Genomic DNA, 71,232 nt, shown 5'->3' on the forward strand with positions numbered 1-71,232 from the left:
ACGTAACCAACCAACGAACCACAGCCATACGAAGGCGTAAAAAATCAAGAATAAGAACAAAAGTCAACATCGTTTGCGGAAATTTTGAAGCTTCATAGTCTTCAACAATCGCTTCGACTTTCACTTAAACAATCGTATCATTAGTTTTCCCATCAAACCTTGATCATTTTTTCGTCTCACTAGAAGAAAAACTTGACCATCACTTTCTGCACTGCTATAGTTTAGTCTCGTGGCTCTCCGTCACTTCCGTTGAACAATGGTGGCGAATCAAAACAACATGTATGATATTACTCCTTTTATTTTTACAGCCTCCTTTATCTTCAAAAAAAAGAAACAAAAAGAATAACGACACTAGAATCGTATGCCCCCTATAAATTAAGAAGAGCATCAGAGCACATTACACTCAAAAGCATCAGAGCACCAGCCATGGAACTCCAGCTCCCTTCCTTACCCTTCCTTTCCGCCTTCCTCCTCTTTGTACTCATAGTCATAAAGTTAACCAAATCCCCAGCAAGCCGAAAGCTGCCTCCGAGCCCATGGAAGCTCCCTATCATAGGTCACCTCCACCACTTGCTCGGAGCTCTCCCTCACCGTGCCCTCCGTGAGCTGTCGCGGAGGCATGGCCCTCTCATGCACCTCAGGCTTGGACAAGTCGATCACATTATCGTCTCCTCCCCGGAGATGGCAAGAGAGATCCTGAAGACCCACGATCTCATCTTCGCGTCGCGGGACAAAATACTAGCTTCCAAGGCGTTCTATGACGCCGCTGACATTATCTTCGCGCCCTACGGTAGCTACTGGCGGGAGCTGCGGAAGATATGCGTTATCGAACTACTGAGTGCAAAGCGTGTCAAGTCCTTCAGCACACTTCGACAAGAGGAGATGTCCAACCAAGTGGGATATATCTCCACGATGAACAATTCCCCAGTTAACCTCAGTGAGATGTTTCTCCTGATATCCAGTACTGTGACCTCGAGGGTGACATTTGGTACAAAATGCAAGCATGGGCCGAGATTCATCTCAGCAATGAAGAAAATCAATGAATTGCTCGTCGGATATAGCGTAGCTGATCTATTCCCCTCGTTGAGCTTTATTGACACTCTCAGTGGAATAAATTCAAGGTTAAAAAAATGTCACAGGGAGATGGATGAGATCCTCGGGGAGATCATCAAGGAGCATGAAGTGAAGAGAGCAACCAAAAATAGCCGCAACGTGGGACAACAACAAGGGGAAGATCTTGTCGACATTCTCTTAGAGCTAAAAGAAAATGGTGGACTTGAGTTCCCCCTCCCGCTTACCAGCATCAAGGCCGTAATCATGGTCAGTATGCCTAACTATGCATCTAGCTTGTTCTATAAAAATGAATAAATAAATAAATAAAAGGCATGGCAATACATATTGATTCGAGTACCCATCTTTCCATTATTTGTAGGATATATTCGGGGCGGGGACTGAGACATCATCGACGACGCTGGGCTGGACGATGGCAGAGTTAATGAGACACCCCGAGATAATGGAGAAGGTTCAAGCAGAGGTGAGGCAAGCTTTGAAGGGGAAGGCCGGGATCGAGGAGGAAAATATCAATGAATTCCATTACATGAAGTTGGTGATCAAAGAGTCTCTGAGATTGCACCCGCCGAGTCCGCTGCTCCTGCCGAGAGTCTGCCGTGAGACATGCCAAGTGGACGGCTTCAATATCCCTGCAGGGAGCAGGATTATCATCAACGCATGGGCTGTGGCAAGGGATCCGAGGTATTGGGAGGACCCGGAGAGCTTTAGGCCTGAGAGATTCGATGGCAGCTCGGTGGACTACAAAGGTGGCAACTTTGAGTACATTCCTTTTGGTGGAGGCAGAAGGAGTTGCCCGGGGATCACCTTTGGCTTGGCCCAGGTGGAGATGGCCCTGGCCAACCTACTCTACTATTTTGATTGGAAGCTCCCTAATGGGATGGGCCCCAATGATTTGGACATGACCGAGTCCTTTGGGTCAGACGTGGGCTTGAAGTCGCCTCTGTGGTTAATTGCTACTCCTTACGTGCCCATCTGAATGATATGTAGCCGAAGTAATTAGATGTTGCTTTTAGGGGAGCAGACTATGCTGCCAGATATCTATATGCACTATTGCAAGCCTGCCTTTGTGCTCATGATATAAAAAATTATTGTGTCTTTGCAATTAATATAGTGTTTTTATGGAGAAATAAAAGGTTTGGAAATAAAATAAAACGTTAGTTCTGCTGACCTCAAAGTCTTATGACTTTCCGTTATGCTATTGGGCATTTAATGTCGCTTGTAGATTGGGACATGTTATTGGGCACCATCCTTTTGTAGGTGATCTTGGTAATTACACATTTCAGTCTCATTTTCATCCCCATTGGCGATGTTTGCTTATGGCTTCCCATACTGATGCGTGGTGAATTTATTTTGCTTCAGCTGTGTGATCTCCATGTGACAGCAGTACTGTTTTTGTTCTTATAATGGGCCTTTCTTACGTGAATAAGCTTATTTCCTTAAATAGGTAGTGAAAATTGTTGATCTATATGACTATGCATGCATACCACAGAACATGAGAAATGATAAGGTTGCATACATACAGCAAACCACAGAATATATGACCTGCAATAGAACTTTTAAGGTAGTGAGATATCTTAGAGTCTGTTTGGATGATTGGGCTGAAAATTTTATTGGATTCATAGATTGGACCAGTACAACCAGCAAAATTATAGAATTATAAGCTGGCTAGGCATATATTCATAAGTATCTAGAAATAGAATAGGAGTGGGCTAGTCTGAATGGCCTAAATCCTATAGAAAGAAAAGAAACAGACTTGCTAAGGTTTTTTGTTTTTTATAGGACACCAGGACAAACTATTGAAGAAGACTATGTGAACTAATAGTCATCTAGCCTTACCTGAGGCTAATGAAGAATAATGGGATAGACGCTTTCTTCCAAGTTTCCGTATGCTCGATTGGAAAGTTCAATGATAATGATGTATCAGGAAGCAACTTTGCTTTCAAGCTTTATGAAGATGTTGCACTATATCAAGTAGAGTGGAGAGGGAAAGCTCTACCCCCTTCAGAATTCATGAAAATTCTTGGAAACATCATTAAAAAAAATGACAATGCCAATGTCATGAATTTCGAGCTATGTAGACTTTTCTTAATAAATTCCTTAGCCTCTTCAAACAAACCTCCTTTCCCGATCCCTGCTACTTCATTATAGAGATAGGGATGGAGATAATAAATTTCTGTTACATACGCTGCACAGCTTCTCAAAATAATAAAAATAAAAAAAAAGCATAGCTATTTTTACTTCATTGCATGGGCATCACACATGCCAACTACAAGGACAGATATAGACAAGTATTTATGAGGGTAAATGAAGCAAAGCGCATAAAAAGAATATATTCAAAGAGAGGTACCAAAACTGACAGGATTTTGAAATCATATACCTAAACAACCTTTCACTTGTTTAAATCTTGTGTGTCATTTAATAAATTCAGAAATTTAACATCGGTGTTAGATGTAGAAGGTATAGAAAAAAAATATTTGGTCATTAGCAAGTTTCAAGTGAAAAACAGGCAAATGGTTGTTAGACTATGTTATAATCATCTCTCTAGAAACATTTAAGCCTGTATTGGATATTCAATGTATTATTTTCCTCGTCACAACTTCAAGATGTCCTCCAAATCCTAATTTTGAATTAGTAAATTTTTCATGTTTAGGATATATGCTTTAAACTTGTTGGACACTATTACTTATGTATTCTGCAAACCTTAATTCTAAATATATTGGTCCACATAGCACCTTTGAGCGGATTAAAGTGTGTCGCGCCATGAGCCCCAAGCACGACAGACACCATACCTATACGGCAGACCATACAGGCATGCAAGGCTACCAATCATATCAAAGCAATAATAATTCTTAAAAAATTAATTAATTAACATCTTATTTAAATAATTCTTACAATATCTCCAAGGGGACATAAGTCAATTATTGCTAACTACTAACATAAACCAAATAAAATTTTCTAACTAGACTTACTAATACTCTAATCACTAAAAGTATCTTCGCAAAAACTAGCGCACTCCCAAAGTCCCGAGCAATCATGAATCTACATCTGAAAAATAAGAAAAATATGATAATGAGCTACACTAGTCCACTAAGCAACATAATACCCCAAAGTGGCGTCGAAGCATGCCAAATAATTTAGTTAAAAATACAAAATATTGATTGGGGAATAAATCATTTCTCGAATAATGCATATTTTTTTAAAAAATATCCTATAGTTTTTACAAGAAATACCAAAAACTCTATATCGAAAATCAGAAATCAGAAATCAAAAATCAGGCTATGGCCATGTATCTTAATGGCATGGATCGCCCAAAGTGCCCAAAATTACTATTCTTAATCACCGATGGCACAGTAGCCCAAATACCACTATTTTAATCATCGGTGGTGCAGTATCGAAACTAGTTTCTCATAGATTACAAGTCGACAGGATCAATGAATAATTTTCATTGACGGGGTCATAATAGATCATAGCCATGCTGAGAATGCATATTTATAAAACAGATTTTTTATGATTCGCTGAGTCACATTTTTCAAATTTTATAACATAGCATATAACATATTTTAAAATAATCATAATATTAACATGCCTGACCCGTTTAACTAAGTACAAAACAGATATCAAAATTAATAAATATTTTTTTAAATAATTTGAAAAGCATACTTTGAAGCATTAGGTTACTTACCTCTTCTTACTTCAAAAATCGTACTTCAGTTGGACGGGTCAAGTGCACCTATTTTAATATAATTAAAACATCATAAATTTCATCATCATTCGAGAAATCAAACGAAGTCAAAATCAAATACTACTAGAGAATGGCCTTATGCCCCCAAATTAGGTCGGTCAGGTGATATTGCTCGACTGCCCAAGTCAGTCTGAGCAAGGAGGATTCAACAGGTCAGGTGAAGATCAAAAGTGACCAAATCAAGCTGGGGCTGAAGTAATGGGCCGGTCTACCACCCGAATATCAGAGTGGTTTAGGATCTCCAAACTGAGTCAACTTAGATTCGAGCAATAAGAAAAATAGAGCCTACATTGGGATCTCTAAGCCGGTCTAGAGAGAGAAAGAGAAAGAGGAGAGAATCTCAGCTTAGATCCAGCCAGGGGTCTGGGTTTTGTCCGTCGATGGTATGGGTTTTGTCCATCCAGGATCATCAATGTATCTGGTCCACAGTCAAGTAGAGAGAGAAAATGTTTTCCTTCTTTTTTTTTCTTTTTTTATTATTTACAAATAGGGGACAAATGGAAAGAAAATAGAAGAAATAATAAGAAGAAGAATAATGGAGAGGAGGAAGAGAGGGAAGAGGAGGGAGAAGAAGCCCACGAAGAAAGTCCGGTGGCAGCCGAGCCTCGGTGCCAGGCTTATTCTAGCCTCCGGCAGCGTCCGTGGTGGAGGAGGACTCTTCCTCCTCTTCCACGTGGGTGAACAGGGGACTGCTCTGTTTTGAATGGGAAGAGGGCCTTCAGGCCCTCTCTTGGTGTCATGCTAGGCCAATGGGCCGGCCTAGTGAATCTAGGCCTCACAAAGTGTCCACAAATAGATGAAGATTCGATCTTTTTGGTCAATTCTCTGTTTTCCTTTGTTTTGATAAGATTTTCAAAGGTTGAATTGGGATGGGTTGCATTGATAACGAGTTACAATGATGCAAGTTCAGATAGGCCAGTTGGGTTAGGATAAATTTAAAGGTTGAGCTAGGCTAGTTTGTGTTAGGATACCACTTGCAATGATCCAAGCTTATAAAAGCAGGGCTGGGTCAAAATGAATTAGGAGGTCAAGTTGGGATGGTAGGATCAAATCATGTAGTAAAGTTATAGGTTAGTTGGTCATGCAATTATCATGCAATTATCACTGACAATAGGAGCCTTGCTAATAGGAGATCATCACATGTGACATCACAATTATAATAGGAGGCATGAATTTAAATTTGAATTTGATTTTGGGTGCACATCTTAAATAGATGTCTTTATAATTTCCATATATGCAAAACTTAAATTCGAGTTTAAATTTGAATTGGATTTTGTACTGACTTGCATACCGCAACAAAAATGCTACAAAGTCTATTTGTGCCTATCAACAACCAACAAAAAAAAAAAAACGTTAAAATCCTAGCGCTCTCCTGACTTTAGACACAACCAAATCTTTTCAAACTTGTCAGCCCTGACAAGAGGCGGAGACGTGGATCATGCATGTCCACATTGCACCCATCTGAAGTGTTGAATAGTCATCGCTTTTACAGTCCTAATGGTCAGGCTGTCCTTATGAATCAAGACGTAGGGTGAGTGCTACAATTAGGTCAAGCGAGGGTGATTCTGATCTTGTCCTGATATGAATTGGCGTAGGGCATATGATTTAGACGTCATCTGACCATTTCATGTTGGAACTAAGTCCAAGGCGACCAAAAAAATCGTCGGAAAAGGTTAAATTTTGTTGTGAGAAATTATGTTTTTGGTAAGCCTTTTATTTAGATTCATTTATTTCGTATCCCCGATTCATTCTAGTATTTCATCTGCGAGGACTTTTTGTTACGAAGCCAATTGCAGTTGAGTCCATTCAATTTAACAAAATAATAAGAAGATAAGGAATTTTGAAGGCTCAAGGACTAACATGGTTACAGCTTTCATGCCTTACACAATTAATTTTGTTACGGCCCTTGCCCATTAGATATTCGGAGCTTCTCTTCTGCAGGTTTTACTCTTCAAATGCCGTATACCTATCGAGTGGAAACTGTGCTGCGAATTGACTAGGGAGACATTTAATAGAGATAGAATCAGACTAGAAAAACGAAATAGACTGAACATATATGGTGAAATCCTTTTTTTGGGAAATTATTTGTAAAATTTTTAGATCTTTTTTTAATAGTTAAGTTACTTAAAGTAGCAATTACTTTTCAGAGCCATGATAGCAAAGATTTTTATGATTTTTAAGACATTTAATAGAAATAGTGTAACAATCCAAGACCTCACCCAAAATGACTATGCGTAAGGTATTATTTGGGTTCCTTGATTCGATATAAGTACCCAAAATCTATCCAGCGAATAACTGATATATGACTAAACATCCGCCTGCATGAGTCCCTACAGACTCACTCTATTTAAGCCCTGACGTCTGTTAGAAGTATGCCCTAGAAGCCAATGTGGCTAATGTATATTTGTAATCTGGGGCATAAATTTGCAATTTGACTCTTATTGATTAATAAGATTGGGCAATTTATTATTTATTCATGTTTGTATGTGTCTATGAATCGTCCAAAAAATTAATAAGATGATGACACATATTCTCAAGGACACTACAACAATTAAGGGCTGTCGCGACTCTATATTGCCGACGCTAAATGAAAGCGTCGGCAATTTTTTTTTTCCCGACGGTAACCGCCGACGCTTGTAAAGAGAGTCGGAAAAAAAACCATTACCGACGCTTATAAGCGTCGGCATAGAAAAAATACGACGACGCTTATAAGCGTCGTCGGACTTCACTCCTCCCACCACAAGACCTAATCGATCCCCTCCCCCCACAGGCCACAGCCCTAAATCCTCAGCCCTTCCGTCCCCTTCCGGCGACCGACCCCTTCCGTCCTCAGTCCTTTTCACCGATCTCCGCCGCATCTCCTTCCCCTCCTCCCCTCTCCGTTGGCCTCCTCTTCGTGGACGACTTCCTCCTCCTCCGCCGCCGAGCACTCACACGGCGTTTGAAGTTTGGAGCCGGCAAGGATTATCTTCTTCTCTTGCTTCGATCATAGGATCATAGGATTATCTTCTTCTCTTTCAGAAGGAGAGAGCTCTGCCTGGAGATATTTATATATCTTTCTCTTTCTGTCTCCTTATTTTAGGAATGTTCATTCATTACTGTATTAGGTACTTGAGATCTACTGCTCTTCAGATCTAGATCTACTGCTCTTCAGATCTCTTCGTTGGCTTAGAAATTTGGAAAAGTTATCAAAGGAAGACTTGCTCTCTTATCAGGTACTTGAGAACTCATTTCCCTCTTTCCCTCTTTTAATCTCCGGTTTATGCTTTAGAATTCTCTGTAAATGTACAGATTCTGGCGTTTCCTTTACTTTGTTAGCTTATTTTCTAAGTTTTGAGGTGGTAGTCTTGGAAATATATGGTTTCGTTTGCTCTCTTACTTTTATTTCACTGAGTTTGTCCGATTAGATTATGCATTTGTTTTGCTATTTTGTAACTATTTATTAACTTTTATTAGGCACTATTTTATGCATACTGCTTGTTAATTTTGCTCTCTCATCTTGATAGCTATTTATTAAAAAGAACATAAAATCTCGGCTTGTGGGATCCCCTCCCACAGTAGGTTAGTCGGGTACAGTACCGAGCAGAGTTTCTATTAGCAGCTTGTGCCGCGGTTCACAAGTTACTATTAAAAACCTGTCAATTACTATATCCAACCAACCAATAAAATCAATACATCCTAAACCTGTTAGTTTAATTTATTTAACTCACTTTAATCATAACTAAAAGCAACCCAAGCTTTCATTGATAACTTAAAGTCTACTATACATAGCTCAAAATATAACAAACTTTACATCTGTCTCAAGTTAGTTTACATTCACACCCCAACTATATGCATAATACAAAGGTTTTTTTTCCTTTCACTCAGAGGGGCATGGCCAACCTTCTATGACAAACTTCTAGGATGATGCTGATGCGGTACTTTTATAATGTTATGACTCTGCCGATCTGCAAGAATTTACAGAAAAAGAGAGGGATGAGACCTAAGTCCCAGTGAGTGGACAATCTGTTAATCATGAGGAGATATGAGGTTTCAGCTGTGATACTTACATACATCAAATGTAACGTGTTTATGCCACATATGAAACATTTGCATTTGATCTTAAAGCACTTAGTTTCAACCACATAAGAAATCTGCTATTTGCCAATAGTACTACAACTAGCAGGAAATAAAGCTGTTGCTTTAAAATAAAGCATTAATAAAATCGCCTTGCTCAAGTCCTTTTTTTTTTTTCTGGACCGTAGAGTCCACTTTCCTTCCTTGAAGAATTTGATACATAGAACATTCACATAGGTTCTGAAATCATTATGCTTAAAAATAATACATTTGTTGCTCAGTCATATGTATACATAGCTTAAATATTGAAAATCATGGCTCCCGCGAGCCCTACTGCCGGCCACTCGCATGAGGCACCATTCTCATGAGTAGCTCGACAGTCCTATGCATGGTGCTACTACTACGCCCTCCCGGCGTCCCAATTCTGCCCCACTGGCACATATCATACTACGCCCTCCCGGCGTCCCATTTCTGCCCTACTGGGCACATATCATAGCTACGCCCTCCTGGCGTCCCATCTCTGCCCTATTGGGCACATATCATAAACTCTGATGTGATGTATCCAAGGTAAAAGTGCAAATATTAGTTACTGTAACAAGGTTGGAGTCGACTCTAGAGTATAGGGGTCAACTCCAGAATAGCTTGGTGTCAAACTAAAATGACTCTCTTGGCCGTGATAAGGGGTTTTAAGTGGTTCAGTCACTTTGGGTTAATCCATTCCCAAACAAGTTCATAAACTTATGAATCAACAAACATGAATTTAAAGTATTTTCAAGCATAGCATATATTTTCCAAATCAGATCATTTATCCACTGATAGAAAGCAATTTAATCATGAGAATTAATACTTCTTATTTTCATTCTTTAGCATATTCATTCTGAATTTGGAGACATCATTCATTTCTCTGGAATTACAAAATAAACTACCATGGTTAAGAAGAAAACCACTCACCTTGTGATGGCTAACGCACCACCCTAGTGCTTGATACTCCCGGCACACTTCCGGGACTCTCTTCTCCTCCTAAATAATTAAAAGAGTCAATCAAAATTATAACCTATATGATGCAACATGATTATGCATGTTCCAAAAAGAAATCCAACACCCTCATCTTAACTTTCTGATTTTTTTACCTTGCTTGTCTTATTTTAGGATAAATAAAACCTCTCAATTCTCAAAGGTTTCCAAGCTTTTATCTCCCTCTTTGATACCCTGGGTTAGGACTAGAAAACCTTCTATATCATCTATAAATTTTCAGCTGCCAAACAACTACTTAACACCAAAAATAAATCAGAATTCAATTCCCCTGTTTTCAGCTTGTTTGTTCTGTTTTCGAGCCAATTAAACCTCTTAACTCCCGGAGGTTCTTAACAATCAATTCCACCTATTAGGCTCTGTGTTAGGACTAGGAAATCCCGAACACAACCTACAAACTTTCAGCTTTAAATAACAATTTAATCACCTAAAACACAAAGAAATCCCATCGCTTCTTTCTGCAGAATTTCAGACTGCTTTCAACAACTTCGGAAGCATAGTTCAATTCCTTTTTCATACCTAAAAATTCATCTAGAATAACTAAAATCTTCTTTTATCACCCTCCTACGTGGGACTACAATTAGAATCACTAAAAGTTTGGAAAATTCACCTGAAATTTGCTAGGAAGCCTGGGTGCACCAAAAATTTCTGTATTTCTGTTCTGCAGCCCAACAGCAAGTTGCTCTTCCTCTTTACTTTAAACCTTCTTCCACAAATTATTTGGATTCCCCAAGTAGCTCTCTCTCTTCCCTAGCTTCCTCTCTCCCTCCCTGGAGCTTTTCCTGGCCTGATTTGGGCTGGCACCTACAACCAACCACTGAACTCCTAACGGTTGAACAGCAGCAGCACAAGTTGCTGCCTGCTGAAACATGCTAGACACCCCCCCTTTTGACACGTTAGCTTCCCAGACACCTAACGTGTCAAAAGAGTGGTTCCCAGGGGTTTTAAAAACTAGGTTTTAGGCCACGTCATGCTTCCTACTTTTTATAGAAATTTTGGACAAATCTAGGTCTGCAGTTTTCTGTAATGACAGGCTTCCGAGGGACTCACCTAACTTGCTTTGTTCCAGGCTGTAGGCTAATCCATTTGAGCTGAAATTTCAACAGTAAATCCCCTACTCAATGTATATTATGTGTTTAAAATTTTACTTAGATTCACGGACTATATCCAGAGTTATTGCACTCTCAATCTGTGGAACCGTAAAATTTTCTGTAACAGCTGAAATCCCGACATTTTTGAAATGATTTTGAATCTAACTTCCTGGAAAGTTTCCATCCAATTTACATCATAAAATTTTGATATTCCCTCACCTTTCATGTGCATTCAGATGCTCATAATAAACTAGGTTAAAATCATGAAGATGCTTCATAACTGGTAAAAATTACTTAAGCTACCCTAACCCTGGTTCGGGGTGTTACAACCTGAACCCGAGCCTAATTAAATTGGGCTAAGTCTGGACGAGCCCAAACTGCAAATTGGGTCAAATCCGAACCGAATTAAGCCCAAATTGATTTGGGTCCGAATCCAATTAAATTGAGTTAGTTCCAGCAGACCCAATCTGGTTTTAAATCGAACCCCAAAGGCTTCAAATTGGACTTGGGCTAAATCCTTGGATGGGATCCAAGCAAGTAAGTTCATAATATGATGAACTAAGAGATTTTATAATAAATAAATGGGGAATAATGTAATCCCTATTATGTTGTTTTAGGTGATTAAGGATTTGTCACCTGGACTTGAGCAATTTGGAAAGCGAATTGAAGTAAGTAATCTGTCTTAATCTTATCGTAGATCTTGTATTACGTTTTATAAGATGAACCAGTGTTTTTCATACAATTTGAATTGTATGCATGATTTGTGAAGAAAGTAAGTAACCTGTTCTAATCCTGTTATGGATCATGTCATGTTATTAATGTTTCCTACGCATTTATTTTAAGTATATATGTTTCATGCATGACATGTTACTATGCATAAATAACTTGCATGACCTCAGAAGCTATGACTATGCATGCAACATGATGATGCTGATATTTTAAGCATGCATGTAAGTTTATAAAGTCTTGGCTAGCCAAGAGGCACTATAATGGGCTCAAAGATGCTACTGCTCGAATGCAACTGAGATGGCCTTGCTAGTGGCCGAGAAAAACTTCGCTGGCCTTGCTAGTGGCCGAAAATGACTAGCTGGCCCCGCCAATGGCCGAATGGACTTCGGAGTAGCATCCGAGAGAATGGACCACGGCATGCTGGGGGCACGGTTTCATATGCATACTTTATGAAAATGATATTTGAAGCATGATCATGAGGCTCATTTCAGAGCCTGGGTATATGAGGCGGGTGTTTCCAAATCCTGCAGATGCGTTTTGGGGAGAAGAAAAATCGTTGAGGGGTGAAGAACGCTTGCGTGAAGCCCCGGAACCGGCCAACATCTGGCAGGGGAGCCCCGTGTTTCCCCCTCATGTAGGCCCGATAGTCACGTGCCCTGCGAAGGCGGGCCGTGACATTTATGAACGTGCCTGGCCAAAGCATACATTGTTTTACAACGGGTTTTTGAATATATCCTTATGAAATGTTGTATTTTGCTAAAACCGCTATCTCCTTTAAATGATGCTAATCGCATGAATTGTTATGTTTTATGAAAATTCTGTTTGACTGAAAATACTGCTTTGTTTTCCAAGCATACATATTTTGCCATGATAAATTGTGAGATAATACGCATGTCAGCTTCTCAAACCCTGCATAAACATGGTTACCATTATGTTCGATCTGGTAAGATTATGTATGATTACTTACTGAGCCGTGTAGCTCATATCCGTTCATTTACTTTTTCTTTCAGATCCTCATCACTGATAGCTGCCAGAGACACGTTAATTTGATATCAGGGCTTCTTTCTTTTGGGGTAAAGCAAGTGTACTTTTGTGTACATAAACTACATAGAAGCTCTGTATTTGGGTACTGACCAGCATGTTGTATTAAGAATGCTTTCATATGAAAAGATTTGGTTGGTTTGACTACCCTGTTACCCAGGTATGAGGCTGCGTGCTATTGTGGGCGGTAGTCGGCAATAGCACGGCCGTGTCACGGATCCGGGTCCGGGGCGTGACACGGCTAATGGTGGTGATTTTGGGATGTGGGAAGAAGAAAAGCAAAGGAGAGGAAATTCTGGAAATATAAATGAATTTTTAATACGTTTTCCATAAATTCTGGAAATTCTGGTTTTCCACAATATTGCACATCATAATACGTTTTTAATGAATTTTTATTTGATCATGATATTGTAAGTCTGGGTAACAAATACTAAAAGAACTGAGTTATTGTGAATGGTTACTTTTCTTATATGTATGGTTTTATTAATCAATTGTGTTGGAGGAAAACCAACTAATTTCAATTTCATATTTATGGTTTATACATGAATCAAGAAAGCGATATTTGGATATGGTATTTCTTTTCAATTACATGAGTGAAAAAAAAAACTTCAGATTTTTACTCTCCCTCTCTGCTGATGTTATGGTTGGACAAGAAACATATTTATTTTATTAAAAGCATTGACTACACAACTTCTTCACCGGCTACTTTTTTTTTTGACATTATTAATGCGTAGTATTTATTTGATGAAATGCCATAATTGCTGCAGCTATAGGGTGGCTGAATTTAGTTTTCGGATGCGAGTTGCCTCTTTTGTAGTGGAACATTTTGGAGACGTGCTTTGAACCGACTTGTTAACCGTCCCGATTGCATTGCACAATTTTTTTTTTTTTTTGATTTTATTAGATTTATTCATACTAAATATATATGATCCATTTGTCTAATCAAATAAATAAATAAAAACCTTAATTTTTGAATGGCTGGATTTGGCAAATGGGCTTGTAGGTTTTGGACTTATAAATTTATTGCATGTTCTGTTTGGGCTTCAATTATTATGTACTTTTTTTTGTTCGGGTGTTAAATTTGGGCTGTGTAAGATGTTAATTTGGTTCTGATTTGCCTGTTCAGAAGGTCCAAATAGTTTCTACAAGTGCTAGTTATAAGAAGCCCAGTTGCCTAGACTATCAGAACTGAAGACCACTCTATTGTGATATATTTATCTTCTTCTCTTTCAGAAGGAGAGAGCTCTGCCTGGAGATATTTATATATCTTTCTCTTTCTGTCTCCTTATTTTAGGAATGTTCATTCATTACTGTATTAGGTACTTGAGATCTACTGCTTTTCAGATCTAGATCTACTGCTTTTCAGATCTCTTTGTTGGCTTAGAAATTTGGGAAAGTTATCAAAGGAAGACTTGCTCTCTTATCAGGTACTTGAGAACTCGTTTCCCTCTTTCCCTTTTTTAAATGGATACAGTGTCATATGACTGTAAATGTGATACACAATGTAATAGGCGTCACTTTATTTTGTGATAAACAAAGAATATGTGCATTGAATTGATTGTATTGGAACTGTATTTGTTTAGGCTAACAGATATGAGTCTGTTCATCCATGGAACTGAATTTGTTTAGTGAAAGCAGAAATAAAAGCATATTGGTTCTATTAGTAGATGTGTAAAGTGATTCTTATATGCAGCCGTTAGCTGGATTGATTTTCATGTATGGAACTGATCAGTAATGGTAGCTAGATTGAACAGCAAGCTATTTACAATCAGCAAACTGTAATGCCTTGAACTAATTAGTAGGTCTTGAAAGCTGTTTTTAATCAGCTGTGGCTTGTAATGATAGATATTCAGTTAACAGATTGCCTTTTAAGCATCAATCCAACAATGAAAGGGTGTTTATATGCCCTTTTAGCCTCAACATGGATTGTTGTTTTTGTCCTTTGTAACAGATTGTCTCAACATGGATTTATATGCTTTGTGTTATAGTTGACTTGTAAATAGATTGGCTTTGTAACAGACTGGCTTTGCAATAAATTGGCTTTGTAACAGACTGGCTTTGTAATAAATTGGCTTTGTAACAAGCTGACTTTATAAATAGACATCAGTCTAATTACAATATAGGAAGAACATGATTACAATTTAAACACCAGCAACAAATCCATTGTCATTAACAGGTTTCACAATAAGTCAATACATTCTCATGGTAAGTAAGGTTGAGAAACAGATGCATTAGGCTTATATGGTAAGAAAATCACAATAATAGTGATCATCCAAGATAAGGCTACAAATCCAAGATAAGGCTTATAAGTAAGGTTGGAGCGTACCGTACCATACCGATTCAATACCGGTATCTAATACAGATGACATATTGTAATACATATATATAGCTCTTAAATGTAGGCTATGCAATCATTGAATTAATTGATTAAGTGCTATTTGTTTAACTTAATTTTGCTTGAGTCAGTGTACGCATGCATATTTTTGACTGTATCATTTACCTTGTTTTTTCTTAGAATGGACAAAAGTTGGATGAATAACCCGAGATACAGTGACGAATATTTGAATGGAGTTCAGAATTTCATTAAATTTGCTTTTCAGAAATCTAATATGAATGGGAAGATTTTATGTCCATGTCGAAAATGTGTAAATGCTTCTTCTCTTGCTCCAAAAACTGTTGAAGAACATTTAGTGTGGAATGGTTTTACAAGAGGTTATACTGAATGGGTATTTCATGGAGAGTTGATATTGTCATCTCCATGTAACCAACCCTCGTATATAGAAGACACCTCTAGTTTTGCATCCAGTAATACAGAAAAAAACCTGTAGGAGAAGATGATATAAGGGGCTTACTCAGAGATGCTCTTGGACATAGTATTAGAAATTTAACAGATATTAGTGGAGGACAAGAAGCAACTGAAATAGGTGATGAGCGTACAGCAACTGATTTTATGCATGTTGAAGAACATATACACTCTGATGATGACACAGCTCGGTATCATAACTTGCTGAAATCTTGTGATGAAGAACTATATCCGGGTTGTAAGAATTTTACAAAGATTTCTTTTCTTGTGCATTTATTCCATTTGAAGTATTTGAATGGGTGGTCTAGCAAGTCTTTTACTGTGCTTCTCCAATTATTAAATGATGCATTTCTGGAAGGCGTTACTTTGCCATCATCTTCTTATGAAGCCAAAAAATTAGTAAAAGAATTGGATCTTGGATACGAGAAGATACACAGTTGTCCGAATGACTGTATTTTATTCCGTGGTGGAAATATTAACGAAGAGTTATGCCAAATATGTGGATCTTCACGATGGGAGAAATCTAAAGATGAGCATGATTTTTTGAATGAAGTGGATGCTGCACAGACTAAGAAAAGACCGGCTAAAGTGTTGAGATATTTTTCTCTCATACCTAGATTGAAAAGAATGTATGCATCATCGAAGACGGCTTCCTCTATGAGATGGCATGACGAAGGCTGTACAAAAGATGGAATGTTACGACACCCAGCAGATAGTTTAGCATGGAAAGCATTTGATGATAGGCATCACGAATTTGCTTCTGATGCTCGCAGTGTTAGACTGGGTTTGGCTACTGATGGGTTTAATCCCTTTCGAACTATGAGTTCTACATACAGCACTTGGCCGGTTGTTTTGGTTCCATATAATTTACCTCCATAGATGTGTATGAAACAGTCTTCACTCATTTTGTCAATGGTTATTCCAGGTGATAAGGGCCCAGGTAATGATATTGATGTTTTTTTGCAGCCTTTAATAGAGGAATTGAAACAGTTATGGGAGGGTATTGATGCATTTGATGCTTTTACTGGTCAAACATTCAAATTGCGTGCAGCTCTTATATGGACTATTAATGATTTTCCTGCATATGCTAATTTATCCGGTTGGAGCACTAAGGGGCGTATTGCATGTCCTTCTTGTGGAGATTCAACCCATTCATATTGGTTAAAAAATGGAGGAAAGTTCTGTTATATGGGCCATCGTCGATGGTTAGAACCAAACCATCCATTTGGATTTCAGAATGATCTGTTTGATAGTACCACAGAGTTGCGTTCTGCCCCTATTCCACCAACTGGTACCGAAGTTCTTAGACAAATGCATGTCACAAATTACATACCTGGTAAGGTCTCCAAATGTTTAAAGAAGAGGGGAAGGGAGGATGTTGGTAGCTCATTAAATGAAGGGTTAATATCAGAGATTTTAGAGGATGCTAACTTTTTTGAGAATGATGACAATGCATATGGACAGAAAAATGATGATGACACATTGGTTGCTTCTACACAGAAACAGTTATGGAAAAAAAGGAGTATTTTTTTTGATTTACCTTATTGGGAGTATAATCTTTTTCGACATAATCTTGATGTCATGCATATAGAAAAGAATGTTTGTGATAACTTGATTGGAACATTGTTAAATCTTGATGGAAAGACCAAAGACAACTTGAAATCGCGTCTTGATTTGAAAGATATGGGCATACGACAAGAGCTTCATCCGAAAGAGCTTGATAATGATAAATTTTTTATACCTCCTGCATGTTACACAATGTCTACTCAAAATAAGGATCTTTTCCTAATGGTTCTGAAAAATATGAAGGTTCCTGATGGGTATGCATCGAATATTTCACGGTGCGTAAATCTTAAAGAGCGAAGACTTTCAAATCTTAAAAGTCACGATTGTCATATTTTGATGCAAGATATACTTCCATTGGCTTTAAGATCGTCAACGCCGAATCAAGTTCTTGTAATTGTTTCTCAGTTGTCATCATTTTTTAAAGCATTGTGTTCAAAAGTTCTTGATCCTAGGGCGCTTGATCAATTGGAGTCTAATGTTGCCCTTATATTATGCCATATGGAAAAGATCTTTCCTCCTGGATTTTTTACTATTATGTTTCATCTACTCATTCACTTAGCGGCGGAAGCTAAACTTGGTGGACCGGTTCAATACCGATGGATGTATCCTATTGAGAGGTGATTTTGCTAAACTCTAATGTCTATATTTATAAATCATATCGGTGTTGATATTGATCTTAAAAATTTCTCGTTGAAGGTTTCTGATGCACTTAAAGGATTATGTACGCAATCGAGCCTATCCCGAGGGCTCGATTGCTGAAGGATATATTGCTGAGGAGTGTTTGACATTTTGCTCAAGATATCTCGAAGGTGTTGAAACTGCTCTCAATCGACCTCCAAGGAATTTTGATATTGTAGAGAATGCAGAAATTTACAAGTTCTCATCTGCGGGAAGAGTTTTGGGGACAGTTAAAAGTGTTGTTCTTGACCAAAAATCATTAGCACAAGCACATCGCTATGTGTTACTTCACAGTGATATAATATCCGAGTATCGCAGGTTAGTATGATTGTAATCTTCTTATCTGTCATATCAGATATAAATGCTTAGCTAAAGAGTTTATGATCGTGCAGAGAATTTTTAGTAACTCAGCGAAGCATCAACAATAACATTCGTCCTACCCCAAGGATCGAGCAAAGATGGTTGGTTGAGTTATTTCCTGAATGGCTATTCAAACAGGTTAGACATTTAATACATTAGGTATTTTCACAATTTTTTAATACATTGTCATTGAATAATTAATCATTGCTTCTATAATTTTTTAGGTGCCCACGATGATGGAGGAAAATTGTTCCGATGAATTAATAGTCATTGCTCGAGGTCCGAACAATATTGTCAATAGATATGATGGGTTCATTATAAATGGTTTTAAATTTCATACTAAAGAACGTGAGAAATTTAGAAAAACCCAAAACAGTGGTGTTATGGTTGATGCGGAGGGAAAAACTTATTACGGTGCACTGAAGGATATTTATGAGCTGGATTATTATGGAAACTTAAGGTAGTACTATTTCGATGTGATTGGGTGGATATAAACTCATCTAGAGGTTTGAGACAAGACATAAATGGTTTCACACTTGTAAATTTTTCAAAGTTGATACATACCGGTGTGCTATTGAAAGATGACCCATTCATTTTTTCATCTCAAGCTCGACAAGTGTTTTTTGTACAAGACTCAAAAGATAAAGATTGGTCTGTTGTCATTAAGACTAAACCTAGGGACTTGTATGATATAGGAAAAGGGTTGGAAGAGGAGGATAATGAGACTTATACTCAATGTATGCCTTTTAATATTATGCCGACTGATGGACAATGAAAGAGTATAGTTTCGTAATGGTAAGAAAAATTTACTAGTCTGTTTCTATGTTACCGATACTGACTTTTCTACTAGTAGCGTATGAATATTATGTTGTCATTCCCTTAGCTTTGCAGTATGTTATTTTGGATTCTCTCCTTTCATAATTACAAGAATATTATGTTGTCATGTGTAATGAATGATCTTTGATCTTGGAATTATTTTGGTGGAGGCACCGGCTCTTATTGTACAAGTTCTGCCTATCAGACTGTGGACACAAACAGTGAACACCAATCATTCAAATTAGCCGGACAGGAACTATTAGTAGTATTATAGAATTTAACCTTCATATTTAAATTTGTTCTTGAAATATAAATTAGCCTTCAGTGATTATAGATGATAAGGAACTTCATACTCTGCATGCAAAAAGAGAAGAGAGGAAGTCGGGAGCTTAATGCAGCTTGCAAATCTCATGGGTAACTTATTAGTAGTTGTTGAAACTTCATTCTTCTACACCTCAATGTCTAGTTGGAGAAAAGGTTTGTGCTTCATCCACTGTTTGCAATTAGATGCTTGAAATTTTCTGTCTGCTCTGGCCTAATCTGCTTATTCTTTTTTTATGGATTGTGATTTATGTGTTTTGCTATGAGCTGGTTCAATAGTGATTAGGTAGTGATTTAGTGTGTTATTTGGATTTTTTCCCTGTTCTGGTGGAGCTTCTTACTCGGTAGAAGACCTGTGGATGGGTGAGAGGGTAAAGGGTGCAGGGACTTGGGGACATGGGGCTGATTCAGATGAAGTCGATGTGGCAATTTGGAATGAGGTCCAAGAGAAACAACTTGGGGTGGTTCTTGAGACACCATGCAAATGCATCAGCTTAGAACCGCGGCACAGGCCCTCACAGAGTTGGGTCTGATGCCTGATTCTCTTAAACCATTGTTTCATCTGGACTGATATTTTCACTTTGCATTCTTGTACATGATTGACAAGAAATCTCATGTCATTTTAATGTGACGGCAGGCTTAGTGGTCTCTAATTTACTGGCTAATAGACTCATGTCCCTTACTCAAAATCATTACAGCTGATTAAATGCATTGAACATTCAGGATGAGGGATAAACTGATGAGTACCTGAAACCAATAACTGTAATCGACGTAAAATTCATGCTAATGGATCTCAGAAATAAGGTTAAAGTTCTGCTTTTTGCAGAAGACATTAGAGAATTTTGTTTATCCTTTTTCAGCAAATTAAAATATGCTGATACATTTTGTTTATCCTTTTTCAGCAGAAGACATTAGAGAATTTTAAGAACATTATCCTATTATCTTCGCCACAGGTATCGTTTCTTTCTCCATTAATAATAATGGCTTCTTCTTTCTCAGATAGTTTTAGTTTGCAGTGAGAGATATGGGATGATTATGCTGTTAACGTACTCTTGAAGGCATGCCATAATACACAGAAATATTGATGCAGACCTGGAAATCTTGTTCTCTTTCCTTCATTTGACACTCATGGCCCCAAGCATTTTTACTTGCATTTTTATTACCTGGAAAATAATTAGAAATAATTAGTTACTCTTGCATTTTTAAATATTGATGCCAAATAAATTACTTGCAGAAATAAATTAGTTACTCTTGCATTTTTAAACAGATTTCAATTGCTTAAGTACTTGCTTAGGTAACAAAATGCACCGAGGAAAATGATTCAGAGATGTGGAGTTCCAGCAGTCTCAGGTGGGATCTTCTTCTGCTCAGTCCATGCGATCCCAGCAGCCTCAGCAGCACGAGTTCGAGTCTCAGCATGAGTTCCAGTCTCAGCAACATCCAGGCCAGGAGGTTATGGATGACTTGCATATCCAAGGTAATTTGATTTAAAGTGCATATATTAAGTTCATTTACAATCTAATTATTTTAATTAATTTGCCTCCAATGTTTTAATTATTATTTTTTATAGATGAACAAGTGAGAGTGAGGTTGACACGGGGTTCCTCTCGAGCACGGGATGTGTGGCAGCTTCGTGAGGATGAGAAGATGGTCGTCGAATGCAACGAACTAGGGCAGCCCATCAAGAGGGCTCACTGGTTTTGTCGACTCTATATTGCCGACGCTACAAAAGAGCGTCGGCAAATTTTTTTCTTGCAACGGTAACTGCCGACGCTTGTAGTAAGTGTGGGGACAAAACGTTCGGCAAAAAAATACGACGACGCTTATAAGCGTCGTCGGACTTCCCTCCTCCCCTCCACAAAACCCCGTCGGATGGAGGTGGGCTGTCTTCTTCTCTTTCGAACCCTCTCCTCTCTTCTCATTCGCCCTCCTCTCCGTCGCCATTCCTGGCCAGTCCCGTCCTCGCCTCTCCCTCTCCTCCCTCGGCTTTGGTGACAAGCATGAGGTATGAGATATTTGCTACCAGGCCCAAACAAGGCATCGGCGATTTGTGTGATTGCTATTCTCGACCACCGGATTTTGCATAGCGACGAAAATAACCATTCCCGACCCTTCTCTCCCCTCTCGTCTTCTTTCCGATTGGTGGTCGGTGGGCAGAAGGGGGACATGAGAGACGCCTTAAGCTTCAGTGCAGCAGCAGCGGCAACTGTACCGAAATTACCATTCTGCCAACTTGGTTCATTCCCCTTTCTTGATCTTACTAAACCCACTCTCCTCCCTTATAAAACCTTCTATTCACATCCCCTCCCCTCTTCTTCTCATCCTCCCCATCATCATCTGCCCTCTCGGAATCCCATTTCCGCCTCTCTCCGGTTCGTCGTCGCCGCCGCCGCCGCCGCAGAGCAAGCAGCATCCATGGCGGCGCCATCCGCTGCAGAGTCCAAGCCCTTCTCCGTGCTTTTCGTTTGCCTCGGTGAGCCTTCCCAATCCCAGACCCTGGAAAGCTATAGCTCCATCCTTACCTCTTCCTCCTTACTTTGGGTCTCCTTAGCATTAATTCTCCATCTTTTCCTTCCAGGCAACATCTGCCGAAGCCCTGCCGCGGAGGCCGTGTTCAGAGACCTTGTCCGCAAGAGGGGATTGGAGTCCAAATTCTGGATCGATTCCGCCGGCACCATCGGCTACCACGAAGTAACTCTCTGATAATTCCCTGCATTCCTTTATATATATATAAATACGATCTGCGATTAACTGGTTTGTTTCTCTTGGGGTTGAAGGGTAATCCAGCGGACTCAAGGATGAGGGCAGCATCCAAAAGGCGTGGGATCGAGGTGACTTCGATCTCGAGGCCGATTCGCCCCTCCGATTTCAAGGAGTTTGATCTCATACTAGCCATGGACATGCAAAACAGAGGTACGGAGTAGTAGAGGGACATGCAAAACAAGCCTCCTCTTCCCCTCCGCCTATTCCCTCTCCTCCCTCGGCTTATCCTCAGGTACGCAGCCGTACCCTCCTCTCTTCTCCTCTCTTCTATAACTTGGTTTCTTTGGTGCGAAGGGGGCTTACAGAGGCCCGAAACCCCGGCGGGATTTGGTAGGCGACTGGGTCTCCAACAACGATGGGTTCGTCCGGAGCTTGCCCATCTTCGTGGGCGGCCTCTCCTTGCTCGCTGTCCTCCTTAACCGCGCCTTCTCCGGCATCGCCCCCGAGTTCTTGAACGACGACGGCGACGAGAATTCTCCATAATATCTGTCTACTTTCTTCTTCGATCAACCTTATCTGTTACCAATTGAGTGATCAAAGATAATTCTCCATAATATCTGGTTCTATCTCTCAAGATACCAAGTCTCATGATTGATTTCTTTATTCTTTTTATCAGGTACCATGTTTATCTGGTTAAACCAATAATGAGAATTTATTTTTCTTATAATAATTGTCTTATTTGTTTATCATGCTTTTAATTATTTCTAGAATTTTTGTTTTATGATTAGTAATCCACTTAAAAATTGCAGGTGCTATCTGTGGCTGTGTACAACCACTATAAAAGAATCTATCATGCATCTTTACAGAAAGTGTATGTTTTCATGTGACCTTTATATCTATTTCAGTTTTCCGCTATAATGCTATGGCTTATGTTGATCTTGTCTTGTTATATATTGTTTCTTTAAGTTTAAGCATATCTAGATTGTTGACTTGCATTTATAAGCATCGAAAATTTGCTTGTTCTTGTGATGGTCTTCTGATGGTTATGCTGAGCTGAATTTACTGAAAATACACAGATCTGGAGCTGATTCAGGGAATTTTGAGGCTGAAAATGATGATGATAATGTAGAGTTAGAGAAAAGCAATGTGCTCTTGATGGGCCTTACTGGCTCAGGTATAATGTTTTCCTTTTTATTTGTTACATTTTTATCATGTGATGGTTTTGCTGAACATGCTGGCACTTGTTATGTCCTATCTATCACCATGAGAACTAAAAAGGAATTATCTACTGGATTTTATTGATTGATGGTCTGACCTACATATAAATTCTTGTGTTGTCTGTAAGGACAGGAAAGACATTACTTGCAAAAACATTAGCTCGCTTTGTGAATGTGCCGTTTGTTATTGCAGATGCAACAACACTGACACAGGTAAGTGCGCTACTGTTCTTTTAGTTCCCTACTATGTTGAAAATAAAAATTATATATTCTTTTCTTAGTATGTCCTATGATCCAAGTATCTTTACTGTTGCGATTTCCTAGCTTTTCAGATCTAATACTTCTTTTTTCTTACAGCATATATTTATGATTCAACAGCTAGCCATGACCTACTTGATAGCTTTTCTTTTGTTTTGCTTCTTCTGTTCAATTTCTTTTTGATAATAGGAAAGGGGACCAAGAGTTGAGAAAAGTAATGGGAGAAACAGCCAGATGACATACCGGGGGGAACCACCTCTCAAGCTTTAAACATGATGCCTCACCCAAATGAAGAGGTGCAAACTATTGGGCTGTTGCCCAATTTGTTTCTTGAGCATTTTTTTACTTAAAAAATTTGGTTACTTTCTAAATCGTATATGAAATAGCTCGTAGCAATTGCATATAATAATAACTAATATACATCTATGACTACTGTTTTGATGCATATATTGTAGCAATTGCATGCTTACAAGGGATTTCTATGAGGTGGCACTTGTAAATTGAGTAGATTTTGGACCTATTTGAGCAAAATGAAAAACAGAAGGTTGATATGCAGCAATACAAAATGCAAGAGGTATTCGCAACTCAGTACAAAATGTAATGGGGTATTTATTTTTATCTCAGTTTTATCAACTTTCTAGCTACTCCTTTAAAATCTATAGCTATGCTTAGAACCGGTTTCTTATGACAAACTCAAGGAGCATCATTGGCATTCTCTGATGAGATCTCAAGCTCCACTTATTCAACAACCTTCTTTGATGTTGCTGTTTCTCTGTTTGTATGGGTACTGTGGAGTGTTTGGAAGTAGATGTTTGGTTGATTTGTACTTTGATCTTGTGGGTGTTCACCTTTTTTTGGTGCATTGTTTTGAGCTATTGCCTACCTCAGACATATGATAGGTTGGGATTTTGTTGGTTTTGAGCAATTAACCATTTTCCTAGCATTGCCATAAATGCCGAATCATAATATTTAATGCCATAAATTTTTTTTTAAAAAAAAATATTCTAACGACGCTTTAAAGCGTCGTTGAAATCACGAAATTTTTTTTTAAAAAAATAATATTCTAACGACGCTTTAAAGCGTCGTTAAAATCATGAATTTTTTTTTAAAAAAAATAATATTCTAACGACGCTTTAAAGCGTCGTTAAAATCACGAAATTTTTTTTAAAAAAAATAATATTATAACGACGCTTTAAAGCGTCGCTAATTTCCGACGCTTTTGCAAGCGTCGGAAAACATTTTCTCCACTGTAGCATAGGCGACGTTTTGCCGACGCTTACGAAAGCGTCGGGATGGTTTTTAGCGACGCTTAAAAGCGTCGTTAAAGGCCAAACAAAGCGTCGCTAATGACCACTATTCTTGTAGTGGCTGGATGCCTTTTATCAAGTTTCTTAGGATCAGTTGCGCGTAGGGGTCAGTTGTGTCCGCTCAACTATCATAAGTGGAATGATATGCTTCCTTCTTATAAAGTTGAGCTTCTTAAATTTGTACAGGTAAAGAATTGAATTTAATATTGTTAATTTGATAGCTACTGTATGTTAATTTGCTTACTATTATAAATTTAATTTTTTGATTTAATATTATTATAACATTCTTTTGTTTTGGTGTAGAAAAAGTTTGTGCTCCCTCCAGAGAGCCATGATTGGGTGCTAAAGTCCCTCAACCGCAAATGAAAAGAATATAAGTCGAAGTTGAAGGCCGACTGGAAGCGTGAGGGTATGACAGAGGAGGAGGTTGCTCGTGTTTGTCCTCCTGATGTATACCATCATCAGTGGAGGGAGCTTGTTCACTATTGGTTTTTCGAGAGAGGACAGGTTGTGTATTCTCTCTCAATACCTTATATAATGTTTAATATATTTAATATATTACAATGTTTAATTTTTTCGTGGTAGACATATTCTGACATTGGTCGAGCCGCACGAGCATCTCAGACAATTCCTCACACTTCAGGCTCGAAGAGTTATGCGAGGCTCAGAGCTGAATTCGTAAGTTTTTTTGAAACTTTTTGAAACTCTTGTCTCATATAGCATGTAGCATGATATAGTTCTATAAGATGAAACTCTTCCAATATACTTTTTGTTGTAGATGGAAGACCATGGGAGGAAACCTGGTGAGGTGGAGTTCTATAAGATGACTCACACCCACCGAGATGGCAGCTTTGTCCGAGAGGAGTCGAGAGATATAGTTGTATGTATTTATTAATAATTTCTGCAATGATTTTTTATATATTTTAATTTTTCAAAAATTAATTTGATTGTTTTTGAGAGATATAGGACAGAGCTACATCCCTTATTTCAGAGCGTATCGGAGAGTCATCTTCAATCGGCAACACCAGAGGTGTCGAAGCTCAGGTGTTTACCGAGCTGATGGGCTCGGAGCGTTATGGTCGAGTGAGGGGTTATGGCGTTGGAGTTACCCCCACTCAGTTGTCTGCAGTGGGTAGATATACTCAAGATGTTAGACAGAGTAGTAGCACTGCAGAGGTTAATGATCTGAAGGCAGAGATAAAAGAGTTGAAGCAGAGCCACCAGACAGAGATGCAATCTTTGAGGGCTCAGATTAATCAGATTACATCTTTGTTGCATCAGTTTGTCTCTCCTCAGGTAAATTACTACATCTACTTGAACATTTTGCATAAGTATCATATTTTTCTTAAAGAGTTTAATAATTTTCGTATTCTTAACTGCTTTAGTTTTTTTATTACAGGTTCCTGATAGTTCATCTGCACGTAGAGATGGTGATGCTAGCGACCCCTGAAGCATTTATTTTGGAGTTTATATGTATTTTTTTATGCTTTTTGAAGTACATTGTAAACGTAAATTGATAGTATGAATGTAATTTGACAATATGAATGTTTAGATAAATATGTTTGATTTTGTGTATATCTCGCTTAGTTGTGTGGCTTTGATTTTGTAAACAGGGTTTAGAAATTTGGTGCCTCCCTTTTCAGGAATGGCCTGAAGAAGATTATCCACCATATGCAAATGGTCCTGGCTATGTTGTGTCTTCTGATATTTCAAGCTTTATTGTATCAGAATTTGAGAAACAAAAATTGAGGGTACGCCTTTTTCTTTTTTTTTAATCTTCTTATGCTTTGAACATTCTGGAACAGTTAATTTCTTTAGACAGGCTTAGGACTGCTTGAAACCAAATCTTACGTGTGTGCATGATGTTTTTCATCTTTGAAATGATCTTTGTGATGGCTGTCTGAAATCAAAAGACAGTCTCCCATGTTTTTGTGGATTTCTTTACTATTTAATCTGTTAAATAGTAGATTGGATCTAAAGGGTTGTGCTGTCTTGAATCTTTAAGAAATTATTTTGCTGATAAAATTTGTTTTTTCAAGTGTAAATGATGATACTGTTTTTTTTATTCTATGACAGGTAAAATTTCCTCTTAACATTCTGTCACTATAATCTGTAAATGAAACTTAGTGGGAAATGGATTACTGTTGGCTCCCACCTTCAAACTAAACTCATGGTATATTAAAAGTTCTTCATGTGTCAGGAACCCAGGCTGCTGTCCATATGACGCTTTGATTTTCTGATATATGTTAAACAGAAACAAACCAGCTCACGTTCTTTGGAGGTTTGGTTTATGTCCACTTCGTTTTACTCGTTATGAAACTTGGAAACTAATGGCTACTTTCCTTACGACAAAGGAGAATAAAGGAAGATGAACTTTCACTATTCAACCAAATAGTGATAAAAATTCCAACATCTCAAGAAGTTGGCTGATGAATAACTTGATGGTCATATGCTCAAACTTATAAACCTGCTTCTATAGAAGCTTTTTTTTTAAGGTACATCTATATAGAAGCTTTCAGATCTGCAAATACTGCAAATAACTTTATCAGATTACCTGATTATAAGAGCATTGACATAAATCATCAGCCTGATTAGATCATTATCAGAAGAAAGAATCACAAATCGTGTTCCAAAGCTTTATCATGGCTGTCTGCTAGATTCTGCAGCAATAAATTCAGGTATTTGGTTCGTTCCAGGGTGAGAAATGCAGGCATTTGTTGCTTCTGTTGTTGTATCAGTTACTAGTCACTGACAAGAACCTACTACAAATGAAGACACTCAGGATATGGATGTTTACTGCTTTCTGTTTCTCCCTAGCTAACCAGAATAGAACTGCAATTGAAACACTGATGCTACGCGCTGAACCAGTAGATTGGCTTAGTTTGTACTCTTTGAAAGACCGGCTTTTTTCATTTGGTTAAAAAAACTATAATGTGTAGTATTTTTAAACAGGGTTTAGAAATTTCAAAAATTATTTTTTAAAAAAATTATTTTCAATTAGCGACGCTTTAAAGCGTCGCTAAATTGTCGACCAGAAATCAATTAGCGACGCTTTAAAGCGTCGCTAAAATGTTGACTAGAAATCAATTAGCGACGCTTTAAAGCGTCGCTAGCTACCGACGCTTTAAAGCGTCGTTACATTACAGCTAGCGACGCTTTAAAGCGTCGCTAAGTTTGAAATTGCCGACGTTAAAAAGCGTCGGAAAAGCCTTCGACGCTTTTCGATGCATCGGAAAACATTTTCTCCACTGTAGCATAGGCGACGCTTTGCCGACGCTTACGAAAGCGTCGGGATGGTTTTTAGCGACGCTTAAAAGCGTCGTTAAAGGCCAAAAAATGCGTCGCTAATGACCATTATTCTTGTAGTGGGAGTTAAGAATTTGAGGCATGTGTCATTAGAAATAATTTCTAAATGTTCCTGATCGATGGATCCATCATGAGGGCGGTGATCGATCCGCTGAGATTAGTGCACAGATCACCTAGTCAGATGGATGAGTCTTGAGTCCACAGTGTAGAGACACTGGAGTGATTGTGCAGGTACTTGTTAGAGAATAAGTGTACTGAGCGTGACCAAAGAAAATAGTCACATGGATGTCTACCCACTTGTCAGTGACTACTTATGCTGCAGTTGTATGACTGGTCCTTTGACCTGCGATGTCTCAGCTATTCACTGTGAGGTTACTATAGTTTGACGAGCATGTAAACTTGGGCCCTAGCCATTCGGGTCCTTGTGGTGTGGATTGGTTGCAATGGATTCATTTTGGAATAGGATTGTATCTAGATGGGATCTATCGACCTGGATAGATTAGGAGTGATCCTATGTGATTTATGAGACTAAGTTTGATAAATTTCTGGCCAGGCATTTTGGAAAAAAGAGTTTTCCATATCTCGAACTGAAAGTCGAATAAATTTGACATATGACAAACGATGGGATTTGACGAGTTATCCATAACCTCCATCCTATCGGGATCCATAATAGAGGGATTGTATCATACGCTAACTGCACCTAAAGGTTCAGACATTCCATTCTGCTGGGTTGCCACCACCTACTGCTAGGTATCACTAGTGGATTACGAGACTCGAAGGCATTCATTTGGTGATCAGTGAATCCTAAGAGCATAACTGAAATTGTTTCAGTCCACTGAAAGAAGTTTCAGTGATATTGAAATGAAGATCCCAATATGTCTCACTACCAGACAGAATAGAACCTTTGGGATCACACACATAGAGAATTTGATTAGTCAAACTATCGTAATTGTGATTTAGAATTACAATAGATGTCAATTATCAATATGATTGGTGATTTAATTAACCCACTAAGTGTTAGTGAGTTAATGGAAGAAGAATTAAGTGGAATTGATTGCAATTAAATTTTAATTGGGCTGATTTGATGAGCCAAATCAATTTGGGTTCGACCCAAATTGAGTTGGGCTCATGATTGGGTCAACCCTAATTAGATCAGGGTATATGCCTTAAGTCGTATTCACACTATGCGGATTTTAAAGTCCACATGGCATCGTAGGATGAAAATGCATTAAGTCGTGTTCACACCATGCGGACTCTAAAGTCCACATGGCGTTGTAGGATGCATGGCGCTCCATCTAGTTCTCCTAATGTGATTAGGAGTTAGCCTAATTAAGGGACAAGTCCTAATGTGATTAGGACTCAACCATGGCGCCATGAAAGACTATTGGAGGCGTTATGAAGAGTTTATCTCTTGTCATGATAAGCCTTAGAAAAACCCTAGGCCATCAATTACAAAAGGGGCGTTGGAGGCATGTGAGAGCATGAATTGGAGTCTCCTACTCCATGCCTCCTCTCTCTTCCTCTCTTTCTCTTCTCCCATAGCAGCAAGGAGGCATTCTTCTTCTTCTTTCAAGGTGCCATTGGAAGCATGAGAAGAGAACCCTAGAGAGGAGCCCACACGCCAAGGAAAGAACCCACAGCAGCAAGGAGGCATTCTTCTTCTTCTTTCAAGGTGCCATTGGAAGCATGAGAAGAGAACCCTAGAGAGGAGCCCACACGCCAAGGAAAGAAGGGTTCTTTCCTTCCCACGCCCAAGCCCTCTCCTTCCTCCTTCTCCACGGCAGCAAGAGGCCCTCTTCATCCTTTTCTTCTACGGCAGCAAGGCAAGGAAGATCCATGGTGCAAGCTTTCTCCTTGCTCCTCCTCCATCACGAGCAAGGTTGAAGAAGAAAGAGTTCTTCTTCAAGGAGGTATGTTGCTAATTTTTCTTAATCATCATTGATAGTCCGGTGAGATCTGATCTCAGATAGTTAAGTCCTCGTGTGGATACCTATAGAGGCCGGACGCTTGTGCGGCTCCAACAGGAACCTCCAAAGATCATCATGCTGCGGTGTTTATCCACCCACATAAAGTTTAAAGATGGGATCTTTGAATCTTTGTTTCTGATTTTTGTTTCAGTTTTTATAATATTTAATCAACCACTTTCAGATCCTAATCTTTCCTCCCTCATGAGTTCAAAGGTCTTCTGGATTTGGATCCAGAAATTTTTTTTAACTTTACTATCTGTGGCGCGTTCATATGATGAATGACGTGCCGTGCAATATTCCGCTGCGATCGTTGCATCGTGCGGGGCGTATCTCAATAGTGGTATCAGAACCACATTTTTTATAGTATGATTAGAATTTAAGGATTCGTTAAAAATATTTTTAGATCTGATTTTAAAATATTATGCTTGCTAAATTTTCTGCGTGCTGAAATTTCAGATTGCTGAAATTTTCAGCATGCAGATTTTTCTGTTTCTTTGATCTTGCAACTTATTTTTAGAATTACAATTAGATTATAATATTTAAAATCAATTAATGCATGATCTGAAATTTAGAGAATAGCATAATAGATTAAAAGTTTCAGATCTGAAATACATGTATAAGATGCACATATACTTGATCATGTTTAGTTTATGTTTAAAATTAATATATGCATGAGATGTATGTATAATTTAAACAAATTTTATTTACATGAGATGTGAATAAAAATCTTAAACAATAGGTCATTTACATAAGATGTAAACTGAAATAATTATGTCAATTACATAAGATGTAATCGCATAATATATGAAAGAGTTTCATATTTACATAGGATGTAAACATGAACCAATGTGACATTTACATAAGATGTAAACACATGACATTTGGTATGTGGTAGATTATTATATTAAATGTAAAATTTCATGAGACCTAAAATCTCTCTAAATCAGTCGAGAATGAATGATACATTGAGCTAGCCCTATTTGGATAATTGATCTAATTGGTGTCTAGGAAAGCTTAAAGGTGGTTACTTAATTAGGACCTTATTCTCTGAGTAAGGGAAGCTTCCCACCTGCTTACCTGACTAATTGATCGATTATCTTCGATAGAAAACTCAAAGTTGTAATCACTAAGACTACATTACCCAATATTAAGTCCATTATTCTTCCACCGTAGTAGAGTTGTTAAGGTCTTCCTGGCGTTGATTTGTCTCGGCTGGACACAATGGGCAAATTGCATCGGAGGGCTGGACCTCTCAATTGACATGTGATGTTGTGGGGTAAAGATGGGTTTGGGCTCCAATAACTACTAGGTGAGGAGCCAATCACAGTTTTATTTTCTGTGGGATATACGGTGGGTCTGACTTAACCAAAGAACGGGGCCAATAATTGTTAGGTAAGGACCTTATGACTTGGAGACTAGATTAGCTGTAATTTGCTTATGAAACATTGTACAAGAGTTGTACACTCATCGTCTATGTATCACCAATAACTGTTAGGTGAGGTGGCATGTAGATTGGTGGGACCGCAGCACCCCACTCGAAATCTTAAGCTATAGGTTTTGGTATCTTTACCAGGGTAGTGTGAGAGATCCGAAAAATAGTGGAAGGATTAACCCTATTTTATTTTAAAAGCCTCTAAAATAAATTGATGTCAATTACAAATTTCTAATTAGAATCTTTACTCTCGGCAGATGATAATGGCTTTCAACCCATTAACTCGAATCCTAGATAACAATAGGTTGACCGGACCAAATTATAAGGATTGGCTCCGCAACTTGAAGATTGTCTTGAGTTGTGAGAAGATAGCATATGTTCTAGACTATGAACTCCCAGTGTTACCAGCCCGTCCAACCAATAAACAGCATGAGTATTAGAAATATGCCCTAGAAGCCAATGTGGCTGATGCATATTTGTAATCTAGAGCATAAATTAGTAATTTGACTCTGATTGATTAATAAGATTGGGCAATTTGTTATTCATTCATATTTGTGTGTGTCCATGAATCATCCAAGAAATTAATAAGATGATGACACATATTCTCAAGGAGTTGAAAATTAGAAGCATGAGTCATTAGGGATTAATTTCTAAATATTTCTGATCAATGGATCCATCACGAGGGCGGTGATCGATCCGCTGAGATTAGTGCACAGATCACCCAGTCAGATGGATGAGTCTTGAGTCCACAGTGTAGAGACACTAGAGTGATTGTGCAGGTACTTGTTAGAGAACAAGTGTACTGAGCGTGACAAAAAAAAATAGTCACATGGATGTCTATCCACTCGTCAGTGACTACTTGTGCTGCAGTTATATGACAGGTCCTTTGACCTGCGATGCCTCAGCTATTCACTGTAAGGTTACTATAGTTTGACGAGCATGTAAACTTGGGCCCTAGCCATTCGGATCCTTGTGGTGTGGATTGGCTGCAGTAGGTTCATTTTGGAATAGGATTGCATCTAGATGGGATCTATCGACCTTCATAGATTAGGAGTGATCCTATGTGATTTATGAGTGTGGAGTGATTGATTATACCCCTATTTAATTTTGATGAGCTCAAAGCATTTGAGTATATTTCATGTGGTACTAATGAATTCAATCTAGTGTTTCAGGCGAATATATGTGAATTTATGTTTAAGTGCCTCGAGCTTTGGTTCAAAGTATTTTGGCTAAGTGTTGAACTTAGTTTAAACCAAAGTCTGAAGCTCGAGTCGACTCGGAAGATTACGAGTCGACTCCAAGTATTTCAGAGGTTCTGACGCAAGCTCGAGTCGACTCTGATACACTGCGAGTCGATTCTGACTGAGAACAGACAGAAGGACAGAAAGATGAATTTCAGACCCTGTCACCGAGTCGACTCCGAAGATTTCGAGTCGACTCCGATGCTTGCCGAGAGTCGACTCCCGACGGTTCCGAGTCGACTCCAAAGGGTAACAGACAGAAAGACAGAGAAGTATTTTCTAGACCCTATTACCGAGTCGACTCCAGAAGGATGCGAGTCGACTCCAACATTTGGCGAGTCGACTCCTAAACATGCTAGAGTCGACTCTCAGAGGAAAGCGGACTGAAAGGCAGAAAACCGAACTCAGTGACCCTGTGAATGAGTCGACTCCAAGAGTTCCAGAGTCGACCCTCCCAAGTCAGCCGAGTCGACTCTAACAAGGTGCGAGTCGACTTCGAGGCAGTTCAACTCTAAAGACAGAAGATCAGTTTTCGGTCTCTGAGAGCCGAGTTGACTCCAAGAGGATCCGAGTCGACTCGAGAGAGAAAAGCAGAGAAATGAATTTCTGAAACCCTGAGAACAAGCCGTCTCCAAAAGTGCCAAGTCATCTCCGGATATTGGCGAGTCGACTCCAGGTTTGGTGCGAGTCGACTCCAGGACGGGACGGTACTTTAATTCAAATCCTGAATAGTGGACGAGTCATCTCCAGTAAAGCTTGAGTCGACTCCAGCAACAGCCGAGTCGACTCCAGATCGCGCGAGTCGACTCCGACCCCAACGGATACATTGTCAGGATGTGCAGACTGTACAGAACGGCTACAAATCAGTGTCTAACGGATATTTTTTAAAAGGGACTGTTTAAATAGCTAGAGTAAACAGTAGTAGAAAAAAAAGAGAGTTACCCCATCTGAGTATGAAGTGTTTTCCAACTACCAAGAGTACATTGTGAGAAAAGACAAGCAAAAGAAGGAAGAAACGTATTCAATTCATTCCCAAAAGTTTTTTCTTCGCATTCAAGGCTCTTCTTCTGACATCAAATCTTTAGTGCACTCAAAGAGGAGACTCAGAGTTCGAGAAGCCCCTTCTTCCTCTTCTGAAATCTGTTTGAGGGCTTCTAACTTTACTCTATTCATATTGATTCATATTTGCTTTTTAAGAAGCTTTTCTTGTATCTTTTCCCCAACTATTTATCTTATTTGATTCAATCAGGGGATTGAATCAAGGGTTGTAAGGTTTGTTGGTGAGCCAAGTATAAAATTAACGGTGTAAGGTTGTGGTTGGTGAATCGAAAAAAACCAACTGGGTTTGATTGTGAACCCGGAAAAACAATTGGGTGGTTCTAGTCGGTGAGCCTGTGAAAACCGACCGAGTTCGTTGTGATCTCGCGAAAACAACAAGTTGGGTTGTGAACTTATAAAACAACCGGCTGTAATCCTAGGGATTATAGTAAACTCCCAAGTGCGGCTTGGAGAGTGGACGTAGGAGCAAGAGTTGGCTCCGAACCACTATAAACTCTCTTGTGTTTGTATTGATTAATTATCTCTTCCATCCTCTCCATTCACTACAACTAGTAATCTAATTAATCTGCTTGCAATAATCTTAATTAATTACTCATTAAGTTTTTATTTGCCAATAATTACTTAAAACCCAATTCACCCCCCCTCTTGGGTTGTCTCTTTGGGCAACAAGTGGTATCAGAGTAGGTGCTCTTATATTTAAAAGAGTAAAAGACAAAAAAATGAAAACCCCTTTTGGATCTTCTCTAAGTGAGGGGCAATCCACCAATAGGCCTCCATTCTTCAATGGAACCAACTACACCTATTGGAAGGCTAGGATGAGGATATTTATCCAAGTCCAAGACTATGATGTTTGGAGCATCATAGTTAATGGACCATACATTCCTTCTATTTATGTAGATAACATTACTATACCCAAGCTTGAAAAAGATTGGGATGACAATGATAGAAGGAAGGCACAACTAAATGCCAAAGCAATGAATGTACTTTATTGTGCCCTAGACCATAATGAATTCAATAGAATCTCTACTTGCAATTCTGCAAAAGAGATATGGAACAGACTTGAAGTGACCCACGAGGGCACGAATCAAGTCAAGGAATCCAAAATAAACATGCTAGTTCATAAGTATGAACTATTTAAAATGGAATCTAATGAAACTATCACTTGCATGTTTACTAGATTTACTGATATTGTCAATGGCCTAAAAAGCCTTGGCAAAAGTTATATTAACAGTGACCTTGTCAGGAAGGTTCTTCGATCTTTACCAAGGTCATGGGAGGCCAAGGTAACAGCGATGCAAGAAGCCAAAAACTTGAACAAGCTGCCACTCGAGGAGCTCCTTGGATCTTTGATGACACATGAGCTTATAATGAAGCAACACAGTGAAGAAGAGTCTTCCCACAAGAAAAAGGTAATTGCCCTTAAATCTACTTCTTCTAACAAGGATCTCTCTTACAGTAGCAGCAATGAAGAAGAAGACAATGAGGAAGATGATGAAGAAGCCCTTCTTGTGAGGAAATTCAGAATATTCATCAACCGAAAGAAGTCCTTTCATCAGAAGAGAGGTTCCTCAAGTTCCTACAACAAGGATTAAGGTAAGAAAAGGAAAAGTGAGGGAATCATATGCTATGAGTGCAAGAAGCCGGGACATTTCAGAGTCGACTGTCCCTTGCTGAAGAAGGTGATGACCCAAAGATTGATTCATAGATTGATTTTGATGATCACAACACCTTGAAGTATAGATACTAATGTTTATGTTGCAAGGAGAAAGATATTTATTTTGCAAGGAACATAGCAAGTTGGAAGAGCACAAGAAGGCCTCCAAAAGCACTCAAGAAAAGTTGGAAGAAAGCTACAATTTATTGGCCCAAGTCTCGAGTTCAAAGGATTCAAATTAGAGGAACGAATTCAAAAGAAAATTCAAGAGAATAGTCTTCGAGTCGACTCCTGAGGATTTCGAGTCGACTCCAGAGTGTAACAGGCAGAAAAGTCAGAGAGGGATTTTCGACCCTGAGATTCGAGTCGACTCCTGAGGAATGCGAGTCGACTCCAAAGGTTGCCGGGTCGACTCCAAAGAAAGCGAGAGTCGACTCTCAGTGGAACACAAAGAAAAACTCAGAGAGGCAGTTTTTGGACACTGAGATTCGAGTCGACTCCCACAAAGTCCGAGTCGACTCCAAAGACAGCGCAACCCCAAGACAGAAGACGGTATTTTCGTCTCTGAGAAGCGAGTCGACTCCAAATCAAGTCGAGTCGACTCCAAAGCAGCGTGGGCCCAAAATACAGAGGATCAGTTTTTCGGACTCTGAGATTCGAGTCGACTCCCAGACAGCTCGAGTCGACTCCAAGGCAGCGCTACACCAAGATGGCAGAAGACCAACTTTCGGAAACTGAGAGCCGAGTCGACTCCAAGGAAGTTCGAGTCGACTCCAAGACTGGATGAGCCAAAAGACAGAATCGGGAGTTCGGGCTCTGAGATTCGAGTCGACTCCCAGGACAGTCGAGTCGACTCGAGTGGACAAAATTCAAATTTGGATCCACGGACTTCAGAGGATGAGCCGACTCCAAAACTGCCAGGTCAGCACCAGAAGTTGGCGAGTCGACTCCAGGTCAAGACGAGTCGACTCCCAGTTTAGACGGCAACTTTAATTCAAATTTGGAACAGTTGCCGAGTCGACTCCGGAAAAGCTTGAGTCGACTCCCGCTACAGCCGAGTCGACTCCTGATCGCGCGAGTCGACTCCAACCCACCAACGGTCATATTGTCAGGAGCTGCAGACTGGTTCCAACGGCTCTATTTTTGTCTCTAACGGCTATATTCTTGTTTCCACGCCATCTAAAGCTATAAAAACAAGAAGAGAGCTAGGGGAGAACTCATGGAAGTGGGTGAAAACATTTAGGGAAGAGATTCCAAGGGAAATCTCCCAAAAAGCACAAAAGGGCCATTCAAAGTGAAATAGAGAGAAGAAGAGCATCCAAGTGAATCCCGAAGCTACCTCTCCATCCGTGTGCTGCCTCCGTGATCCTCCACTTCATGCCGAATCAGAAGAGGGTCAAGTAAAGAAGAAGTCGAGCTCCTTCATCTTCCAAAATCCGTTTGAGAGCTTCTCTTTACTCCTTTTGTTTATATTGTTATATCTGCTTGTTTAAGAAGCTTTGATTTGTTTCACACTTTCTTTTAATATCTTGTAACTTGATTCAATCAAGGGATTGAATCAAGGGGTTAAAGGTTTGTTGGTGAGCCAAAGGGAAAACCAACGGTGTAAGGTTTGTTGGTGAGCCAAAGGGAAAACCAACGGGATTAAGGTTTGTTGGTGAGCCAAAGGGAAAACCAACGGGGTTTAGGTTTGTTGGTGAGCCGAGGGTAAAACCAACGTGTAAGGGTTTGATTGTGAGCCCGGGAAAACAATCGGAGGTGGTTCTAGTCGGTGAGCCTGGGAAAACCGACCGAGTTCGTTGTGACCTCGTAAAACAACAAGTTGGGTTGTGAGCTTGTAAAACAACCGGCTGTAATCTGTAGGATTATAGTGAAATTCCCAAGAAGTCTTGGAGAGTGGATGTAGGTGCTGGGGTGCGCCGAACCACTATATGTCTGTTGTGTTTGTGATGCATCTTGTCTTTGTCTAACTAACACACTTACTCACTTAGATAAGTTGCTTGCGTTACTATTATCCGCATATCCTTTAGTTGTAAGCATATTCGATCAAGTCAAATTCTATACATCAAACCGTTGCTAAGTTTGACTTTCACTGTGCATCCATACACCTTGGCATAATAAATCAAAAAGTTTTAGAAGTAGCATAAAAGTTTTAAAAAGACCCAATTCACCCCCCCTCTTGGGTTGTATCTACTGGGCAACAAGTGGTATCAGAGCAGGTGCTCAAATATTATTTGTAGTCTTAACCGACTAGAGCCAAAGATCATGACAACTCAAATAGATAGTTTTCTAGGAGAAGGACAAGCAATTGACACACCTCCACTATTTAATGGCATAAACTATGCACATTGGAAAATACGCATGCGCATCTTTATTCAATCACAAAACTATTACTATTGGAAAATCATAATAAATGACCCTCACACACTCTCTCAAACTTTTAATGAAAAGGACTTAGCACAATTAAATGCTAATGCTATGAACATATTATATTGTGCGATTCAAGAAACAATGTTTAATGAAATTTCTGCATGCTTATCTGCAAAGGAGATCTGGGATACTTTAGAAAATATTTATGAGAAATCTCAGAGTAGCTCACATGTACTTCAATTGCATACTAACAATGAGACTGCAGAAAAAGGTGTTGAAACTTCCATCTCAGTCGAGTCGACCCCAAGTATTTCAGAGTCAACCCTCAAGTTAACCGAGTCGACTCCAATAAGGTCCGAGTCGACTCCAAGGCAAATCAGCTTCCTAAAGACAAAGAAGAAGAGGAAGCAAGAAGAAAGGAAGAAAGAGGTAAAACGCAAGAAAGCCTTGACCAAGAGAAATTCAGACAAGGAATTGAAAGTTAGGAGCAACAGTGAACTACAAGAGGTAACTAATTTATGTTTTATGGCATTAGAAGAAAAAGTAAAATCTGAATCTAATTTTAAACCAAACGAATCTCATGAAGAATTTTCTTATGATGAACTTTTAAATGCTTTTTCATGAGTTGTATGGTGAATGTAGAAAATTAGCTATGAAAAATAAAAATCTTAAAAAGCTAAATTTGGAAATTTCAAAAGAAAGAAATTCTAATGATGAAATACAAGATAAACTAAATTCTGAAAATAAAAGCTTAAGGTCATTTTCAGAAGAATTGATTTAGAAAAATCATAGCTTAATTAAGGAAAATCAAAACTTAAGTAAAGAAATTAATCAATTAAAGTCTTTTATTAACAAATTCACCATAAGTTCAGAACGATTAAAGATGATGTTTGAAAGCCAATATGCTGACTTTGATAAATCAAAATTTAGCTTGACTCCTTCACTTAGCCATAAATCTCTAGAGAAGAAGGTTATCAATTCACCAAGCAAACCATTAAATAAGATAACTTATTTCAAACATGAAAAGAATGGGCATGACAACTTTACCTATCGTTCTAACACAATTAAATCAAATGGTAAAGTTATTACTATTAAACGGATATGGGTTCCAAAAGGAACCATATGTCCTAACTCTCAAGGACCCAAGCAAGTTTGGATACCCAAAATGAGAAAATAAGGATGTACACATAGGTGTGCCAAGGTATCCATGGAACATAAAGAAACTTAAAAGATTATCAACAAAAATAATGAAATCAACAATCCTTGCATCTCATCATTGTTTTTGATTTAATATTTGATATGAATTGCTAGTATTGATTAATTTTGTGATATAGAAAATACTTTTGGAAATATAATCAAATCACTACATATTATAAGATACTTTACTCATCATTGGATAAAGTTGCTAAATGATTAATTTATTAAAGATAACTCTATGAATTCTCTATATGCTTGATTAAGAATTATTATCCGTGGCATTATTATTTATTGATCATAGATATGATAATGTGTACTTGGTATGCTTTTGAATATATGCACTAAAAGTACCAAGATTCAAGAAACCATCTTTGGCATATAAAATCAACTCATGCTAGTATGTACTTAATCTCAAAAGACCTTGCCATTACCTTACTTAGATTATCTTCGGAAAGGTCAAAATCTACTATGCATGTTAACTAAGGAAACAAACAAAAATCATTTCTAAATCTAAAGATGTTGTTTCCATCTCTAAGTTTTCAAAAGCTTACATTGGATTTATTTTTGAAAAAATAAAACTGAAGTATTTTTCTGTATTTACTAAATCTTGTAAAAGTGTTTCAAATGATAAAGGTTTCCAAACTGTGAAGATGGAGAGTATCATGGCACAGTGTTGAAAACCAAAATTCTGATTAAGGTTATACAGAAAATAATATTAAATCCAAAGATTTCAGCACCAAGGACACTATAAGTAAAATAGAGTTAATAGAATTCTTGAAGAAATGAAAAGGACAATTATGTATGATAGTCATCTATTTTTAAAAGGACTATCATCACTGCTTGTCATACATATGATTTCTATTAAATCTATTGTTGATGAAAATTTTGATCTTCTGAAAAATGGAAAATGAACCATTGAATATCCTTCATATTTTTCAGTCGCACATGTTATGCTTGATAAGTTCTTGTGAAAATAATGCCAAATCTGATAAAGATATTTCTATCCTTGGATATCATTCATCAAGCAATGCATATAGAACATTCATGAAAACTTCTAGTTGTAGAAGTATCAACTCACTTTATTCTTTATGAGACTAATGATTTATTATCAAAATACTAAAAACAAATTATATATATGCATATGGTTAATCTTTTACATATAACAATCTGAAAAACTTGTTAATAATTAGAACCAAAATTGGATTTTTCAGATATGCTCTTGATGAAGAAAAATTGTTGACTATCAAAAGACTAAATCAAGAAAAGATAGATCTTGATAAGATTCATGCATAATTAGAAGTAAAAATCACCATTATCATTTATTTGCTTTATGAGCGTTATATTCTATCAAATAAATGTGTAGAACACACTCTTGTGTGGTTATCTCATTAAAAAGGAGATCTATGTAAAATAACCACCATACTTAAAAATACACATTACATGTGTGATAAAGCAATATGAGATTTGATACAACCATCAAAAACCTAATATATAAAAGCTTAAGTAAACTTTTTGATAGAAAGCAATAGTGATAAATCTATGCATCAAAAAGAAGAATTTGTAATAATTTATTTGCTCAAAGTATGCATTGATGACATCATTTTTGGTTCTACTAATGAAGAGTTATATGAAGTTTTTACTTAGCTCATGTAAGGTGAGTTTGAAATATGTGTGATGAATGAATTAACATCTTCTCTCAAACTCCAAATTAAGACAAACAAGAAAGGGGATCTTCATTGACCAATGATAGTCCACAAGAAAACTCTTATAGAAGATTGGCATGAAGAAGGTATATCTATGACCCCATCTTGTAGAATTTTAAAAGGATGAGCAAAGTTGATCTATTGTTTAAAGCTGTATTGAAGCATGATTAGTTTATCATACAGCTAATGGACCAAATGTATGCTCATTATGTGACCTTGTGCAAGACTTCAATCCAACTTTAATGATTCTTATCTTTAACAAATAAATCATAATCTGAATTTTTGAAAGAAACAACTGTTTAAGATAAAGTTGACTAAAACATAGCTAACATATCATAGTGATAATTATATTAAGCAAATAGAATTTAAACTAAAATAATTTTGGAAAGAAGAAATTGATTTGACTTTGATAAATCTTTCTATTGCCTCACATGCTTGTCCTTGAACTATCTTTGTTAATGAAACTATCTCTTTAGTTCAAGAGATATGTGCTTGCTTATATTTAGGCAATCTCTTGAGTAAAGTGACTCAACATACAAGTTTTTTTTTTTTTGTCATATCTTATTTTGAGTCATCTAGTTAAAAAAAAATATATGTTGGATGAATGTTTTGTATCTTGAAGAAACTAATGACTCTCCTTCAAGAAAGAAAAGGAGCTTGTTAATAATGCAGGATCCTTGAGCAAGAAAAAGAGAGATCTCAACTTGAAGGATATCTCCATGTAAGATACAATAAACATTCACATGCAAACAAGAGAGAGGACCTTCTTCAGCCAAAAGTTCATACATAAGACATCTAGTAGGTATTTGACTGAAGAATGCAGAATGAATTGGTAATTCTAGATACTTCTCTCATAAATTAATTGAGCAAAGTCAATAACTTAAATCTTATTATGGCATGATTAAGGTCTTTAATTATTAATTTTTGATATCATGTTTATATATACATATATTGATTGACTTATACTTTTAGAAATTGTTTCATGGTTTGCCCAAACTAAAATATATCTTTGCATATGTCATAACCATGAAATACACAAGTATATGCTTAAAATGTTAATGTAAAATAACTTGTGAGAAGTTATGAATCCTTGAGCATAATGAAAATGTTGTTTGCATGATATACATATATATGATACGTAAGATTAATTCTCTATTCTGCTCTCTCATGAAAATTACTTGAGAATAACAAAAAGAGAGAGAGATAAAGAAAAGAAAATGGATATTATTCAAGAGAAGTAAAATCCAAGTAGAGGCAAACACTTCAACCTTAAGGAAAAGCAAAACAAACTTAATATATTCGACACATTTGTGAGACTTGTGTGAGCATTCTTTTGGAAGGGATAAAATCCATTATTAATTACACTTAAACAGGGAGGTTTTGAAGTAAACATTTTAACCTTTCTATATTGCTCATTATAGGGATGGTGCCAATGGGGAGGCTAGTGGTAGTACCCGGCACTATTTGACCCAACTATTCGGTGTAGGGCATATTAGGGACGGCACAAGAGGGAGGCTAGTGGTAGTACCTCGTGCCCCTTCCCAACTCCACCGGATAGGGAGCAAATAGAGTATAGAGCATAAGAAAGTAAAAATGAAAGACAAAGTTAATGAAAGTATATAAGAAGGATCAAGTCATTTGTTTTAAAATCACTTGAAAACACAATTTAAGGATAAAATCATTGCAAGATTATATTTAAATAGGGGGAGTTTATTTGAGAAATATTGATTTGGATCCTTGACATGCTTGTTCTTAATATTTTAATGCATGATTTAACACATGATTTATTTTGCATATGGTATGATGTCTTGATTTATTGGTTCTCAATGTTTTGTAATGCTTCATCCTTGGACAATTTGTTTGAATGTTCGAATTGCTACATAACATCTTGTGTTCGGTTCTATTAAAAAGAAATTTCAGACTTGTCATCATCTCTAAAATCTGAAAGTTAAATAAATTTGTAAAAAGGAGAAGAGAAGAGTATCTCTATTTAGGAAAAATAAATTGATTTTGATCTATCTTTCTAGTTGCCTAACTTTGATACATAATGACCTAATACTTGTTAAAACATCCTTATTTTGTATCGAAACTCAAGATTAAACACAAAGATTCTGAAAGTGCTTTAATATTATTGAAATATGTATTTTTCAATCGTAATAATTTAAGATGAGCCACAATGTGAAAGATACATATCTCAAACTATGATTTAAAAAGCCTCTATTGAAAATCTTTATGAAAGTCAGAATCTAATTTTGTATAAAAGCTTAAAAGCTTAAACTCCACATGATTACTAAATAAAATGTTAGTGTTAAAAAAAAAAAAAAAAAAAAAACAGAATTTATTTTGATTGCTCCGATACGCATCTGAAACATATCATTTCTTATCTTCAAAGTATACTAATATTGATCCAAATGATATGTCTCACGTTGATCTTGAATGCAAGTAAATATTTCTAAAATATATGACCTTAGTTTAATATTTAAAAATTTATTGAGCTTCATATATACATAACTGAAAAACTGTGATTAAGAAATTGAATTCTATAAATATATATATATACCTCAATGATCATCTATAGGTTTTTCTCTCCTATATTATTAAAGACTTCCATCAATAGAGTGAATGATCCTAAAGCTAGAAATATTTCACCTCACTCAAATTATTTTATCAATAGAAACTGAGCTTCAAATGAATCATTTTCTGATTAATATTTCCATACATTTTCTCTAAGATTAGGAGAAAGCATAATTTGTTCTTGAAAGATTAAAAAGAGTGATTGCTATAAATTTTGAATAATTCTAGATCACTCTACGTTCTTGATATCATAAAGTTTCAGTTTTATACACGTCTATCATTAAAATCTGAAATTCAACAAAAGGAAAGAAGATTAAGAAGAATGCATCTTTTGAGGGGGAGCTTTAGATAATCTTAACCTAAAATTACTTCAATTTGATGCATACCTTGAATTTTATGGATTGATTTTGATGAACCTCCTGATATTGCAAAACATGCTTTAATTACCTTGAGATGAGTTCTATCTTCAAATTTTAAACTCTTAAATGGAATGATCAATTGACGGGGAGAAACAAAATTTCAGAAGGAGAGGTCTTATGGAACTTAATCGCGTATATCTATAACTAAAGGAGAGAGGAAGAATACTAAATGAAAAGTGATCCTAATGCTCTCCAACGTGTATCATCCGAAATTTAAATCTGAAAATTTTTACGATACACCTTGAGACTAGTTATTTTGGCTAGTATATCCTATGCACAAATCATGAATCAAATTGCAAGTTGATCTTAAGAGCCTCTAACTTAATATAAAAAAAAAGGGGGAGAATAACGTGTAAAATTTTCTTGAGTATCTTTAGAAAATCTATTTTGATATTCACTAATGAGTCCTAATTGACATAATCTCTAGAACTTAAACTATGTGTCAACTCATATTTTTTTTATGCATCAAATTGTGCTTATTTTCTAAAAGGAATAAAAGAAAGTCTTTCAAAGAGCTCTAAGATGTATCACAAATTGCATGATTTCATAATTTGGTATTTGTGCTCAAATGCACTTACTATTATAAAGAAACTTTGAAGTCATTAAGAATTAATGATCCAACATGATGATATGTCTTTCACATATATAAGTTTTGATCTTTTACTCTGAAAATTAATCAAAATTGCTCTCATGTTTGATAAAATACTTAATAGATTGGGCAAAAGGTCTTAATTGAACAAGCTTTCATACTTATTATTGAAGAGAGGTTAGATTTCCACTCGTGTTTTCATTGAATATCATTTGTGGTACTTCTTGAATTAACCTAAGAGAGATTCCACCCACACTTGATTAGAAAACTATCTGTGGTATCAAATTAGAAAACTTCTTGAAATCACATTCAATGTGTTCTGCTCTGAAATTATCTTAATTGGCTCTGATCTGTGCTCACTAATCTGATTCCAATATTATTGCCTTGAGTTATATGATTCATATCAGAGTATAGTAAGGGAAAGAAATATTTGAGTGTTCTGATCTTTGTGCTTAATGTTTCACTATCTTTTTGATGCTGTCAAAAAGGGGGAGAAATATCTAAGTATATGCTTATAATGCTTTGTGATAATCAGCTTGAACTGAAATATATTGATTGTATTAAGCTGATTAAATCTAAAGCATTATCATGAAGTATGTTTTGTTTCAAATATACATGTTGTCTACTTCATGCAACTTTGCTATGTATTACTTCTAGAAAACAATATCTTTTATATTGCATATACTCCAAGTTTTGTCATCATCAAAAAGGGGGAGATTGATGACCCAAAGATTGATTCATAAATTGATTTTGATGATCACAACACCTTGAAGTATAGATACTAATGTTTATGTTGCAAGGAGAAAGATATTTATTTTGCAAGGAACATAACAAGTTGGAAGAGCACAAGAAGGCCTCCAAAAGCACTCAAGAAAAGTTGGAAGAAAGCTACAATTTATTGGCCCAAGTCTCGAGTTCAAAGGATTCAAATTAGAGGAACGAATTCAAAAGAAAATTCAAGAGAATAGTCTTCGAGTCGACTCCTGAGGATTTCGAGTCGACTCCAGAGTGTAACAGGCAGAAAAGTCAGAGAGGGATTTTCGACCCTGAGATTCGAGTCGACTCCTGAGGAATGCGAGTCGACTCCAAAGGTTGCCGGGTCGACTCCAAAGAAAGCGAGAGTCGACTCTCAGTGGAACACAAAGAAAAACTCAGAGAGGCAGTTTTTGGACACTGAGATTCGAGTCGACTCCCACAAAGTCCGAGTCGACTCCAAAGACAGCGCAACCCCAAGACAGAAGACGGTATTTTCGTCTCTGAGAGGCGAGTCGACTCCAAATCAAGTCGAGTCGACTCCAAGGCAGCGCGGGCCCAAAATACAGAGGATCAGTTTTTCGGACTCTGAGATTCGAGTCGACTCCCAGACAGCTCGAGTCGACTCCAAGGCAGCGCTACACCAAGATGGCAGAAGACCAACTTTCGGAAACTGAGAGCCGAGTCGACTCCAAGGAAGTTCGAGTCGACTCCAAGACTGGATGAGCCAAAAGACAGAATCGGGAGTTCGGGCTCTGAGATTCGAGTCGACTCCCAGGACAGTCGAGTCGACTCGAGTGGACAAAATTCAAATTTGGATCCACGGACTTCAGAGGATGAGCCGACTCCAAAACTGCCAGGTCAGCACCAGAAGTTGGCGAGTCGACTCCAGGTCAAGACGAGTCGACTCCCAGTTTAGACGGCAACTTTAATTCAAATTTGGAACAGTTGCCGAGTCGACTCCGGAAAAGCTTGAGTCGACTCCCGCTACAGCCGAGTCGACTCCTGATCGCGCGAGTCGACTCCAACCCACCAACGGTCATATTGTCAGGAGCTGCAGACTGGTTCCAACGGCTCTATTTTTGTCTCTAACGGCTATATTCTTGTTTCCACGCCATCTAAAGCTATAAAAACAAGAAGAGAGCTAGGGGAGAACTCATGGAAGTGGGTGAAAACATTTAGGGAAGAGATTCCAAGGGAAATCTCCCAAAAAGCACAAAAGGGCCATTCAAAGTGAAATAGAGAGAAGAAGAGCATCCAAGTGAATCCCGAAGCTACCTCTCCATCCGTGTGCTGCCTCCGTGATCCTCCACTTCATGCCGAATCAGAAGAGGGTCAAGTAAAGAAGAAGTCGAGCTCCTTCATCTTCCAAAATCCGTTTGAGAGCTTCTCTTTACTCCTTTTGTTTATATTGTTATATCTGCTTGTTTAAGAAGCTTTGATTTGTTTCACACTTTCTTTTAATATCTTGTAACTTGATTCAATCAAGGGATTGAATCAAGGGGTTAAAGGTTTGTTGGTGAGCCAAAGGGAAAACCAACGGTGTAAGGTTTGTTGGTGAGCCAAAGGGAAAACCAACGGGATTAAGGTTTGTTGGTGAGCCAAAGGGAAAACCAACGGGGTTTAGGTTTGTTGGTGAGCCGAGGGTAAAACCAACGTGTAAGGGTTTGATTGTGAGCCCGGAAAAACAATCGGGGGTGGTTCTAGTCGGTGAGCCTGGGAAAACCGACCGAGTTCGTTGTGACCTCGTAAAACAACAAGTTGGGTTGTGAGCTTGTAAAACAACCGGCTGTAATCTGTAGGATTATAGTGAAATTCCCAAGAAGTCTTGGGGAGTGGATGTAGGTGCTGGGGTGCGCCGAACCACTATATGTCTGTTGTGTTTGTGATGCATCTTGTCTTTGTCTAACTAACACACTTACTCACTTAGATAAGTTGCTTGCGTTACTATTATCCGCATATCCTTTAGTTGTAAGCATATTCGATCAAGTCAAATTCTATACATCAAACCGTTGCTAAGTTTGACTTTCACTGTGCATCCATACACCTTGGCATAATAAATCAAAAAGTTTTAGAAGTAGCATAAAAGTTTTAAAAAGACCCAATTCACCCCCCCTCTTGGGTTGTATCTACTGGGCAACAGAAGGGCAACAAATACAAAAAGAAAAAAGCTTTTGTCTCCACCTTGACAGACTCCAATCAATCATTATCATCATCGGATGAAGAACAAGAGGAAAAAGCAAATTTTTGCTTCATGGCAAATGATAATGAGGTAACATCTGAAACTCAGTTAGAGTTTACTTTTGATGAATTGTATGATGCCTTTAATGAACTAATGGATGAGTATAAATCCTTAACTCTTAAAAACAAAGAATTGAGGTTGACTAATAAATCTTATAGTCATAAAAATAATAGTCTGATTAAGGAAAAGGACTCCATTATTAAAGAAAACTTAGAACTTAAAACAAGCAACCATTTATTAACTCAAAAGAATTGTACCTTGATTAACGACAAAGAAAGATTAACTAAAGAGATTTCAGGATATAAAAACAGTAATCAAACTATAAAAGATAATCTTACAAAAGACTTAAGCTTACTAAAAACAGAAAAACTAAACTTAACAAAAGAACTTGAAAAATACAAACCTATTGTAGAAAAGTTTACTTATAGTTCTGAAAAATTGGAGATGATTCTTAATAGTCAACGAGCTGTGTTTAATAGAGCTGGTTTAGGGTATAAGCCTAAGAATAAGCAAAAGTTTCTTAAAAACTTTTTTGTAAAAACTGGGAAAAGTAAAACTAAAAATATAACCTATTTTTGCTGTGGAAAAGTAGGACATAAAGCTAATGTGTGTGACAATAGAAAAATAGAAGCTAAAAGAAAAATTAAAAAGATTTGGGTTCCAAAAGGAACCAACATAGCTAACCTTGAAGGACCCAAGAAAACTTGGGTACCTAAAATTGTATGATTTCCTTGTGTAGGAGTGTCTTGCAGCCAAGGTCGACAAAAACTGTTGGTACTTGGATAGTGGCTGCTCAAGACACATGATGGGTGACAAGGAGCAATTCTTCACCCTAGAACCTAAAAAGGGAGGTGCTGTGACTTTTTGGAGACGATAACTAAGGTCACATCGTTGGTATAGATAAAGTACAAATCACCTCTTCAACCTACGTTGATAATGTACGATTTGTAGATGGTCTTAAGCATAACTTATTTAGCGTTAGTCAATTATGTGATAGAAGTTTTGATGTTCTGTTTAAGCCATCTCTATGCATCATAACCAACTCAATTGACAATAGCTTAGTATTCAAAGGAATAAGATGTGGCAATGTGTATGTAGTAGATCTTGAAGATCTTGCCAAAAATAACCCTTGCTTAGTAGCTAGTGATACAAAGGTCAATGATGCAAGTTGGTTATGGCACCGTAAATTAGGTCATACAAGTATGGATACAATATCTAAATTAGTTACAAGAGATTCTGTAATTGGTTTGCCAAAACTAAAGTTTGAGAAAAATAAAATTTGTGAAGCATGTCAATATGGCAAACAATCTAGGAGCTCTTTTAAATCCATAAATTGTGTCACTACTACTAGACCCCTTGAACTACTACATATGGATCTTTTTGGACCAACTAGAACTACAAGCCTTGGTGGAAACAAGTATGGTCTTGTTATTGTAGATGATTTTTCTAGATATACATGGGTCATATTTTTAGCTCATAAAGATGAAGCTTTTTCTGTATTTAAGAAATTTCATAAGGAAGTAACTAACGCAAGAAATGCTTCAGTTATAGCTATTAGGAGTGATTATGGAACGGAATTTGAAAATCATTTTTTTGAAAAATTTTGTAGTAAAAAGGGGATAACTCATAATTTTTCTGCACCTAGGACTCCACAACAAAATGGAGTGGTAGAAAGAAAGAATAGAACTCTAGAAAAAATGGCTAGGACCATATTATGTGAAAGTGATCTTCCAAAGTATTTTTGGGGTGAAGCAATTAACACGTCATGCCATATACTAAATAGAGTTTTATTGAGACCAATTATAAAGAAAACACTTTATGAACTTTGGAGAGATAGAAAGCCCAAAGTAAACTATTTTCATGTTTTTAGGTGTAGGTATTTCATTCATAATAATGGCAAAGATAACTTAGGTAAATTTGATTCCAAATCTGATGAAGGTATCTTTTTGGGATATTCTACATCAAGTAAAGCTTATAGAGTCTTCAACAAAAGAACCCTTGTTATTGAAGAGTCTATATATGTTGTCTTTGATGATACTAATGATGCCTTTTCTAGCAAGAGAGTAGCTCTTGATGATAATACAGGGATACTTGAGGAAAAGATGGATGACATGACATTACAAGAAAATGAACCGAAGCAAATTGGAGATACATCAACAAACCAAGAGGTAATTGCTGATCATGGGCTTACAAAGGCTTGGAGGTATGCATATGGGCACCCTAAAGAATTAATTTTAGATGATCCATCTCAACCTATTAGAACTAGAGCTTCTTTTAGGAACTTAAATAATCATCTAGCATTTGTTTCACATTTAGAACCTAAAAACATTGAAGAAGCTAAAAATGATGTAAATTGGATAAATGCTATGTAAGAGAAACTAAACCAATTTACAAGAAACAAAGTATGGAATTTGGTAGAAAGACCCACTGAATATCCGATAATTGGAACTAAATGGATATACAAAAATAAACTTGATGAAAATGGAATTGTAGTTAGGAACAAGGTTAGACTAGTAGCAAAGGGTTATAATCAAGAAGAAGGTATAGATTTTGATGAGACCTTTACTCCTGTGGCTAGACTTGAGGCAATTAGATTGTTACTAGCATTTGCTTGTTTTAAAGACTTCAAATTATTTCAAATGGATGTAAAAAGTGCCTTCTTGAATGGGTATATTAATGAGAAGGTTTATGTAGAACAACCTCCTGGTTTTGAAAATCATCAATACCCCAATCATGTTTACAAACTAGATAAAGCACTTTATGGTCTAAAACAAGCCCCTAGAGCATGGTATGAAAGACTTAGCAAATTTCTGTTAGACCATGAATTTTCTAGAGGGAACGTTGATACAACACTGTTTTTAAAAAGGAAAAACAAAGATATGTTAGTAGTGCAGATTTATGTAGATGATATTATTTTCGGTGCTACTAACAATCACCTCTGCGAAGAATTTGCTGATTTAATGCAGAGTGAATTTGAAATGAGCATGATGGAAGAGCTGAATTATTTTCTCGGACTTCAAATCAAACAATCTAAGGAAGGGATCTTCATCAATCAAGCTAAATACATCAAGGAGATGCTTAAGAAGTTTGATATGGATGGAAACAAGTCAATCAGCACACCCATGAGCTCATCATGCAAATTCGACAAAGATGAATCAGGTAAGTCAGTAGATCAAAAGCTGTATAGAGGTATGATAGGTTCATTACTATATCTTACAGCAAGTAGATCTGACATTATGTTTAGTGTATGCATGTGTGCTAAGTATCAATCTAATCTTAAGGAATCACACCTAATTGCAGTAAAGAGAATCTTTAAATATCTAATAAGAACAAAAAATATAGGTTTATGGTACTCTAAAGAATCAAGCATAAACTTAATAGGGTACACTGATTCTAACTTCGCTGGTTGTAAACTTGATAGAAAAAGCACCAGCGGGTCATGTCAATTTTTAGAAGAAACTTAATCTCTTGGTTTAGCAAGAAACAAAACTCGGTTGCACTATCTACGGCGGAAGCCGAATATGTTGCTGCCGGAAGTTGTTGTGCTCAAATCTTATGGATCAAGCAACAACTCGTGGATTATGGCACTAAACAAGATAAAGTTCCCATAAACTGTGATAACACAAGTGCCATTAATCTAACTAAAAATCCAATTCAGCACTCAAGAACTAAACACATTGAGATAAGACATCACTTCATAAGAGATCATGTACTGAATGGTGATGTGACGCTTCAATTTGTTTGTACTGATGATCAACTTGCTGATATCTTCACAAAACCCTTGAGTGAAGATCGATTTTGTACTCTTAGAAGAGGGTTAGGAGTGATTGATCCATTCATGTGATACTCTCCTTTAATTCATTGATTTTGATGATTAGCTTATGAAGGACATAGGATTTCTTGTCTATCATCATCAAATCAGTCCTTAAGTCTTAAATATTTCCATATCTCTCACTATTGGCACAAAATTAAGTGAGTTTTTGGTTATATGCTAGAGTTCGAGTCGTCTCGCGCATTTCAGGGGTCGACTCGCGGTCGAGTCAACTTGCGCCTTACTGGAGTCGACTCGAGGTCGGAAATCCGATTTTTAACCCTAATCGAAATATTTATTCTTTACTTCTATTTTCGGCCGTCACTGTTCCAAAATCCTAGAGTCGTCTCCGACCCATTTTTGGTCCTTTCCTTCGAGTTTTCTTCCATTTTTTCGTGTCCTTCCTTCGATTTTTAGGTCAAAATGCCTAGAAAAGCCGTTGTCCTGAGCCGGAAGAGACCTCTCTCCGCGAGCGGCGCCGAGCGACGGTCCAAGGTACGGAACGAACCCGTGAGGCCACCACCTCCGGTTCCTTCCCCGCCTAGGCCGGTTCCCTCGCATCCGTGCGTCGGGAGGGTAGTCTCTACCGGGAGGAAAGTCAACTTTGACTTCCTCTCTCGGGAAGGATTCACCTTAGGGCATCGTCTTAGGGCCCAGGGCTTAGAGTTTTTCTGTTCATTAGACCTCCCTACCTACAGGGTTAGTTAGGAAATTTTATGGGACTGTCGCACGAGGTAGCGGTGGTATCCAGGGGATTGTAGCGGGTGTCCCTATTTTCATCTCGGAGGACTTCATTGCTCGAGTCCTCCATCTCTCCCGAGAGGAAATTTTTTCCACTCATCCCCATGATAGGACTGAGGCCCTTACGGCCATCTTAGGGAGCCCACCTCAATCCCCTATAGAGGAGGTATTTGCAAATCAGCTTTCAGCTGAAATGCGGCTCCTCCTAAGTATCATTTCTAGGACTTTCTTTCCCAAAACTCGTAGGTTTGACTTCATCTCTGAGAGAGACCTAGCATTGATGTTCCACATTCTTCAAGACACTCCCATCAACTTTCCCAAACTCATCTACAAATATATCTGTGAACCCCTAGATAAACCTAGGTTGAGTCTCCCTTATGGCATGCTTTTCACACTCTTCTTTTGGGAGTTAGAGGTCCCTATCCCTGAGGGGGAACCCTCTCGTTCACTTCGACATACTGATCACATGGGTGAGGGGACTCTCCATCGCATGGGATTCCACAGGGTCGAGGGAGTCTGGGTTAGGAGACCATCCACATCCACACCATCTGACCCTACCACTCATCACTCACCTAGCCCTGACCATGACCAGGACCACTACACAGATCCTCCCACTTTTCCTTCCACTTCTGGTCCTTCTGCCCATGTTGAGCCATCCACTTCAGTTGGACCCTCTACAGCTCCACCACCTCACCAACCTCTAGAAGTCCGGATCAGCATTGAGCAGCTCCGGGAGATGAGACAGGAGATAGTGAGGGAGCTGAGAGACGATATATTGAGAGAGCTGCGAGGTCCACTTAGTGCTCCCTCCACTGACGTCGTTCCCTCCTTAGCAGCGGTGTCCAAGATGGTAGCAGACCTTAAGGAGGAAATGTACAACATAAGAAGCCTAGTCTAAGGTCAATACTGGAGCCTTAGCGACATAAAGGATGACACGAGAAAGATGCGAGATAGCATCAGAGAAGAGCTGGGTAGCCAGAGTTAGGGTGCAGAAAGGCTAGCAAATGCCTTAATCTTCAAACTCGACACCCTCCAAGAAAGTGTGACCCAATTGGCTCAGACACAGGCTACGACGACCTCAGAGATCATTGCACAGCTAGAAAATGTCTCTGAAGGAATGAGCTTGGTTCTGAAAGCTCAGCAGCGTAATTTGGGAACCTCATCATCATCCACCCCCAAATGACCTTAGTTTTATTTTTATTTTATATAAAGTCCTTTTGGACTCTTCAAAGTGTAATCAAATTTTGTAATCAATGAAATCCTTTTCTGCAAAATTTGAACATTGTGTCTTCTGTTATGCTTCAATGAACTGAATGTTACATTACTTCTTTGATACTTCCTTTTTGCTATGATGACAAAAAGGGGGAGAAAATGATGTATTGAATGTAAAGGAAATCACTAAACAAGAAAATTCAGAAAACTTAAACAAAATTGAATGCACATGTTGAGGGGGAGAATCTGAAATCTTAAGAAAGCAAATTCATTCAAGACATATAAGCCAAACAATTGATTGCATGATTTGATGCCTTATATAATTCCAAATGAAAGGGGAAGCTTTAATTTTAGAATTTACTGATTCATACCTTTCAATTTTTGGATAAATTAAATAACTAGACATTTGAATTCATTTCAAAACTTTACTATAAATCACCTCATGGTTGAGCAATTCACTTTATAAATACTCAATATTTTGTCATCATCAAAAAGGGAGAGATTGTGGAGTGATTGATTATATCCCTATTTGATTTTGATGAGCTCAAAGCATTTGAGTATATTTCATGTGGTACTAATGAATTCAATCTAGTGTTTCAGGCGAATATATGTGAATTTATGTTTAAGTGCCTCGAGCTTTGTTTTAAAGTATTTTGGCTAAGTGTTGAACTCAGTTTGAACCAAAGTCTGAAGCTCGAGTCGACTCCGGAAGATTACGAGTCGACTCCAAGTATTTCAGAGGTTCTGACACAAGCTCGAGTCGACTCCGGTATACTGCGAGTCAACTCCGACTAAGAACAGATAGAAGGACAGAAAGATGAATTTCAGATCCTGTAACCGAGTCGACTCCGAAGATTTCGAGTCGACTCTGATGCTTGCCGAGTGTTGCCCAAGGTGACAACCCAAGAGGGGGGATGAATTGGATTTTTTCAAATTTTTAGTGCTTTAAAAAACTTCCTTAGTTGAGTGCGGTGGATGCTTTCTTAAATTACTTCAATGAATTAAACTATAGCAAAAATGAAAGATAATGCAAGAATAATCACAAGTGAAGCCACAACACAAACACCATAATGTATAGTGGTTCGGTGCACCCCAAGGCACCTACGTCCACTTCCCAAGCGTCCCCTTGGAAATTTTACTATAATTCCTGGGATTACAGTAGGATTGTTTTTCGAGCTCACAATCCAAAATCTTTACAGTTTGGTTTTCCGGTATCACCAATGACCTACGTTGGTTTTGCGGGCTCACCAACAACCTAACATTGGTTTTGCGGGCTCACCAACAACCTACGTTTGTTTTACGGGCTCACCAACAATCTACGTTGGTTTTACGGGCTTACCAACAACCTACATCGTTGGTTTTATGGGCTCACCAACAAACCTTACAATGAATAAGAAATCAAAGGTATAAAGCTCCTAAATGAGCAAATATAACAAATATGCACTACAACGAAGAGTTTAGAATATAGTTATCCCTTTAATAAGGCTCTTCTCTTCTTTGTCAAGATTGCTTCACTCTTCAAGGGTTGGTGGAGCTCTTAATGTCTCTTGGAATCTGCTCAACCACTTCCTTTTGGCTCTTTGAATGAAGCAATTGAATGAAGCTTGCCTTGCTAGGGTTTTTTTTTGAATGCACTTGATGTATTTTCCAAAAGCTTATTCCTTTGATGAATACTCCCTCTTAAATACTTCTCCAACCTCCAAATAGTCCTTCCTGACCGTTGGATTGAAAAAACTAGCCGTTTATAGCCGTTGGAAGTCCAAAAAGTACTTCTGCACAACTAGCCGTTATGCTTCTGCCCGTGCTTGGGTCGACCCAAACTTTTCTGGGGTCGACTCAAACCACTGTTCATCAGACTTGGGTCGGCTCAAGCTTTTCTGGGGTCGGCCCTCTCAGAAAATCCAGAGACTTGCTTTCTTAACATTTCAATCTGGGGTCGACTCAACTTTTTCTAGGGTCGGCTCAACTTGGGGTCGGCTCAAGGTTTCTTGGGGTCGGCTCCACCTGGGGTCGGCTCAAGAAAACTTGGGATCGACCCTCTCAGTAAATTCCAAAAAGCTGTATTTTCAGATGGCTGAAGCTGGGGTCAGCCCGAGCTTTTTCTAGGGTCGACCCAAGCTGGGGTCAGCCCGAGCTTTTCTGGGGTCGATCCGAGATCTGTGCCATTTGTGCCAAAGTGTGCCAAATTGTGCCAGGATCTCCATCTCTTATGGGGTCGACTCTAACCCTGTTTTTCTACATCTTTAGGTTAGATTTGCACATTAAACATATAAAAGAAGTAACAACATTGCAAATCATTTCTTTCTCCCACTACAGTAAAAGGGGAAAACGCCGACGCTTAAATGCCGACGCTATGGAAAAGCGTCGGTAAATTCTTGTCCCGCGCTAAATTTTGCCGACGCTTTTAGTGAGTGTGGGCAATTTGGAGGATTAGACGACGCTTAAAAGCGTCGTCGTAGACTGAAGCCAAACGACGCTTTAAAGCGTCGTTGTTGATGGCCTAAGACGACGCGTATATGCGTGGTTAATCGAAACGGTAAAACGACGCTTATAAGCGTCGCCGAAGGCACCTTAAAACCAACCAAGCCCGCAGACTTGCCCTAGCTACTCCCGAGCCCCCTCTTTCTCCTCCTCTCCGGGGCTGAAGCCACCGAACCCAGCGGCCTTCGTCTTCCTCCTCTCGGCGTTGCCTTAGCCCCCATCTTCCTCCTCTCCGGTGCGGATCGTCCGACTCCTACCTCCTCTCCTCCTCCCTCCTCTCCGGCGTCGACCGACCGACCCCAACCCGCTCCGCCCGAGGTAGTTTTCTTCTCCTCCCTCCTCTCCCTCCTTCTCGCTTGTTCTACTCCTTCTCCGCCTCCTCTTGTTCGTGTTTTCGTGGGTATTTTTTCCTTTTTTAACTGATTCTCTAGCTTCGCCTCCGCCCGAGGATCTCCTCCTCCTCCCTCCTCTCCGGCGCCGTCCGAGCAGGCCTCAAGACTCGATCGAGCGGTATCCCTCCTGTCCGGAGACCTGCGTCGACCGACCGGTCTGAAGCAACGAGGTAATGCATTATGCTCTTGTATTGTTCTTTCTATGTGTGTTTCTGTTGGATTTAAATTTTGTTATTTGAGAAAGGATTGGACATCCATATTGGAGATCTATTATCTAGTTATCCTTCTGCTAATTTAAAGAATGACAAACCTCTGATCACTACATTGAGAAATTAACTCGTCTGTTCTCCATTAACTGACCATTGCCTCGATCAAAGAGATTGACTAGCTGCAACAAAAATCATGATTTATCAATTTATGTAATTGATGGTTTTGCAGTTCCCTTTTGCCCCCGGTTCGTCATTCATCATAGGATGTCATCTGGTACATTTGGTGCATATTTCTTGCATCAAAGTCTCGTGTTGTTTTCCCTTTATAATAATTTGCTGCCAGCTATTGTTAGATGCCCTGGTGTCAATAATTTATAATGATGATGGACTACCTCTTCTGAATTCCGATGTTCCTTCGACGCACATTATTCTGGTAATTCTGTGGCTTGCATGTTTATAAGGTTCTTGTTCATGTTGTTGAAAATCACCCTGCAGCCAATCCTTGGCAGGGCAATACTAAAGAAAGCATTAGCTTGTTGCATGAGTGTGTTCTGATCTCTTTTGAATATTACTTTTTTTTGTTTTGCTTTCGTAACACATCGTGGCTCTATTTTCATAGATTACTAATATTCTGCTCGATCATGTAGTCCCTGAAGTATGTGATGTTTCAGGTAAATATATTCATTAGTTCAGGTTGACATGTGGATCAGTGGCTGCAATGAAAGTTGAGGGTAATAAAAGATAAGGAAAACCTGGAATGTGTTGGTTTTCATGCTATGTGGTGCACTTGTATAATTAACATTCCAACTAGAAGCTTAACTAAAATGATATGAGATCAAATGTTGCCACAACAGACACTTCAGTGAATTGAAAGGTCAGTGGAATTTTGTCAAGTTTTGTCTGCATAATGGTATGTTCTCTCTCTTTAGACCACATCATTACCTTTAGGAATGAATCTGCTAGTTTTGTTTTTGGCTGAAAAGATGAACTGTGCATCGGTCATGCAGCGATGCATGTGATACAGATTTTGGTAGGTTGATGGGATAAAAGCTGAAAAGATGATAGCTTTCGCAATTTTTTGCTGCTAGGAGCACTGTAGCATGCATTGGCCCTCCGTTATCCATTGCTTCAAGGGAATTCCTGCAGCATTGGAACGTGAGAGGCTTCTGATTGGATGGGAGCTGATCAGTACTGTTGCTCTCCAACTGTGGTGTCAATTAATTGAGCTTGGTGGTCTCTTTCAGAGCAAAAAGAACATCTATAATGTAGCATATCGTGTCCAATTTGAGTTTGCAGTAGACTCATGTCACTAACACTTACTTTAGTTGTCCATATTTTAGCAATTATATAGCTGGCATATCTCCTTTGCAGCTTGGTACTCCTCACAGATTGTGGGAAATATGCTGATGAGGACTAGAACTTTCATAGGAGGTAATATCTTTGGTGATGTCATTCATGAGAGTCTCCATTACCTTTGTTTATACAAGAGAGCCACGAAGGTAGCAGCCCTATTCAGAATTTTTGGACCACATAATGAACTATGTTGGGCCTTTCAATATTAAATTAAAGGATGAGAGTCACACCCTTTACCCTCCTAAAGTCTAACAACCAAAAGTTGATGTCATTCTTTTCAAGTCTTACAACCATGCAGTAATATGTTTACGACCATGAAAGCATTAAAATTTCTAGCAAGATGATGATGCCTCCATGGCAATGGAACTTTATTTAGTATAAATTTATCATTTAACCAAACATTGATTCTTTTTTATGCATACCAGGTAACAATATGCCCCGGGGGAGACGATTTAGAGATGTGGAGTTCCAGCATTCTCAGGTGGGATCTACTTCTGATCAGTTCCTACAGTCCCAGCAGCCATGTGAGCACCAGCAGCACGAGTCAGGATCTCAGCACGAGCCTCCTGCTGATTGCCCGGAGGATGAGCTCCGGATCCAGGGTAATTCGATTTAAAGTTCATATTTTATGTTCATATTTGTCTTCAACTTTTTAAGACATATTTTATTTAATTTTAATAGATGGACAAGGGACGGTGAGGACGAGACGGGGACCCACTCAAGCAAAGGATGTGTGGAAGCTTCCTCCGGGTGAGAAGATCATCATCCGATGCAACGAATTGGGGCAGCCCATCAATAGAGCTGGAAGTCTTCTATCAAGCTTTTTAGGATCAGTTGCACGCAAGGGTCAGCTGTGTCCGCTCAACTATACGAAGTGGAATGACATGCTTCCTTCATATAAGGTTGAGCTTCTTAGACTTATACAGGTAATGAATTGAATTTATTCTTTTTAATTCGACAGCTTCTGTATGTTAATTTGCTTTGTACCATAATTTTATTTTAGAGGTTTAATATTATTATAACATTCTGTACCTTGTTGTAGTTTGTACTCCCTCCAGAGAGCCATTATTGGGTGCTAAAGTCCCTCAACCGCAAATGGAAAGAATATAAAGCAAAATTGAAGACGGACTTCAAGCGCGAGGGTATGACAGAGGAGGAGGTTGCTCGTGTGACTCCTCCTGATGTATACCCTCAGCAGTGGAGAGAGCTTGTTCACTACTGGTTTTCTGAAAGAGGACAGGTCACGTATATTGTTTCAATATCTTCTATTATCTTTATTACTAATATAGATTGCAAATATATACATTGAATCATATTATACTGTGTGCTTTTATTTTGGCAGACATATTCTAATATTGGTAGAGCTGCACGAGCATCTCCAGCAGTTCCTCATACTTCAGGCTCGAAGAGTTATGCGAGACGTAGAAATGAATTCGTAAGTTCTTTTGAAACTATTTGAAACTCTACTAACATATAGCACGTATCATGATATATAGTTTACCAATATACTTTCTGTATGTGTAGATAGTAGAGCATGGAAGGGAGCCTGGTGAGGTAGAGTTTTATAAGATGACCCACACTCACCGAGATGGCAGCTTTGTCCGGGACGAGTCGAGAGATATAGTTGTATGTATTCATTTTTTATTTGATCATAATTTTTTTATTAATTTTACTTCTTTTAAATTATTAATGATGTGACTGTTTATTTTTTTGAGAGAGATATAGGAAAGAGCTACAAATCTTATTTCAGAGCGCGTCGGGGAGTTATCATCATCCGACGCGGCCAGTCGCGTCGAGGCTCAGGTCTATGCCGAATTGATGGGCCCAGAACGTTATGGTCGCGTGAGGGGTTACGGTATCAGAGTTACCCCCACTCAGCTGTCTGCAGTGAGCCGATATACCCAAGATGCCAGACAAGGTACTAGCACTGCAGAGGTTTGTAGTTTGAAGACAGAGATGGCACAGATAAAGCAGTCATATGAGACAAGGATAGAGGAGATGAGGCAGAGTCATATGACTGATATGGCGGAGTTGAAGCAGAGCCAAGAGTTGAAGATACAATCTTTGCAGGATCAGCTTGACCATATTTCATCTTTTTTGCAGAGATTTGCTCCTCCGGTACATAACTAAATATATTTGAATATTTCATATAATTATAATGTATTCTTGTATGAGCGTGATGACTTTCGTATTTTTAGTTTCTAAAGTATTTTTTTTCTTGTAGGTTACTGATACTTCATCTATTCGTAGAGATGATGATGCCGTCGACTCTTGATACATCGTAGATTGTGTACTTAGGAATTTGAGATAGATGTTTTTAGAATATTTTTGAAGTACAATGTAATCAAATATAATAATATGAATATTTTGAATGAAAAGTTCTTGTTTGTGATGTATATTTTGTTATCTATGTGATTTAGTGTATGTGTTTTGTTAGGAATTAATGTATACAGAGTATTAAAAATTGCTTTTATAAAAAATTTTTTTTAACAAAAATGCTATTGCCGACGCTATCTAGCGTCAGAAATACCAAGCAATGTTGCACGCCTTTAACGACGCTTTAGAGCTTCGGTCAGGGAGCATAAGCCGGCGCTTTTAAGCGTCGGCATAGTCCAATAGAAACATCCATGTGAAGCGTCGGTTAAAGTACGCCGACGCTTTTAAGCGTCGGGTACCTGAAAACGGAACGACGTTTAAAAGCGTCGGCATAGAGCGACGACGCTTTTTTGACGCGTCGGCCTAAACCGGACCCACGCCCACCTGCCCGACGTCGGACCCACGCTTTGGGGAGCGTGGGTGGGAATTCGCCGACGCTTAAAAGCGTCGGGATAGACAAAATATAGCGCCGGGAGATATCATTTCTTTTGTAGTGTCCTTAGGATGCTTGGCACATTAAAGTTTAAGCTCATTAAGCATGTAAATGACAGAGTTAAGCTTCAATTAAAAGAACTTGACTCTAAGGTATATTAAACTCTAAATTAGTTCTTTCCTTAAGTTCTTCCAATATAATTTATTTTAGATGTGTTCTTGAAAGTTCTTTTAAATATATCAAGTAAAGCGTATCAAGGATGTATCAAATCTTTCTTCCTTACTTACTTATGTATTAGATCAATTGAATTGAAAGCATTAGTATTTCCATTTGACCTCAATGGCTTTGTAAACATCAAAATCACACTAGGATCCACAATCTCCCCCTTTTTGATGATTATAAAACATTGAGTGTAAGCAAATTGATATTCATGTGAGAAGTAAGGTTTAATATATAGGAAATGCTTTTGGTGTAAAGGTGTCAAGATGGTCCAATTTAGAGAATGTATCAATGAACCAAAAGCTCCCCCTATCTTATCCAAATAGATGCCAAATAAATTTTAGTTTTGCTCCTCCTTACTCTTGTATTTCATTCAAACAAAATTTTTAAAAGTTTGTGTCAAAGCAAGAGTTTCAAGTCTTGTATCGAGGCAAAAAAAATTTCTATTATTATGTGCCAGAATTTAGATTTTCTCTTCTTCTTTTTCTTTTTTTTTTTTCACATGTCTTCCCTTAAGTATATAATACATGTCTCCCCCTTAAGTATGCAATATATACCTTTTATATTTTCTCCCCTATTATATTTTCTCTCCTATATAGTTTTTCTTATAGAATTTGCTTCTAGTTTCCCTCTTATATTTTCTCCCCCTTTTTGTCATCATCAAAAAGAATGAATAATAATGAAATGGATAGCATTGTAATGACAATCACAAAGATCATAGCTCAAGAGAAGCATTGTATTTCATCTATGCCAAAAGCACAAACTACCACAAAGAGCAAATACATGTCAAAACAAATACATAATCTAGGAGACACTTTAAGAACACAATTCTTGATAATGCTTTAGAGTTAATCAGCTTTAACATAATCAACATATTTTAATCTAAACTGATTTATATTCAAGGCATAAAGCATTATGAGTATATACTCAGATATTTCTTTTTCTTTTTGACAACATCAAAAAGGTTGCAAAATAATGAAATATTAAGCACAAGATAATATTTTATTCAATGCATGTCAGATTATTGCAAGAATATGAATCATGTGACTCAAAGCAATAATGTCAGGGCAAGATTATGAGTATAGAATGGAGCCAAATAAGGTAGTTTCAAAATTATGATAAGATCACATCAAATTTGATACCATTCTTTTAAAGTTCTTTTACTTCACATCAATATCATTAAGATCAAGTATGAAACATTTGGCTTTAAAAATGAGACATACGAGCCAGAAGAGATCTCTAAATATAGATTCCAAAGATAGTTTTCAAATCAAGTGTAGATGAAATCTATAAGATAAAGATCGAAACTTATATACTCGAAAAACATAAGATCATGTTGAATCATTAATTCTTAATGACTTCAAAGTTCTTTTATGATATAAAAATATTTGGGCACAGATACCAAAACATGAATTTATGCAATATATGACACATAAAATCCAAAGCTTTGAGAGTTCTTTTAGAGCTCTTTTTAAAGACTTTCTTTTACTCCTTTAAAGATCATAGCATCAAAATCAATTAGAATGAATTGGCTCAGGATTGAAACACTAAGGTGCATGCCAATAAGACTCATTAGTAGATTCCAAAATAAATTTTCAATAATAAGACAAATGGAATCCTTTTTAATTAGTTTTCAAAACAAATGATTTACCAATTAAGTGCAAATAAAAATCCAACTTCCAAAAGATATTCAATAAACCACAAAGTCTAATACCAAAATATGCTTAAATTGATATCAATTTGAAATCAATTAGACATTAAAAGCATACTAAAAGTCCTTTGCCAAATTTACATAGCATAAGCTTTAATGATTTAGCTTTTAAGAAAATTCATTTCTCTTTCATTTAAATTAGCCTCTTGAGATCTATTCATGCTTTGAAGGTAAAGCAGTTAAGTTCAGAAATTTACAAGAATGATAATGAATAAAACATAAAACATTCAAGGTATGCATTAAATGTAAGTGACTTTTGAATAGGATACAGACTATATTTAGATTGAATATCTAAAGCTCCTCCTTAAAAGATGCATTTTTTTTTAATCATTCTTTTTCTTTTGTTGAATTTCAGACTTTAACAATAAGCTGAAATTTTATGATATCAAAAATGTAGAGTGATCTAGATTTTTTCAAAATTTACAGCAATCACCCTTTTTAATCTTTCAAGAACAAATTATGCTTCCTCTTAATTTTTGAGAGTATGCACTGAAATATTAATTAGAAAATAATTCTTTTGAAGCTCAATTTTTTTTTTGAATCAATTACATTTTTTTTCCTATAAGAATTATTGGAGTGAGTTGAAATATTTTAAGCTTTAGGATCATTAACTCTTCTTAAGAATAGGTTTTCTTTTTAATGATAAAAGCATTTAATTATGCAGGAGGGTATATTCAAAATATTAATTTCTTAGTCATAGTTTTTTAGCAATGTATATATGAAGCACGATAAATCTTTTTAATATCAAAATAACATCATATGTTTAGAAACATTTGCTCGCAATCAAGATCATTGAAAAATACATCATTTAAACCAATTTCAGTACACTTATAAGATAAAAAATGATAAGTTTCAGATACGTATCGGAGCAAATAGCTAAGGTATCAAAATTAATTCTATTTTTCTTAAGCTGTAGTTTTTATCTAAGAATCATAGTAAATTATTCTCCAGCATGATGCAATCTTTGAAGCATATAATGAAAATTACAAAAATGTAAAGATATAAGCATTTTATATAGAGTTACTTTTATACTAGGTCATATTCTGAATTTCATAAAAATTTTCAAGGAGGCTTTCAAAATTTATAATTTGAGATATGTATCTTCTACATTGTAGCTCATCTTAAGTCATTAAGACTGAAAATACATATTTCAAGCACATCAGAGCACATTCAGAATCTTTATTTTTAATATTGAGTTTTGGTACAAATTGGAGGACATTTTAACATGTATCAGAATATTATGTACCAATGTTAGGCAAAATGGAAGATAAATCCGAATTAATTCATTCTACCTAATTTGCAAATTTAGATTATTCTTTTCTTTTATTTTTCAAAAGATATTCACTAAAACAAAATGATGTTGTTGTTGATAACACCATGTTTCAATCAAATTATCTAGGCATAAAGCATTACAAATTATATTTAGGAATGATCTTTGTTATTTGAATATTGAAAACATATAATTCAAAACATCATATCACATGCAAAACATAATATGCATTAAGTCATAACATCATGTATTAAAACATTAAGAGCAAGCATGTCAAGGATCAAAATCAATTCTTTTCAAATAAACTCTTCCTATTTATATATAATTCTACACTGATTTTATCCTTAAGGTGTGTTTTCAAGTGATCGAAACTTCATTTGGCTTTTCACAAGCTTCTTATATACTTTCGTTTATCTTGTCATTCATTTCCTCATTTTTGAATTTATTCCTTTAAGCACTCAGTAAACTTTCTGATCTTCATTTCTTTTTGGTTTTACTTTTCTATGCTCTATATTCTATTTGCTCCCTTATCCGGTGAAGTTGAAAGGGGCACGAGGTATTACCACTAGCCTCCCTCTTGTGCCGTCCCTAATATGAGCAATATAGAAAGGTTAAACCATTTCCTTTTAAAAATATTTACTACAAACTCTTCCTATTTAAATATAATTAATTACGGATTTTATTTCTTCCAAAAGAATGCTCACATAAGTCTCACAAATGTGCCGAATATATTATACTTGTTTTGCTTTTCCTTAAGATTGGAGTATTTGCCCTTGAATAATGTTCATTTTCTTTTCTTTATCTCTCTCTCTTTTTGTTAGTCTCAAGTAATTTACATGAAAGAGCAGAATAAAGAAATAATCTAATGTATCATATAGATGTATATCATGCAAACAACATTTTAATTATGCTCAAGAATTCATAGTTTATCACAAGTTATTTTAAATCAAAATTTGAAGCATAAACTTATGTATTTCATGGTTATGCATTACATAGGCAAAGGTATATTTCAATTTAGGCAAACCATAAAATAATTTCCAAAAGCATAAGTTAGTCAATACATCTGCAGGCATGATATCAAGAAATTAGTAATTAAAGACTTTAATCATACCACAATCAGATTTAAGTTATTGACTTTGCTCAGTTAATTTACAAGAGAGGTATCTGAAGTTACCGATTCATTCTGCATTCTTCAAGTCAAATACCTACTAAATTTCTTATGTGTAAAGTTTTTGGCTGAAGAAGATCCTCTTTCTTGTTTGCATGTGAATGTTTATTATACCTTACGTGGAGGTATCCTTTTGAAATCTCTCATTTCTTGCTCATAGATCCTGCATTATTAGCAAAATCTTTTTCTTTCTTGAAGGAAAGTCATTAGTTTCTTTAAGATACAAAACATTCATACAACATATATATATATTTTTTTAACTAGATGACTCAAAATAAGATATGACAATAATTGAATATTGAGTCATTCTACTCAAGAGATTGCCTAAATATAAGCAAGCACAAGTCACTTGAACTAAAGAGATAGTTTCATTAAGTAAGATGGTTCCAGGACAAGCATGTGAGGCAATAGGAAGATTCATCAAGGTCAAATCAATTTCTTATTTTCAAAATCAATTTAGCTTAGATTTTATTTGCTTAAGATAATTATCAATAAGATAAACAAGTTAGGTTTTAATTAAATTATCTTAAACAATTGTTTCTATCAGAATTCTGATTATGTTTCAACTTTCAACACAAGTAATCATGTTTCAGAGAGATAAGCAATCTTCTTTTAGAGCAGATAAGATTTTATTTTTGACTTATGAGAGATAGTTCAAAGGAATTAATATTCATGCTTTAAAAGATTTTTATGCTCAGATTAAACATGATAGGTTAAAAATAATCAGCAGAGTTCGAGATAATTTTAGAGAAAGATATTAATCATGGATATAATGATTATGCTCAATGAAATATTTTAGTAATCAGATTTATTGATTTTGAATTTTAGAATAGTCTTGAGCATTACTTGTAAGAGGAAAGACAATTTGTTATTATAGAAAATTTTAAGTAAGTTTCTTATTATGATCATAACACATTAATCATTTATGATTGAACCAATTTGAGATGATTATGGTTTAACCTATGATGCATATATGAGACTTATAAAGCAAATCATAATACATTTCAGATAATCATATGAGGAATGAATGGTATAATAATAACATGATGAATTACATTCATACCTTCACAAAGGATAACATAAGATTTCATAAGTATTATGCTCAATAAAGTTTTAGCATGAAATCAGCATCAAACATTTATACTAGAGAAGAAATTTAGATTTTGAAAAACTTAAAGGGGAAGGTTATACATATTCATTCATTGTTTTCTTATTATCATGCTAGCACTAGAAAAATTTTATGCTAAGATTGTTGAGATAAAAATTTAACATACATATAAGGCATTTAAAGCTTTGATGCAGAGAGTATCGTAATTTTAATATATAATGTAGAATGTTAAACCTGATACTAGATTTAATGAATAAGTTGAGACTTATTTTAAATTATGTGTCAACGCACCCATTTGTATGAAAGTTCCATTTATTCCATTGGTAACTTGGCACACCTATATCTACACCCTCATATTTTCATTTTAGGTACCCAAACTTACTTGGGTCCTTGATGGTTAGTGCATATGGTTCCTTTTGGAACCCAAATTTGTTTAATGGTAACAACTTTACCATTTGTTTTAATAGTATTGGAACTATAGGCAAAGTTGTTATACCCAATCTTTTCATGTTTGAAATAAGTTATCTTATTTGATGGTTTGCTTGGTGAATTGATAACCCTTTTATTTAAGGGTTTAAGTAAAGAAGTCCAGCCAAGTCTTGATTTATCAAAAATAGCATGTTGGCTTTCAAACATCATTTTTAATCTTTCTGAACTTACAGTGAATTTGTTAATAAAAGATTTTAGTTGGTTAACTTTTTCACTTAAGTTTTGATTTTCTTCTATTAAATTCTGATTTTTCTGAATCAATTCTTCTGAATTTAATCTTAAGTGTTCATTCTCAGAATTTAATTTGTCTTTCATTTCAGCAGTAGAATTTCTTTCTTCTGACATTTTCAGATGTAGCTTTTTATTCTTTAAACTAAGCTTCTTATTCTTTAAATTAAGCTTCTTGTATTCTAAGTATAAATCAGAAAATGCATCATGAAGTTCATCAAATGTAAAATCAGATTGAGCTTCAGTATGTACTTGATTTTTGAATGAGAAATCACTTTATATTCGAGTACATACCTCATCTTCATGTGCCACAAAGCATAGATTTTCAATTTCAGTTTGCTGCTCTCCTTCTTCGGAGCTAGTTTCAAATTCACTAGAAATGTTAGTGCATTCATATTTAACTTCAAGCATACTCCATATTTCCTTAGCAGTTATGCAAAAAGATATGTTATTAAGTTCACTATCATCCAATGCACAATATAGAATATTCATGGCTTTTGCATTTTGCTGAGCCATTTCCTTATTAGTATTTGTGTGTAGCCCATTGACTATGATACTCCATAAATCGTAGTCATGTGCTTGAATGAAAATGCGCATGCGTGCTTTCCAATGTGTGTAGTTTATACTATTAAATAGTGGAGGTCTATCAATTAATTGTTCCTCTCCTAGAAAACTATCTATTTGAGTTGTCATGATCTTTGGCTCTTTGACGGTTAGGTCAAAGTCACAAGGCAAGAAATTATAGAGCACCTGCTCTGATACCACTTGTTGCCCAAGGTGACAACCCAAGAGGGGGGGTGAATTGGATTTTTTCAAATTTTTAGTGCTTTAAAAAACTTCTTTAGTTGAGTGCGGTGGATGCTTTCTTAAATTACTTCAATGAATTAAACTATAGCAAAGATGAAAGATAATGCAAGAATAATCACAAGTGAAGCCACAACACAACAACACGATGTATAGTGGTTCGGTGCACCCCAAGGCACCTACGTCCACTCCCCAAGCGTCTCCTTGGAAATTTTACTATAATCCCTCGGATTACAGTAGGATTGTTTTTCGGGCTCACAATCCAAAACCTTTACAGTTTGGTTTTTCGGGATCACCAATAACCTACGTTGGTTTTGCGGGCTCACCAACAACGTAACATTGGTTTTGCGGGCTCACCAACAACCTATGTTGGTTTTACGGGCTCACCAACAACCTACGTTAGTTTTACGAGCTCACCAACAACCTACATCATTGGTTTTACGGGCTCACCAACAAACCTTACAATGAATAAGAAATCAAAGGTATAAAGCTCCTAAATGAGCAAATATAACAAATATGCACTACAAAGAAGAGTTTAGAATATAGTTATTCCTTTAATAAGGCTCTTCTCTTCTTTGTCAAGATTGCTTCACTCTTCAAGGGTTGGTGGAGCTCTTAATGTCTCTTGGAATCTGCTCAACTACTTTCTTTTGGCTCTTTGAATGAAGCAATTGAATGAAGCTTGCCTTGCTAGGGTTTTCTCTTGAATGCACTTGATGTATTTTCCAAAAGCTTACGTCCTTTGATGAATACTCCCTCTTAAATACTTCTCCAACCTCCAAATAGTCCTTCCTGACCGTTGGATTGAAGAAACTAGCCGTTTATAGCCGTTGGGAGTCCAAAAAGCACTTCTACACAACTAGCCGTTATGCTTCTGCCCGTGCTTGGGTCGACCCAAACTTTTCTGGGGTCGACTCAAACCACTGTTCATCAGACTTGGGTCGGCTCAAGCTTTTCTGGGGTCGGCCCTCTCAGAAAATCGAGAGACTTGCTTTCTTAACATTTCAATCTGGGGTCGACTCAACTTTTTCTGGGGTCGGCTCAAGGTTTCTTGGGGTCGGCTCCACCTGGGGTCGGCTCAAAAAACTTGGGGTCGGCCCTCTCAGTAAATTCCAAAAGGCTGTATTTTTAGATGGCTGAAGCTGGGGTCGGCCTGAGCTTTTTCTGGGGTCGACCCAAGCTGGGGTCGGCCCGAGCTTTTCTGGGGTCGACCCGAGATCTGTGCCATTTGTGCCAAAGTGTGCCAAATTGTGCCAGGATCGACTCCATCTCTTATGGGGTCGACTCTAACCTTGTTTTTCTGCATCTTTAGGTTAGATTTGCACATTAAACATATAAAAGAAGTAACAACATTACAAATCATTTCTTTCTCCTTAGGATGCTTGGCACATTAAAGTTTAAGCTCATTAAGCATGTAAATGATAGAGTTAAGCTTCAATTAAAAGAACTTGACTCTAAGGTATATTAAACTCTAAATTAGTTCTTTCCTCAAGTTCTTCCAATATAATTTATTTTAGATGTGTTCTTGAAAGTTCTTTTAAATATATCAAGTAAAGCGTATCAAGGATGTATCAAATCTTTCTTCCTTACTTATGTATTAGATCAATTGAATTGAAAGCATTAGTATTTCCATTTGACCTCAATGGCTTTGTAAACATCAAAATCACACTAGGATCCACACCGAGAGTCGACTCCCGACGGTTCCGAGTCGACTCCAAAGGGTAACAGACAGAAAGACAGAGAAGTATTTTCTAGACCCTGTTACCGAGTCGGCTTCAGAAGGATGCGAGTCGACTCCTAAACATGCCAGAGTCGACTCTCAGAGGAAAACCGACTGAAAGGTAGAAAACCAAACTCAGTGACCCTGTGAACGAGTCGACTCCAAGAGTTCCAGAGTCGACCCCCCCAAGTCAGCCGAGTCGACTCCAACAAAGTGCGAGTCGACTCCGAGGCAGTTGAACTCTAAAGACAGAAGATCAGTTTTCGGTCTCTGAGAGCCGAGTCGACTCCAAGAGGATCCGAGTCAACTCGAGAGAGAAAAGCAGAGAAATGGATTTCTGAAATCCTGAGAACGAGCCGTCTCCAAAAGTGCCGAGTCATCTTCGGATATTGGCGAGTCGACTCCAGGTTTGGTCCGAGTCGACTCCAGGATGGGACAGCACTTTAATTCAAATCCTGAACAGTGGGCGAGTCGTCTCCAGTAAAGCATGAGTCGACTCCAGCAATAGCCGAGTCGACTCCAGATCGCGCAAGTCGACTCCGACCCCAACAGATACATTGTCAGGATGTGCAGACTATACAGAACGGCTGCAAATCAGTGTCTAATAGCTATTTTTCAAAAGGGACTGTTTAAATAGCCAGAGTAAACAGTAGTAGAAAAAAAAGAGAGTTACTCCATCTGAGTATGAAGTGTTTTCCAACTACCAAGAGTACATTGTGAGAAAAGACAAGCAAAAGAAGGAAGAAACGTATTCAATTCATTCCCAAAAGTTTTTCCTTCGCATTCAAGGTTTTTATTCTGACATCAAATCTTTAGTGCACTCAAAGAGGAGACTCAGAGTTCGAGAAGCCCCTTCTTCCTCTTCCGAAATCTGTTTGAGGGCTTCTAACTTTACTCTATTCATATTGATTCATATCTGCTTTTTAAGAAGCTTTCCTTGTATCTTTTCCCAAACTGTTTATCTTACTTGATTCAATCAGGGGATTGAATCAAGGGTTGTAAGGTTTGTTGGTGAGCCAAGTATAAAACCAACGGTGTAAGGTTGTGGTTGGTGAACCGGAGAAAATCAACTGGGTTTGATTGTGAACCCGAGAAAACAATTGGATGGTTCTAGTCGGTGAGCCTGTGAAAACCGACCGAGTTCGTTGTGATCTCGTGAAAACAACAAGTTGGGTTGTGAACTTGTAAAACAACCGGCTGTAATCCTAGAAATTATAGTAAACTCCCAAGTGCGGCTTGGGGAGTGGACGTAGGAGCAAGAGTTGGCTAAACTCTCTTGTGTTTGTATTGATTAATTGTCTCTTCCATCCTCTTCATTCATTACAACTAGTAATCTAATTAATCTGCTTGAAATAATCTTAATTAATTACTCATTAAGTTTTTATTTGCCAATAATTACTTAAAACCCAATTCACCCCCCCTCTTGGGTTATCTCCTTGGGCAACAATGAGACTAAGTTTGATAAATTTCTGGCCAGGCATTTTGGAGAAAGAGTTTTCCATATCTCGAACTGGAAGTCGAATAAATTTGACATGTGACGGACGATGGGGTTTGACGAGTTATCCATAACCTCCGTCCTGTTGGGATCCATGATAGAGGAACTGTATCATACGCTAACTACACCTAGAGATTCAAACATTCCATTCTACTGGGTTGCTACCACATACTGCTAGGTGTTACTAGTGGATTGTGAGACTTGAAGGCACTCACTTCGTGATCAGTGAACCCTAAGAGTAGAACTGAAATTGTTTCAGTCCACTGAAAGGAGTTTCAGTGATATTGAGATGGTGATCTCAATATATCTCACTACCAGATAGAATAGAACCTACGGGGTCACACACATAGAGAATTTGATTAGTCAGACTATCATAATTATGATTTAGAATCACAATTGATGTCAATTATCAATATGATTGATGATTGAATTAACCCACTAAGTGTTAGTGAGTTAATGAAAGAAGAATTAAGTGGAATTGATTGCAATTGGATTGCAATTGGGCTGATTTGATGAGCCAAATCAAATTGTGTTCGACCCAAATTGAGTTGGGCTCATGATTGGGTGAATCCTGATTAGATCAGGGTATATGTTGAAGGGAGAATTTTCCGAGTTGTCCGATAAAATTGGACGCTAGGCATAAAAAATCAGTTTTAAAATTTTTATTTATAACAATTATAAATATTAAACATACTAATATGTAAAACATACCTCG

General features: G+C 37.4%; 5 protein-coding genes and 2 long non-coding RNA genes across 12 annotated transcripts; 6 read left to right on the forward strand and 1 right to left on the reverse strand.

Annotated features, from left to right (window-relative positions):
* Window positions 1–370: 370 nt before the first annotated feature.
* Window positions 371–2,238, forward strand: LOC149751376 (premnaspirodiene oxygenase-like). Its single transcript, XM_089927316.1, has 2 exons — window positions 371–1,320; window positions 1,433–2,238. Exons 1-2 carry the CDS (start codon window positions 427–429, stop codon window positions 2,045–2,047), a joined length of 1,509 nt encoding a protein of 502 aa, XP_089783442.1. The 5' UTR covers window positions 371–426; the 3' UTR covers window positions 2,048–2,238.
* Window positions 2,239–8,531: 6,293 nt separating this feature from the next.
* LOC120109709 (uncharacterized) lies at window positions 8,532–10,990 on the reverse strand. Its single transcript, XR_015969237.2, has 3 exons — window positions 10,512–10,990; window positions 9,821–9,889; window positions 8,532–8,760 (listed from the first exon to the last, which is right to left on the reverse strand). It is a non-coding gene; the product is annotated as an uncharacterized LOC120109709 (long non-coding RNA).
* A 4,332-nt stretch (window positions 10,991–15,322) lies between these two features.
* LOC149751377 (uncharacterized) lies at window positions 15,323–17,225 on the forward strand. Its single transcript, XM_089927111.1, has 5 exons — window positions 15,323–15,586; window positions 15,637–15,756; window positions 15,874–16,349; window positions 16,491–17,070; window positions 17,210–17,225. Exons 1-5 carry the CDS (start codon window positions 15,372–15,374, stop codon window positions 17,223–17,225), a joined length of 1,407 nt encoding a protein of 468 aa, XP_089783237.1. The 5' UTR covers window positions 15,323–15,371.
* A 13-nt stretch (window positions 17,226–17,238) lies between these two features.
* Window positions 17,239–18,406, forward strand: LOC148699976 (uncharacterized). The gene is made up of 3 exons (XM_089927112.1): window positions 17,239–17,748; window positions 17,828–18,127; window positions 18,394–18,406. Exons 1-3 carry the CDS (start codon window positions 17,249–17,251, stop codon window positions 18,404–18,406), a joined length of 813 nt encoding a protein of 270 aa, XP_089783238.1. The 5' UTR covers window positions 17,239–17,248.
* A 2,622-nt stretch (window positions 18,407–21,028) lies between these two features.
* LOC120106315 (uncharacterized) lies at window positions 21,029–24,310 on the forward strand. 6 transcript variants are annotated; one of them, XM_089927216.1, is made up of 9 exons: window positions 21,029–21,779; window positions 21,885–21,997; window positions 22,084–22,219; window positions 22,364–22,685; window positions 22,819–22,880; window positions 23,086–23,183; window positions 23,360–23,439; window positions 23,674–23,780; window positions 23,940–24,310. In XM_089927216.1, exons 1-4 carry the CDS (start codon window positions 21,314–21,316, stop codon window positions 22,486–22,488), a joined length of 840 nt encoding a protein of 279 aa, XP_089783342.1. In that variant the 5' UTR covers window positions 21,029–21,313; the 3' UTR covers window positions 22,489–22,685; window positions 22,819–22,880; window positions 23,086–23,183; window positions 23,360–23,439; window positions 23,674–23,780; window positions 23,940–24,310. The 6 variants fall into 6 exon arrangements, with proteins under 6 accessions (XP_089783342.1, XP_089783344.1, XP_089783345.1 ...); XM_089927218.1 differs by having other exon boundaries at window positions 22,084–22,301; window positions 23,674–24,310; XM_089927219.1 differs by having other exon boundaries at window positions 22,084–22,301; window positions 22,404–22,685; window positions 23,674–24,310.
* Window positions 24,311–24,797: 487 nt separating this feature from the next.
* On the forward strand, window positions 24,798–26,366 carry LOC148715433 (uncharacterized). Its single transcript, XM_089927220.1, has 6 exons — window positions 24,798–24,977; window positions 25,095–25,298; window positions 25,377–25,469; window positions 25,570–25,671; window positions 25,758–26,087; window positions 26,191–26,366. Exons 2-6 carry the CDS (start codon window positions 25,203–25,205, stop codon window positions 26,239–26,241), a joined length of 672 nt encoding a protein of 223 aa, XP_089783346.1. The 5' UTR covers window positions 24,798–24,977; window positions 25,095–25,202; the 3' UTR covers window positions 26,242–26,366.
* Window positions 26,367–58,574: 32,208 nt separating this feature from the next.
* On the forward strand, window positions 58,575–59,259 carry LOC149751378 (uncharacterized). Its single transcript, XR_016398377.1, has 3 exons — window positions 58,575–58,931; window positions 59,021–59,122; window positions 59,222–59,259. It is a non-coding gene; the product is annotated as an uncharacterized LOC149751378 (long non-coding RNA).
* The last annotated feature ends 11,973 nt before the right edge of the window (window positions 59,260–71,232 follow it).

Source organism: Phoenix dactylifera, chromosome 14 (assembly GCF_051530095.1).
Source record: "Phoenix dactylifera cultivar Ajwa chromosome 14, Ajwa_hap1_PhDact_Kaust_v1.1, whole genome shotgun sequence".
Taxonomy (NCBI): Eukaryota; Viridiplantae; Streptophyta; class Magnoliopsida; order Arecales; family Arecaceae; genus Phoenix; species Phoenix dactylifera.

Excerpts from the sequence above, each read along its gene's own strand:
- LOC149751376 (XM_089927316.1), top strand. The coding sequence starts at position 427 with ATGGAACTCCAGCTCCCTTCCTTACCCTTCCTTTCCGCCTTCCTCCTC. Across the intron at positions 1,321-1,432 it reads GCATCAAGGCCGTAATCATG|GATATATTCGGGGCGGGGAC; the intron begins GTCAGTATGCCT and ends CATTATTTGTAG.
- LOC149751377 (XM_089927111.1), top strand. The coding sequence starts at position 15,372 with ATGAATGGGAAGATTTTATGTCCATGTCGAAAATGTGTAAATGCTTCT. Across the intron at positions 15,587-15,636 it reads AGTAATACAGAAAAAAACCT|TATTAGAAATTTAACAGATA; the intron begins GTAGGAGAAGAT and ends TCTTGGACATAG. Across the intron at positions 15,757-15,873 it reads TCTGATGATGACACAGCTCG|CAAGTCTTTTACTGTGCTTC; the intron begins GTATCATAACTT and ends TGGGTGGTCTAG.
- LOC148699976 (XM_089927112.1), top strand. The coding sequence starts at position 17,249 with ATGGGCATACGACAAGAGCTTCATCCGAAAGAGCTTGATAATGATAAA. Across the intron at positions 17,749-17,827 it reads TGGATGTATCCTATTGAGAG|GTTTCTGATGCACTTAAAGG; the intron begins GTGATTTTGCTA and ends TTCTCGTTGAAG.
- LOC120106315 (XM_089927215.1), top strand. The coding sequence starts at position 21,314 with ATGAGATATTTGCTACCAGGCCCAAACAAGGCATCGGCGATTTGTGTG. Across the intron at positions 21,780-21,884 it reads CGTGCTTTTCGTTTGCCTCG|GCAACATCTGCCGAAGCCCT; the intron begins GTGAGCCTTCCC and ends TTTTCCTTCCAG. Across the intron at positions 22,220-22,363 it reads CATGGACATGCAAAACAGAG|GGGGCTTACAGAGGCCCGAA; the intron begins GTACGGAGTAGT and ends TTTGGTGCGAAG.
- LOC148715433 (XM_089927220.1), top strand. The coding sequence starts at position 25,203 with ATGACAGAGGAGGAGGTTGCTCGTGTTTGTCCTCCTGATGTATACCAT. Across the intron at positions 25,470-25,569 it reads CGAGGCTCAGAGCTGAATTC|ATGGAAGACCATGGGAGGAA; the intron begins GTAAGTTTTTTT and ends TTTTTGTTGTAG. Across the intron at positions 26,088-26,190 it reads ATCAGTTTGTCTCTCCTCAG|GTTCCTGATAGTTCATCTGC; the intron begins GTAAATTACTAC and ends TTTTTATTACAG.